Source organism: Antechinus flavipes, chromosome 2 (genome assembly GCF_016432865.1).
Source record: "Antechinus flavipes isolate AdamAnt ecotype Samford, QLD, Australia chromosome 2, AdamAnt_v2, whole genome shotgun sequence".
Taxonomy (NCBI): domain Eukaryota; kingdom Metazoa; phylum Chordata; class Mammalia; order Dasyuromorphia; family Dasyuridae; genus Antechinus; species Antechinus flavipes.
Window position 1 is genome coordinate 511,204,427 of NC_067399.1, and position 72,089 is coordinate 511,276,515.

The window sequence follows — 72,089 nt, forward strand, 5'->3', positions numbered from 1 at the left end:
GGAGACAGAAAGGAATACACTTTCTTTTCAGCAGTTCATGGAACCTATACAAAAATTGACCATATATTAGGACATAAAAACCTCAAACTCAAATGCAGTAAGGCAGAAATAGTAAATGCATCCTTTTCAGATCACGATGCAATGAAAATTACATTCAACAAAAAACCAGGGGGAAGTAGACCAAAAAATAATTGGAAACTAAATAATCTCATACTAAAGAATGATTGGGTGAAACAGCAAATCATAGACATAATTAATAACTTCACCCAAGAAAACGATAATAATGAGACATCATACCAAAATGTATGGGATGCAGCCAAAGCGGTAATAAGGGGAAAGTTCATATCTCTAGAGGCCTATTTGTATAAAATAGAGAAAGAGAAGGTCAATGAATTGGGTTTGCAATTAAAAATGCTAGAAAAGGAACAAATTAAAAACCCCCAGTCAAACACTAAACTTGAAATTCTAAAAATAAAAGGAGAGATCAATAAAATTGAAAGTAAAAATACTATTGAATTAATTAATAAAACTAAGAGTTGGTTCTATGAAAAAAACAACAAAATAGACAAACCCTTAGTAAATCTGATTAAAAAAAGGAAAGAGGAAAATCAAATTGTTAGTCTTAAAAATGAAAAGGGAGAACTCGCCACTAACGAAGAGGAAATTAGAGCAATAATTAGGAGTTACTTTGCCCAACTTTATGCCAATAAATTCGACAACTTAAAAGAAATAGAAAAATACCTCCAAAAATATAGCTTGCCCAAACTAACAGAGGAAGAAGTAAATATCCTAAACAGTCCCATCTCAGAAAAAGAAATAGAACAAACTATCAATCAACTCCCTAAGAAAAAATCCCCAGGACCAGATGGATTTACATGTGAATTCTACCAAACATTTAAAGAACAATTAACTCCAATGTTATATAAACTATTTGAAAAAATAGGGATTGAAGGAGTCCTACCAAACTCCTTTTATGACACAGACATGGTACTGATACCTAAACCAGGTAGGCTGAAAACAGAGAAAGAAAATTATAGACCAATCTCCCTAATGAATATTGATGCTAAAATCTTAAATAAAATATTAGCAAAAAGATTACAGAAAATCATCACCAGGATAATACACTATGACCAAGTAGGATTTATACCAGGAATGCAGGGCTGGTTCAATATTAGGAAAACTATTAGCATAATTGACTATATCAATAACCAAACAAACAAAAACCATATGATCATCTCAATAGATGCAGAAAAAGCATTTGATAAAATCCAACATCCATTCCTAATAAAAACACTTGAGAGCATAGGAATAAATGGACTTTTCCTTAAAATAGTCAGGAGCATATATTTAAAACCATCAGTAAGCATCATATGCAATGGGGAAAAACTGGAACCTTTACCAGTAAGATCTGGAGTGAAGCAAGGTTGCCCACTATCACCATTATTATTTAATATTGTATTAGAAACACTAGCCTTGGCAATAAGAGTCGAGAAAGAAATTAAAGGAATTACAGTAGGCAATGAGGAAACCAAACTATCACTCTTTGCAGATGATATGATGGTATACCTAGAGAACCCCAGAGATTCTACTAAAAAGCTATTGGAAATAATTCATAATTTTAGCAAAGTAGCTGGCTACAAAATAAATCCCCATAAATCCTCAGCATTTTTATACATCACCAACAAAACCCAACAGCAAGAGATACAAAGAGAAATTCCATTCAGAATAACTGTTGATACCATAAAATATTTGGGAATCTATCTACCAAAAGAAAGTCAGGAATTATATGAGCAAAATTATAAAAAAGTCTCCACACAAATAAAGTCAGACTTAAATAATTGGAAAAATATTAAGTGCTCTTGGATCGGCTGAGCGAACATAATAAAGATGACAATACTCCCTAAACTAATCTATTTATTTAGTGCTATACCAATCAGACTTCCAAGAAAATATTTTATTGATCTAGAAAAAATAACAACAAAATTCATATGGAACAGTAAAAAGTCGAGAATCTCAAGGGAATTAATGAAAAAAAATCAAATGAAGGTGGCCTAGCTGTACCTGATCTAAAATTATATTATAAAGCAGCAGTCACCAAAACCATTTGGTATTGGCTAAGAAATAGATTAGTGGATCAGTGGAAAAGGCTAGGTTCACAAGACAGAATAGTCAACTATAGCAATCTAGTGTTTGACAAACCCAAAGCCCCTAACTTCTGGGAAAAGAATTCATTATTTGATAAAAACTGCTGGGATAATTGGAAATTAGTATGGCAGAAATTAGGCATGGACCCACACTTAACACCATATACCAAGATAAGATCAAAATGGGTCTATGACCTAGGCATAAAGAACGAGATTATAAATAAATTAGAGGAAGATAGAATAGTTTATCTCTCAGACTTGTGGAGGAGAAAGAAATTTGTGACCAAAGATGAACTAGAGACCATTACTGATCACAAAATAGAAAATTTTGATTACATCAAATTAAAAAGCCTTTGTACAAATAAAACTAATGCAAACAAGATTAGAAGGGAAGCAACAAACTGGGAAAACATTTTCACAGTTAAAGGTTCTGATAAAGGCCTCATTTCCAAAATATATAGAGAACTGACTCAAATTCCTAAGAAATCAAGCCATTCTCCAATTGATAAATGGTCAAAGGATATGAACAGACAATTTTCAGAGGATGAAATTGAAACTATTACCACTCATATGAAAGAGTGTTCCAAATCATTATTGATCAGAGAAATGCAAATTAAGACAACTCTGAGATACCACTACACACCTGTCAGATTGGCTAAGATGACAGGAAAAAATAATGATGAATGTTGGAGGGGATGTGGGAAAACTGGGACACTAATGCATTGTTGGTGGAGTTGTGAACGAATCCAACCATTCTGGAGAGCAATCTGGAATTATGCCCAAAAAATTATCAAATTGTGCATACCCTTTGATCCAACAGTGTTTCTATTGGGCTTATATCCCAAAGAAATACTAAAAAAGGGAAAGGGACCTGTATGTGCCAAAATGTTTGTAGCAGCCCTATTTGTAGTGGCTAGAAACTGGAAAATGAATGGATGCCCATCAATTGGAGAATGGCTGGGTAAATTGTGGTATATGAATGTTATGGAATATTATTGTTCTGTAAGAAATGACCAGCAGGATGAATACAGAGAGGACTGGCGAGACTTACATGAACTGATGCTAAGTGAAATGAGCAGAACCAGGAGATCATTATACACTTCGACAACGATATTGTATGAGGACATATTTTGATGGAAGTGGATTTCTTTGACAAAGAGACCTGAGTTTCAATTGATAAATGACGGACAAAAGCAGCTACACCCAAAGAAAGAACACTGGGAAACGAATGTGAACTATCTGCATTTTTGTTTTTCTTCCTGGGTTATTTATACCTTCTGAATCCAATTCTCCCTATGCAACAAGAGAACTGTTCGGTTCTGCAAACATATTTTGTATCTAGGATATACTGCAACATATCCAACATATAAAGGACTGCTTGCCATCTAGGGGAGGGGGTGGAGGGAGGGAGGGAAAAAAATTGGAACAGAAACGAGTGTCAATATAAAGTAATTATTAAATAAAAATTAAAAAAAAATAACTGCTGTTGGAAAAAATGGGACATATAATACGGAGGAGATTTGTTTTAATAAATGAATAAAAGATTACTTTTAAAGTTTATTTACTATTTGTCAAGCACTGGGGATACAAAAATAAAAATGGAGATAGTTTCTCCCCTCAAAACCTTTGGGTACCTCAGCTCAAGGTTTATATAGCGCTATAATTCCAATGAACTCAAAAAAAAAAAAAAAAGAAAACAATCCAGATCTAAAGTAATTAAATCTTCATCAAGATGGGGTAGACAGCAATATTCCAAAGGATAAACACTTTGATAATAACATAAAAGGGTCAAATTATCTTGTGCTTTCTCCCATTTGTCCTAATTACCTGGTCCTGATTCTCTTCAGTCAACACAAATAATCTGACTGATTCATATTTCAAATTCTGACTGTAGTATCCTCTACTTAGTTATTTCACGACAATATCACAGATTGCCTTCCCTTCTCTTCCCAACATAAACAAACTATAACAGGTAAAAAACACTATTCCTATTCAATTATATGACCAAAAAGGGGGCAGTTCTGCACAGATGGTGCAGTGCAGATTTGACTAAATAGCAAGATGTTTCCATACCTGAAGAAAGACCCCTATTAACTTGTGGTCAGTTTTCTCCCAAAAAGTTTTTATAAAAGATAGGGAACTAGCTAGGGTTTCAGAGTCCCTAATCATGAAGCTTGAGGCTAATTAGTCTCAAGATGTGTATGCACACCATGACAATTGAAAGAGGTTTACAGGTATGGAGAGGATTGTTTGAGACAAATCATCAGGAATTGTTGGTGGAAACAGAATGAGCTCAAAAACAAAAATGTCAAGAAAGAAGAAGACTGAATATGACAGCTTTCAAGTAGATTTATCAACCATAAAACTCCTAGAAAGAGAAAGGAAAATATTCAGGACCATGCCTAGGTGAAGTGGTAGGTCAATTCTCCAAGAGCATCCACAGCTGTGAATCATAAACTTGAAGGAGTTGCAAAGCAGCCTTCCCAGATGTTCCCCTTGGATTAGGAATGAAATAAATTGGAGACAAGAGGGAAGAGGAGAGAGGTTAGAGAACAGCAACTGCCTCTCAGTCTCCTTATATCATCATCATCCTCTCACATGAAAAGATACATTCTAGACTTGCAATAGCCACTGGCAGGTGGCTCCTGTATCACAATAGGAAAATTAATTAAAATTCTTTCATCATATTTCTAGATTCTCTTAGTGTGTTACTTTAAGTGTACTTACTTAATAAACTTAATATATGCTCTTCCTTTGGGCTAATTGTGTCTTCTGGCTAACTATTAATGACAAGGATTGCACTGGAGGCTTGAAAGCTAGTTTGGGTATACAGATTTCACAGAACATTCTGAGTAACCATATTGAAGGGCGATTAGTACCAAATTGGTGATGGGTGGGAGCAAGGGAGAAGAAAAGAAGAGGAGTAGAGAGTGTCGTTAAAAGGAAGTACTAAGTTGTAAGAAAAGAATCAGTATATAAATGAGTTCTATATAAACATTAAAAACTATTAAGTAAAAAAAAAGTATCAATACCATGTATAGATTAAAATTTGAATATCTACAAATCTGAGAATAGCTTTTCCTGCTACTGCTCTTGAAATCTCTGCCCACTTCCCTCAGATCCCAAATATACATAGGACACAGTGTACTATATTAATCATTTATTAGATAATTGCAGGCAAGAGTTCCACTTGGGATAAGTCAAACAGGAAGGGGAAGAGAGACTCCTAGGAATTTGGAGGAGAGAACAGAAAGCCAGTAGAAATTTTCATCATCCATAATAACAATTCTTTGGAGGAAGTAGGGGTGTTCAGAAATCCAAGGATGTTTTATCTGAGAAATTCCTGCAAGACAGTGAAAGAATCATGATTACATTATATCACAAAGTGTAATATTCTTCTCTAAAGTATAATGTTCTCTGGGAACAGGTTTCTTGGGAGCTTTTGGAGGCAGCCTTAGTTTTAGTTCAGTGTAATCACCAGTGCAGCCAGGTATTAAATGTCCAAAACCTTTATTGTCTCCTTCAAAGTCTTAAATCCTTCACTTGGGGCTCGGCTAGTTTTTCTTAGAGGCCTTCTATAGTTTTGGTTCCGAGAGCTTAAGCTGTCTTCTTGTGAATCTCCTCGACTGAATCCTGGCTGAGGCTCAGAGCTTCTAGTGGGCTTCTGTTCTTTGATCCTGAGAGCTCCTCCCTAAATATGCTCTCTTAAAGGTGTGAATCTTGTGGAATTACAGTAGGTACTAAGTACATGTCAATTAGAGGATCATTATCTCATCAATTCCACTTAGTACCTTGTTTTAAGTTCTGGTCCATAACATCTCCTTGTAGGATCAGATCAATCATACTGAACCATGCCAAAGTATATAATTATTGTCTATCAATTCCACTGACTTAGTACCTTGTAAGAATCCTAACAACAAAGTGTCTTAGGAATTAGAAGTAGGAGGTAGAACTTAGAATAAAGTTGAAAAATTCACAACCTAGAGGTAATTTTGATCCATAAAAGGGAAGCATAGACTTCAGGGAATGTAGTAATATTTCTGGGGTGAGTGAGGAGCTCACTGAGAATGGAATTTTATGAGGATGAAAAGAAGACAGATAAAAATCCTTATTCCTCTAACCCTCACACCATGAAACAGACATACATTTTAAGAGGTTGAAAAGCACAAAAATCCTTCTTGAACTAGATGGGTGCATTTAGATTAAATGGATTACAAATCTATACTGTCACTCCAATCATTATTCCAAAACCTTACTCCATTTCTTAACAACAATATCCCTCCACATTCTTGTCCTAATTCCTTAATTTTATCCCTTTTCATCCCTTCCCTTGAAATTCCATCCCTCTGACCATTCCACATCCATATATTAATATCATATACATACATTTTGGAAAAGCAGAGAAAGAGGGAAAGTATAGAGGGTGAATCACCCTCACTCTTGCTTTACCAGAAAATGTCAGGATGATCAAAGAGCAATCAAACTATATTAAGGACTTTTAATAACACTTGAAATTCTGTAGGGTCTCCCCAAATTGATTTTTGTTATCCCACTTTATGCATTTAAACATCCTACTAAAACCAGAACACCAGAGTTATATTTCTTATAACCATAATCCCATGGTCAATGTTTACAAACCTGCATGCCAGAATGAATTTTCTTATCTAAGTTCTTGACATCGATCTATGAAAACAAAGCAAAATAATAGTGATTTTCATACATGAATCCTTCTTACAGCTTATTGTCACTATCCCAGAGGAAAGGGAAATAAAATTGGAGGACAGGGGAATTAACCAAGAATGTTTTTGTTCTAAGGAATTCTTTCCTCCAGGTCATACAGGGAAAATAGAGATGAGCAGAGCTTACCATCCTTGGACAGATCTCTAACTTGATTGTTCAAAATTCCAACCTCTTTGCACATTTTTGTAAATTGTCCTTTTATTTCATCTGACAGATCTGGAAAGCGGCCTGCAATTAGGATGAAAGTGAGAATGAATGCTGAGTTGCTCTCACTGATTACTTTTATTGAAAGGAGTCATCTCAATGAGTGTGGGGTTCAGGATACAAGGGAAGTTGCCTATATCTTTAATCTGAGTGACTGAGCTAATAAATTTGGAATTGGAACTATCATATGCAACAGGATTGGACTAAGCAGTAATAATGGAGGAAAGAGGATTTTCTATTGATTATCAGTAAGTTAATTAATAGGTGTTTATTAAGTACCTACTATGAGCCAAGTACTATGTGAGTCATTAGTGAAGGAAAGAGAAAGCCCTTTCTCTCAGAAAGTTCATAGTCTACTGGAAAGAAACATCTTCAAAAATAAATAAATGTAATTGTGACTCCCCCCACCCCCAGTGGAATTTTAAAATCCAAGCATTGATTACATAAGACATATGAAAGATAAGTACAAAGTTTGTACTTGGGGGTCGAGAGACTATTATCTGCCCCCCCCCTTTTTTTTTTTTTTGCTGAGGCATTATTCCTTGAGAAAATACTCCCAAGAAACCAGAAAAAAAAAACAACAATTCAAATACTAAGGAGTCACAATCAGGAGTATTCAAGATGTAGCAATTGCTGTTGCCTGTGGAGGAAGATTGGGACAATCTTCCCTTTGCCCTAAGAGCAGACCTCAAACTTAAAAAAAAAAAAAACACACACACACAGTTAGGAAGTGTTAAATGTCTGAGGCCAGATTTGAATTTAGGTCCTCCTGACTTCAAGGCTGGTGCTCTATCCACTGCATCACCTAGTTGCCCCTAATCTTACCTTTTAAGGTATATGGAATTTAAGATGAGCCTTGAAAGTAATTAGGGAATCCATGGAGTGGAAGTGAGAATGTAGAGCAATTCAGTATGGGGGACCAACAGTCAGTCATCTCAGAGCTGAAGAGAGACTTGGAGATATGAGGAGCAAATTTGGGATATCAGGACCACGTGATACAACAGTGAGGAGAAACATAGGGCAGGATTGCATTCCTGAAGCCATTTGGATTCCTGAGATTTGAACTGCTGATTACTTATCTCTCTTCTCCGAATTCCCTCAATCTCTTCTAAGGAGAATTGTATCTTTCCCAAAGTTTATTTCTGTAGATTTGCCCTTCATGCTTTTCTGACTTTAAAATCTGATTTTAGGCTAAACATGACTAACCATTCCATTGTCAATTTATATTTGCCATTCAATGAGTAAGGCAATGATTTTAAAAAAAAGGCTACACAATATTTTTCAAGAAATCAACAAGGAAAACTGCCCTGATGTCCTAGAACCAGAAGATAAAAGAACCATTGAAAGAATACACCAAGATGTCTTAGAATCAGAAGGTGGAAGAACCATTGAAAGAATAATCCAATCCCCTCTTGAAAGAGACCCAAAATGAAAACTCCAAGGACTATTTAGCTAAATTCTAGAATTATCAGATCAAGGAGAAAATACTCCCAAGCAGCCAGAAAGAAACAATTCGAATATCGGAGTCGATTATTCAAGACCTAGCAGTTTCCACTTTAAAAGATCAAAATGCCCAAAATATGATATTTTGGAGGGCAAAGGAATTTGGATTGAAGCCAAGAATCAACTATGTAACAAAATTAAGTATTATCTTTCAAGGAAAAATTTGGATATTAAATGAAACAGGTGAATTTCATTTATTTCTGATGAAAAGACAAAAGGCTGAGCAGAAAATTTGATCTCCAAATACAGAAATCCAAAGAAGCATAAAAAGGTAAAAAGGAAAGAAAAAACAACTTTTTTTTAAAACTTAAAAAGCTTAAAAACTTATATGGGAAGATGCTATGTTTAATTCTTGAGAACTGTATTTCTATTATGGTATACTTAGAGGGTGCAAGTATAATTTAATTTTATTGTGATAATATATAAAAGAAACTAAAGGTAGAAAGGGGATTGTATTGGAAGAAATGGAAATGAAAAAAATCACATCACATGAAAAGGCAAAAAAAGTCTATTAAAGTTGAGGGAAAGAAGGAAGGGGGCTGAACATTGTGTGAACCTCTCATCAATTTTGGCTCAGAGAGAGATTATCAGACTTATTTAGCTCACAGAGAAACTTATCTCACCCTATAGGAAAGTAGGAGGGGAAAGGTGAAAGGAAAGGGGGAGGGTAACAGAAGGGAGAACAGAAGTAGAAGGAGAAAGGGATAAGAAAGGGTGAGGGACTATAAAAGAGGAGAGCTGTTTGAGGGAGGGGATGGTCAGAAGCAAAACACTGGTGAGGAAGGAAAAGGGGAAAAGAAAGAGAAAAGTTAACTTGGGGAAAATAAGATGGCAGGAAATATAGAGTTAGTCTTAGCTGTGAATGTGAATGGGATAAACTCTCTTATAAAACAGAAGCAGATTGCAGACTGTATCAAAAGTCATTATCTTACAAGAAATACATTTAAAGCAGAGTGATACATAGAGAGTTAATGCTGGAGCAGAATCTATTATGTTTCAGCTGAAGTTAATAAAGAGTAGCGGTAGTGATCCTGATCTCAGATCAAGCAAAAACAAAAATAGATCCTAATTAAAAGAGAGAGAGAATGAAATTACATCTACTAAGTAGTACCACAGATAATGAAGCAATATCAATTAAGTGCAACAAGTGCTACAGCATCCAAATTCCTAGAAGACAAATTAAGAGAGTTGCAAGAAGAAATAGACAACAAAATTATACTAATGGAGGAATCTCAACCTTGCTCTATCAGAACTAGATAAATCAAACCACAAAATAAACAAAAAAGAAGTTAAGGAGGTAAATAGAATTTTAGAAAACTTAGATATGATAGACCTTTGGAGGAAATTGAATGGGAATAGAATGTTCTTTTTCTCGGTGGTACATGGAACCTCACAAAAACTGATCATGTATTAGGGTACAAAACCCTCAAAATCAAAGGCAGAAAAGCAAAAAGAGAAATAGATGTTTTTCACACCATGATGAAATAATAATTACATGTAGTAAAGGATCAGGGAAAAGTAGACCAAAAATTAATTTGAAACTAGATAATCTTATCCTAAAGAATGAGAGTTTGAAACAACAAATCATAGAAACAATCAATAATTTCATCCAAAAAAATGATAATGAAGAAACAGTAATCCAAATTTATGAGATGAAGCCAAAGCAATTCTTAGGGAAAATCATATATCTTTAGATGCTTATTTGAATAAAATAGAGAAAGAAAAGACCAACGAATTGTGTATGCAAATAAAAAAACTAGAAAAGAACAAATCAAAAATCTCCAATTAATATCAAATTTGAAATTCTAAAAAGGAGATTAATAAATTTGAAAGTAAGAAAATAATTCAATTAATAAACAAAACTAAGAGTTGATTTTATTAAAAAATGACAAAACAGATACCTTTAGTTAATTTTCTTAGAAAATCTTAGAAAAAAGAAAAAAATCAACTTTCTAGTACCAAAAATAAAAAAAGGTCAACTTTCCACCAATGAAGAGGAAATTAGAGCAATAATTAGGAGCTATTTTGCCCAACTGTATGGCAATAAATTTGATAATCTAAGTGAAATGGATGAATACTTGAAAAAATATAGATTGCTGAGATTAACAGAGGAGGAAATAAATTACTTAAATAGTTCCATTTTAGAAAAAGAAATCAAGCAAATCAAAAAAGCTATTAATCAATTTCCTAAGAAAATTTTGAACACAAGATTTTGCAAGGGTGAATGTTGAAAACTCTCTTTGCATATATTTTAAAAATAAGCTATTATTTTAAAAAATCAATATATTTGAAAAAGCTAATGAATAAATTGTTACCCTATAGTAAAATTTTTTTTAAAAGACCCCAGGTTATACTTGCATTACATTTGCATCAATCAAAATGAGAGATCTTAACTAAAATTTGACCAGTAGGCTTTGAAAGAAGTAATATTAATCAACAAGAATATATATGAATATTTTCCAGGTACTATGAAACAGTTTCATAAAACAAAACAAAACAAAAGTTACTGGAGGAAGCTCAACATGGATATTCCATTGCACTGGGAAGCTTTCTCTTCCCGCACCCCCAAACTCAGGCATTACACATGCTATCAAACACAGTTTGGGCTACACTCAGTGCTACAATCTGCCATTTATTTTCCTTTATTGTTCTTATCATGAAAAAGAGAAGAGAGGGAGTATTAGAGCAGGGTCATAGTATACATACCAAAGAGTTCACACCAAGTAGTATTTTTATCATCTTTTACATTAGTCAACTTAAACATGGCATATTCATTGTCTAGATGTTTAATGGTGAGATAATTTTCTCCATCATCTGTGAAGCCATCAAAAGGTCAAGTCAGAATTTTGAAACTACAGGGATAAAGGCAAAGACTTGAGAATTATTTTTAGTTAAACTTCATGCAAAAGCCTTTTTTAGGATTTTCTGAAAACCTTAATTCCATCATAACCTCTGTCATTGCAAACAAACTAAAGTTTTGTTGACAGACATACTTTTGTCAAATTCCTCCTGTCTCCCTCGAGTTACAAAATGTTAGGAATGGAAGGAACTTTGGAAACCATTTAGTCTAAATGCCTCACTTGATTGATGGAGAAGTTAAGACTAAGAGAGGACAAAACACTTGTGCTTTGTTTTCCATTAGTTAGTTTCCATTTCAATGAGAAAAGGGTTAATCATAGCCCTGGAATTCTGTAAAAAGGAAGTGAGGATATCAGCATATATATGATTAAGATTTTTAATGTTGCAGGCATAATAGAATTGAGAGGGGGTCATGTAGGGATATCTGCAAAAAGGCATTTTTGTATAGTTTCTGACCATTAGCTATTTTTTTTTTTTGTTAATCACTGAGTTCATTTTTTCATTTCAGAAAAATATTGAAAGCAATGAGATGCTGATTTTTACGTACATGGTACCTTTAATTGACCATCATTTTCTTGGCTAGCACTCACAGAAAATTTAATGCATTCACCATTTTCCCTGGAAATAAAGATTAAGATGGCAATTACATATAATTTTTGCAAAGGAAATTTTACTAGGAAATAGTTTCTTTTTCTTTTTTTTTAAATAACTTTTTATTGATAGAACTCATGCCAGGGTAATTTTTTACAACATTATCCCTTGCATTCACTTCTGTTCCAATTTTTCCCCTCCCTCCCTCTACCCCCTCCCCCAGATGGCACGCAATCCTTTACATATTGAATAGATTACAGTATATTCTGGATACAATATACGTGTGTAGAACCGAATAGTTTTCTTGTTGCACAGGGAGAATTGAATTCAGAAGGTATAAATAGTCCAGGAAGAAAAACAAAAATGCAAGCAGTTTATATTCATCTCCCAGTGTTCTTTCTTTGGGTGTAGTTGCTTCTGCACATCTTTGATCAATTGAAACTGAATTAGCTCTCTTTCTTGAAGAGATCCACTTCCATCAGAATACATCCTCAAACAGTATCTTTGTTGAGGTGTATAATGATCTCCTGGTTCTGCTCATTTCACTTAGCATCAGTTCATGTAAGTCTCACCAGTCCTTTCTGTATTCATAGGAAATAGTTTCATTTATTTTACCAATTTTAATTTTTATCTGCAAAAAGTGTACTTTTTCATTTCTTAAAATAATATTACAAACAATGCTGAATCTAAAATGACTCAATTTCTCAGAAAGGATTAAATTGAGTTCACCATCTTAAAAAAAGTTGAGTTATTTAAACTAAATTTTAATTCTTTGAAAATCTGGAATTTCTCATGTAGTAGATATTCAATTGAGAAGAATACTGGATTAGACAGAAGAACTCTCTCTTTAGTGGTTTTGCATTAAAAATACTTTGGGATAATCACTGGGCTTTCTATAAACCAATTGAAGTTGGATCTGTGATTAATTACAGGCTATTCCCTTTATTAACTGTGTGACATTGGGCAAGCTAGTCTTTTCATCTTTCTGACAGTTCAAGCTCTTATCTGCAAAATAGAGATATTAATGTTATGTTTTATCTCATGAACTCATTGTATAGAAAACCTATCATTTCTTTAAGTTGAAATAAATATATATATATATATATATATATATGTGATATTTTTATTGTATTTTATACTCACAATATCTCAGAAGAGCAAAGTGTAATTGTCAAAATTTAGTCAATATGATTGAAATAATCTAAAATATTTAATATTTTTTTTAAGATAAAAAAGTGGTTCAGGAAAAAAAAGACAGGATAAGGAAAAATCAAAGTTTGGTACATCAGAAAACATAAATTACTTGGAAAAGAATCTTTTTTATTTGACAAGAATTTCTGGAAAAACAAAAAAATTATCTGGTAGAAATTACATTTTTATTTAATGTTATATTTTAGGCTAACACTGTAAATCAAAATGATAAGAAGTAAACCTTACTAAGCACCTTTCACAAATATACTTAGAAAAACATTTTTTATTATATGGAAGTAAAAAGATTTTGTTTGAATAAAAGAAAATAACTAGGTTAAGAAAGGAAGCAATTGGGAAGGAAAAAAAAAACCTTTGAATCAAATATATCTAAGATATTCAAAACATATAGATAACTTATAAAAACATATAAGATCCAAAGCCTTTTCCCAAAAGATAAATAATTGAAGGATATAATAATATGAAGAACTAACATTTATAAACTGTTTATTAGTGCCAGATACTGTGCTGAGCACTTTACATATATTACCTCATTTGATAAGCTTGAGAAGTAGACATTACTATATTATTATGATTCTTATATTATAGATAAGGACACTTAAGCAGAGTGAAATAACTTGATGTGGATCACATAGCTAGTAAATGTGTGAAACCAAATTTGAACTCAGATCTTCCTGACTTCAGGCTCAATATTCTATCCACTAACAAACCTAGATGGCCCAAGTGTAAATATAAAGAAAAAGTGTAAAAATTAATTATAAGGGACTTCCAGCCAAGATGGTGGAGAGGAGGCACACAGCTGTGTAAGCTCTGTGTTTTCTCTCACTATCCATTTCATTACAAGCCTCTGAATTAATGCTTGACTGAAAAAAAACCCCACAAATAGTTACCAAGAGAAGACATCCTTGAGAGTTGCCAAGAAAGGTCTGTTTTTGCGCGAGGGCGGGGATGGTTTTAGATCAGGCAGAGGCAGAGGGCAGACAGCTGAGAGCACAGCAGGCAGCTCACAGCCGAGCAGATTGGAGCGGGCTGGGGTGTGATCTCAGCCGTCTCTGGAGGGAGACCTTTGCTACAGGATGGGATACTTTGCCCTGGCAGCAAGTCAGCAGCCCAGCAGAGAAGCTAAAAACACCAGGGGTGAAGAATACAACCCCAAACAGCTGGAGTCTCTTGGGACCTGGCCACCCCTCCCCCACAGTGTCTCAGCATGCTCTTGGAGTCTCAGAGTGCAGGCGCAGCACAGTCCTGCTAATGCCTCGCTGCTGCCCCCGCAGTCTGTAGAGGAAGCTCGGTAACACCACCCAGCCCCTCCCCCCCAAAAAACAGACTCCATTTAGGGGTTCTTTCTTTTTTTTCTTTGCTAGTTTGTCTTTGATTCTTTGACAAAATGAGCAAAACATTGAACAGGACTTTAACCCTTGACAGCTTCTATACAGATAGAGAGCAGACTCTAAACCCTGAGGAGACTAAAAACAGAATGTCTCCAGGTGAATCCCCAAAGGAGGAGATCATCTGTTCCTCAGCACAGATGAACCTCATAGAAGTAATTAAAAAGGCTCTCACAAGAGAGCTAGAAGAAAAATGGGAAAAGGAGAGGGAGGCTTGGCAAGAGAGGCTGGAGAAGTCATCCCACTCATTTAAAGACAGAGTGGATAAAGAAATCAAATCCTTGAAAAATAGGATTAGTGAACTGGAAACAGAAAATAGCTCTCTAAAAAACAAAATTGGCGAAATGGAAAAAAAATTCCATAGAACAAAAGAACTCAATTGGACAATTAGAAAAAAGATATAAAAAAAGTGAGTGAAGAAAATACTTCATTGAAAATCAGGTTCGAACAAATGGAATTGTTCCTTGAGGAGACAACAAGAATCAGTCAAGCAAATCCAAAAAAAAAAAAATCAAACAATGGAAAAGAATGTGAAATACCTTCTGGGGAAAACAACAGACCTGGAAAACAGATCCAGGAGAGACAATCTGAGAATCATTGGACTCCCAGAAAAGTATGATGAAAAAAAGAGTCTGGACACTATTTTCCAGGAAATCATCAAAGAGAACTGCCCAGAAGTCATAGGAACAGAGGGTAAAATAGACATCAAAAGAATTCATCGATCACCTACTGAAAGGGGTCCTAAAATTAAAACACCAAGAAATATAGTGGCCAAATGCCAGAACCCTCAGATGAAGGAAAAGCAAGCGGCTAGAAAAACCCAATTCAAGTATCAAGGAACCACAATAAGGATCACCCAGGATCTGGCAGCATCCACATTAAAAGATCGAAGGGCCTGGAATATGATATTCCGAAAGGCTAAGGAATTTGGTATGCAACCAAAAATAACTTACCTAGCGAGAATGAGCATCTTTTTCCAGGGAAGAAGATGGACATTCAACGAAGTAAGCAAATTTCACCTATTTTTGATGAAAAAGCCAGAACGTAACAAGAAGTTTGATCTACAAATATAGAACTCAAGAGAAATCTAAAAAGGTAAAGATTAATCTTGGGAACTATATTTCGGCTATAAAGATGTATAAAGAATACATGTATACCTTGTTCTAGAAACTAGATGTGGAAAGGACATTGTACCAGAAAAAGGGTAATGTGGGGGAACTACATCTCATGAAGAGGCAAAGGAAACCTATTATATCTGAGAGAAAGAATGGAGGGGGATGAATATAGTGGGTATCTTACTGCCTTCAGAATTGGCTTTAAGAGAAAAATTTTAGACATATTCAATTTATGGTGAAACTTCTCCCACCTCATTGAAAAGTGAGAAGGGAAAAATGAAAAGGGAAGGAATAAGCTAAGCGGAAGGGAATACGGAAACTGGGAGGGAAAGGGGTAAGATAGGGGGAGGAACTCTAAGGCAGGGGGAGGAATACTAAAAATGGAGGGCTGTGAGAAGCAAGTGGTGCTCACAAACTTAATATTGGGAAGGAGGGGAAGGGGGGAAGAAGGGAGAAAAGCATAAACCGGGGTTAACAAGATGGCAAGTAATACAGAATTGGTCATTCTAACCATAAATGTGAACGGGGTAAACTCCCCCATAAAGAGGAAGCGGTTAGCAGAATGGATTAAAAGCCAGAATCCTACAATATGTTGTTTACAGGAAATACACGTGAAGTGGAGAGATACATGCAGGTTAAAGGTAAAAGGTTGGAGCAAAATCTCCTATGCTTCAGGTGAAGTCAAAAAAGCAGGGGTAGCCATCTTGATCTCAAATCAAGCTAAAGCAAAAACTGATCTAATTAAAAGAGATAAGGAAGGGCACTATATCTTGCTAAAGGGTAGCATGGATAATGAAGCACTATCTTTATTAAACATATATGCACCAAGTGGGGTAGCATCTAAATTCTTAAAAGAGAAATTAAGAGAGCTGCAAGAAGAAACAGACAGCAAAACTATAATAGTGGGAGATCTCAACCTTGCATTCTCAGAATTAGATAAATCAAACCACAAAATAAATAAGAAAGAAGTCAAAGAGGTAAATAGAATACTAGAAAAGTTAGATATGATAGATCTCTGGAGAAAATGTAACAGAGACAGAAAGGAGTACACTTTCTTTTCAACAGTTCATGGAACCTATACAAAAATTGACCATATATTAGGACATAAAAACCTCAAACTCAAATGCAGTAAGGCAGAAATAGTAAATGCATCCGTTTCAGACCATGATGCAATGAAAATTACATTCAACAAAAAGCCAGGGGAAAGTAGACCAAAAAATAATTGGAAACTAAATAATCTCATACTAAAGAATGATTGGATGAAACAGCAAATCATAGACATACTTAATAACTTCACCCAAGAAAACGATAATAATGAGACATCATACCAAAATGTATGGGATGCAGCCAAAACGGTAATAAGGGAAAATTTCATATCTCTAGAGGCCTATTTGTATAAAATAGAGAAAGAAAAGGTCAATGAATTGGGCTTGCAACTAAAAATGCTAGAAAAAGAACAAATTAAAAACCCCCAGTCAAACACTAAACTTGAAATTCTAAAAATAAAAGGTGAGATCAATAAAATTGAAAGTAAAAAAACTATTGAATTAATTAATAAAACTAAGAGTTGGTTCTATGAAAAAACCAACAAAATAGACAAACCCTTAGTAAATCTGATTAAAAAAAGGAAAGAGGAAAATCAAATTGTTAGTCTTAAAAATGAAAAGGGAGAACTCGCCACTAACGAAGAGGAAATTAGAGCAATAATTAGGAGTTGCTTTGCCCAACTTTATGCCAATAAATTCGACAACTTAAATGAAATAGAAGAATACCTCCAAAAATATAGCTTGCCCAAACTAACAGAGGAAGAAGTAAATATCCTAAACAGTCCCATCTCAGAAAAAGAAATAGAACAAATTATCAATCAGCTCCCTAAGAAAAAATCCCCAGGACCAGATGGATTTACATGTGAATTCTACCAAACATTTAAAGAACAATTAACTCCAATGTTATATAATCTATTTGAAAAAATAGGGATTGAAGGAGTCCTACCAAACTCCTTTTATGACACAGACATGGTACTAATGCCTAAACCAGGTAGGCTGAAAACAGAGAAAGAAAATTATAGACCAATCTCCCTAATGAATATTGATGCTAAAATCTTAAATAAAATATTAGCAAAAAGATTACAGAAAATTGTCTCCAGGATAATACACTATGACCAAGTAGGATTTATACCAGGAATGCAGGGCTGGTTCAATATTAGGAAAACTATTAGCATAATTGACTATATCAATAACCAAACAAACAAAAACCATATGATCATCTCAATAGATGCAGAAAAAGCATTTGATAAAATCCAACATCCATTCCTAATAAAAACACTTGAGAGCATAGGAATAAATGGACTTTTCCTTAAAATAGTCAGGAGCATATATTTAAAACCATCAGTAAGCATCATATGCAATGGGGAAAAACTGGAACCTTTCCCAGTAAGATCTGGAGTGAAGCAAGGTTGCCCACTATCACCATTATTATTCAATATTGTATTAGAAACACTAGCCTCTGCAATAAGAGTCGAGAAAGAGATTAAAGGAATTAGAATAGGCAATGAGGAAACCAAACTATCACTCTTTGCAGATGATATGATGGTATACCTAGAGAACCCCAGAGATTCTACTAAAAAGCTATTAGATATAATTCATAATTTTAGCAAAGTAGCTGGCTACAAAATAAATCCCCATAAATCCTCAGCATTTTTATACACTATCAACAAAATCCAACAGCAAAAGATACAAAGAGAAATTCCATTCAGAATAACTGTTGATACCATAAAATATTTGGGAATCTATCTACCAAAAGAAAGTCAGGAATTATATGAGCAAAATTACAAAAAACTTTCCACACAAATAAAGTCAGACTTAAATAATTGGAAAAATATTAAGTGCTCTTGGATAGGCCGAGCGAATATAATAGATGACAATACTCCCTAAACTTATCTATTTATTTAGTGCTATACCAATCAGACTTCCAAGAAAATATTTTAATGATCTAGAAAAAATAGCAACAAAATTCATATGGAACAATAAAAAGTCAAGAATCTCAAGGAAATTAATGAAAAAAAAATCAAATGAAGGCAGCCTAGCTGTACCTGATCTAAAATTATATTATAAAACAGCAGTCACCAAAACCATTTGTTATTGGCTAAGAAATAGATTAGTTGATTAGTGGAAAAAGTTAGGTTCACAAGACAGAATAGTCAACTATAGCAATCTAGTGTTTGACAAACCCAAAGATCCTAACTTTTGGGATAAGAATTCATTATTTGATAAAAACTGCTGGGATAACTGAAAATTAGTATGGCAGAAATTAGGCATGGCCCCACACTTAACACCACATACCAAGATAAGATCAAAATGGGTCCATGACCTAAGCATAAAGAATGAGATTATAAAAAATTAGAGGAACATAGGATAGTTTATCTCTTATACTTGTGGAGGAGAAAGAAATTTGTGACCAAAGATGAACTAGAGATCATTACTGATCACAAAATAGAAAATTTTGATTATATCAAATTAAAAAGCCTTTGTACAAACTAAACTAATGCAAACAAGATTAGAAGGGAAGAAACAAATTGGGAAAACATCTTCATAGTTAAAGGTTCTGATAAAGGCCTCATTTCCAAAATATAGAGAGAACACACTCTAATTTATAAGAAATCAAGCCATTCTCCAATTGATAAATGGTCAAAGGATATGAACAGACAATTTTCAGATGATGAAGTTGAAACTATTACCACTCATATGAAAGAGTGTTCCAAATCATTATTGATCTGAGAAATGCAAATTAAGACAACTCTGAGATACCACTACACACCTGTCAGATTGGCTAAGATGAAAGGAAAAAATAATGATGAATGTTGGAGGGGATGTGGGAAAACTGGGACACTGATGCATTGTTGGTGGAGTTGTGAACGAATCCAACCATTCTGGAGAGCAATCTGGAATTATGCCCAAAAAGTTATCAAATTGTGCATACCCTTTGATCCAGCAGTGTTTCTATTGGGCTTATATTCCAAAGAAATAGTAAAGAAGGGAAAGGGACCTGTATGTGCCAAAATGTTTGTGGCAGCCCTGTTTGTAGTAGCTAGAAACTGGAAATTGAATGGATGCCCATCAATTGGAGAATGGCTGGCTAAATTGTGGTATATGAATGTTATGGAATATTATTGTTCTGTAAGAAATGACCAACAGGATGAATACAGAAAGGCTTGGAGAGACTTACATGAACTGATGCTAAGTGAAATGAGCAGAACTAGGAGATCATTATACACATCGACAATGATATTGTATGAGGCTGTATTCTGATGGAAGTGGACTTCTTTGACAAAGAGACCTAACTGAGTTTCAATTGATAAATGATGGACAGAAGCAACTACACCCAAAGAAAGAACACTGGGAAACGAATGTGAACTATCTGTATCTTTGTTTTTCTTCCCGGGTTATTTTTACCTTCTGAATCCAATTCTCCCTGTGCCACAAGAGAACTGTTTGGTTCTGCAAACATATATTGTATCTAGGATATACTGCAATATATCTAACATATATAGAACTGCTTGCCATCTAGGGGAGGGAGTGGAGGGAGGGAGGGGAAAAATCGGAACAGAAACGAGTGCAAGGGATAATGTTGTAAAAAAAAAATTACCCTGGCATGGATTCTGTCAATATAAAGTTATTATTAAATAAAATTTAAAAAATTAATTATAAACCAAATAACCAAGGAAAGGATTTTCCAAATCACTAATAATATGAGAAATACAAATTTAAAAGAATCTCTGAGAGTTTATCTACATGCAAAGATGACAAAAATAGCAATAGTCAATGTTATAATGGCTGGCCAAAGACAGAGCAAATTAATTATTGTTGGAGCTACAAATTGTTCCAATTGGTTTGGAAAACCATTTGAAATTATGTTAAGAAAATTACTAAAATATACAAATTCTTTGATCCAGAGATCTCAAGGCTATCAACATATTTCAAGGAGGTCAATGAGAAAAGAAATACACTTTATAAAGAAAAATCAAATCAATAGTACTTTTTATAAAGAATTATAAGCAAAGTTGATGCTCATCAGTTGGGTACTGCAAATATGTGAGTTAAATAAATATCTTCCTTTCCTCTTTTTCATTCTGCCTTCTTTCTTTTTAGCCGAGGGGTCTCAAATATCCCACTCCTATTACAAAATGGAGATTGGTGATTCAGGGAAATTAGGAACAAAAAGAAAATAATAGTTACAATGTAGTGATGAAAAACATCCATACTTTACATAAAAATACTTTTAATTAATATTGCCCCTTACCACTGCACACAACCTTCAAATATATGTGTAGCCTATTAATTTCTTTTCCCTTCAATGTTCATAAAGACCAACCATGTCCTGGGAACTTTGTCACTGATTGCTGGCTCAACCTATGCAGGTTAAGGGATCCTAGAACTGTTATGCAGGGTTTTGTTCCCAATTCCGTATCTACCAACGAACACAGTTAACACTTACTTTTTGAAGAATTCTCCACCAAGAGAACCATCTTCATTATTATAGATTTTGTGAACATATATCTCCAAGCTACCTCCTTTCATGATCTTAGATGGCACAGTTGAGGCCAGTCCAACAGTGTACCATTCTCCGGTAAGCTATGGAAAAGAGTTTAGAAGAGAATTGAAAAACAATGTCCCTGATCACATAGGTCCACAGTGTTTTAGAGCTGGGAAGGACCATAGTCCAATTCCATAATTTTACCAGTGAGGAAACTGAGGTCTTGCTGATGAAGTATATCTTTACCCTAGTCCTACCTCATTCACACACTGTCCTCACAGTATAACAAAAGTTCATGAGACTAAGAATTAGGAAACTGAAGTTTTAGTCTTGATTCTGCTACTCACTTGCTAAGTGGCTTTTAGCAAGTTATTGATCATTTCAGTATCATAGTTTGTTCATTTATCCAATGGGACTAGTTGTACTTACATTGCATGTTTTATGGCATTATCCTAGAGATAATAAATACTATTTCCCCTCCTCTTACTATGTATCTTAGATAGACTGATAATTTCTTCAGTTATTTGAGAGTTAGAGAAAGAAATTGCCACAGGAATTCTAACACTAAATCTCCTAAAATACTTTTTTAAAAACGTGTTTATTCTCTGACTCTAATTACTCATGATCCTGGGGGATTTTCTTTCCCTCTAATCTACCTGGATGTGAAATAACTCTCTATCACAGAATTCATGTGACACTGAATTCCAGCACATGTACAGAACCAAGATCCTCAAGCTACTATCTAAATCCTATTGGCAAAATTGGTTTAAATGGACATCAGAAAAGAAGACTTGCTGGGATTTATCATCTCATTGTATTTTATCACCTATTGAAATCAGAAGCAGAGAAGATAACTTTCAATTGCAGGTTTTTGTTGTTGTTGAAGGAATGGTATCTCTGGCTTTCAGCATCTTAAAATGAGAAAACTCATAGATCATCCAGTGCAACCTTTCCTTTGTCACATGTAGAAATTATTCTATGGGTTTACACTGAATGAATGAGAATTTTGGGGCTATTTAAAAAATTCTAGTTATTTAAAATAAAGAGGCTTATATTCATGTGCAATTTCATTTTTTCTAATGACTTTAATCATTGGAAAATGACACAACCTTTGAGAAAGTCAACTTAAAGTGAGAAGACACCACTGTACACCTTTTCCTTTTAGCTAAATGCCCTATTTTTGCTCTCTTCTGCCGAAAGAGGTTCTTTGAACTTACCCATAATCCTCAAATCTTTGCCAGACCACTCTATATACCTGTTGCCATTCTTGCCCACTTACCTGTGGTGGTTCTTTCACATCATTATTAAGGGCCTGGAGACCACAGATAAAGGTCAGTAGTAAAATCTTCATCTTCTCAAGGGTTTTTTTCTGATGCTTCAGCAGCAGTTAAATGTATAAAAATAGTTCTCAATAATATTCTAGGTTCTCTAGTCAGCTGCTTTTATACTTGATTTTGAATCAGGGTTCCTGATAATGTGGCACTAAGAGGATGCTAATCCCTCCAAGTATACTTTATTCAGAGTCATTAATTAATGAGTAACTACTAGCCAAAGATCCTAAAGGCAGCTTAGTGAAGTGCTTTATGACAACAAAAATTTGACATTTATGAAGTGCAGATTTCCAATATCAACAGCCAGTGTTAAGTTGGGCCAACTTCTTTAGATCAACTAGTCTATCATGAGACTAGAAAATACAGTTCCCGTGTTTTTTGTCCTTTTTGCAGTCAAGGAATTAACATCTTAGAAAGTATTAAACTGAGTTCACCATTTTAAAAAAAGTGTTGAAATTTTCCTACATGCAGTTTTGTTCAGGTAATTTGGGAAAAATGCCCAGACAAGATAGATAGATAGATAGATAGATAGATAGATAGATAGATTATAGATAGTTAGTTGTCATCATTATCTGGGAGCTTTCTATCTTAAACAAGTTTAAAAAATAGTTATCAACTATCTATTATCTGAAGATCACAATTCCAGGCACTGGCCAAATTGAAATGTATGTAATTTATCTCCTTTGTGGTGCTTACAATTTAATATACCAGAAAGCATTTTAAGGACATTTTTGATCTTTATGTTTAAGCATATAGAGTATTCCCAGAAATGAAACTCATTCTACCAGTATAGCTCATCAACTCCTTGAGAATTTATCATCTTAAAGATTTATTGGAGGGTGGAGAGATTCAAAGACTTGCCCAAGATAGCCATGCTAGTGTATAACTGAAGACTTGATCTGTTAACCTAATTTCACTTTGCTTTAAAATAACACCTCATTCCATTTAACAGACATTTAACATTCTCTTATGTTTGATGCATTGGAGTAGATAGTGGCAATGAAAAATCATCAATAAAACAATTCCTGATCTGAAGGAATATTCATTTGACTGAAGTTTACAACTTATATATAAGAAAGTAAATAAATTATATATACATACAAATGCTTATGAAGTAATGTTAAATAGAGAAAGAGTGTCCCTACTTATTAATAAAGAGATCATATTTTACATAGAATGAAATGTACTTTGAAGGAATAAGGAAGAACTGAGGAGGGAGAGAAATTACTTTCTCAAAGGCATGTTATCACAAAACTGTATGTTCACACAGTGAATAACAAGCAGACCAGTTTGATTAGAATGGCAAGTGTGTGAAGAGGAGTACTATGATTAAAATATGAGAAAATAATTTAAATCCAACCTGTGGAAGGATGTAAAGGTTAGCTGCACAGGAAAGTGTGTGTTTTGTTTTGTAACACTGCATCAAAATCATCATGGAGACACTTTCCCCAAATCCATTAACATCATGGGATTGGGGTATCAGGGAACTAACTGTTCACTGCCCAGAGAGTAAAGTTCAGAAGGCTCTCTTGATGGTGGGAGCTCACTGAGATGTGAAAAACCCCCTTAATGTGTAAAACATTACCTGATCTTGTTGCTTTTTACTTTCCCCTAGAGTTTGAGAACACTTTAAGGCACATAAAGTCCTATAGATGCCTTTGGAGTTATTTGAAGACACTCAGAAATGCTACAATTTGAGAACGGGGACATTTCTCGGGTATTTGAATGCATTTGTCTCTACCTCCCTTCCTGGTTTGTAAGGGGGAAAGGTCTCAGAGTATCAAGAGGACTCAGGAACTTTTCAGTTCTTTGGAAATGTTGTCACAAGTGGTTTAGAATGAATCAGTACCCATCCAAGGAATTTAACCTAGGAAGCTGCAGACCCCAGGCTTTGATAAAAGACATAAATAGCTGCTTTACTAAAAGAATTTAATATCAGTTCAGTAGTTATAGAGCAGCAGAGAAATAGCAATAGTAGAAAAGAGTAGCAATTTAATTCTGGAACAGAGAAATAAGGAAGAGAAGCAGAGAAAGCATGGCCTATCCTATTTCTTTAAACATATTATGCCATTAACAACTGCAATAAAGAAGCATGAGGTGACCTAAACAAATGTATTTTCTTATTCATGTGTTTAACCAATAGGTTTGCCTTCCATGGACATAGAGAGGTTTGATGACTTTCAACCAGGTTTATGGGAAGAAAGTGCTATTTTAAGATTTTCCTAACTTTTGCTTTCTGTTTATTAAAATGCATGATACAATTGCTATTGTTTTTACTTTCTTGATTAGCAAATGGTCATGTTTAATAATTAATAGTGGCATCAGTGGCTGATCTATTAAAATGCAGAATATATAGATGGGGTAGGTGATAACTATAGTGGAAAACTGTAGAAGTATATTCCCTCCCCATCCTTCAGAGTTATGCTAAAACCTTGGGGTTGAAAACTAGTATTTTATCCAGGCCTCTGGTGATACTATCCCTCCCTTTTGGAATGAATATAGTTGGGGTGAGCTAGCTAGCCTCAGTCCAGGAATAGAAAGAATCTAAAGAAGGTTGGGGTGGGGGAGTCAGTGCTACACCCAGGCTCTATACAGTTAAACTTCTGAGTGTTGAAATGTCTTCTTCCAAAAAGAAGAAACCCATGTTTTTTTCATCTATCAGTACATAGTGTGTATGAGACTTATGTATTTTTAAAAGAGATATAACTTGAACATTTAAGCTTTGATCTGAAAAAGAGGAGTCAGAGACTATGGTTCCTTTTCTGGGAAAGAGATATTACATTTTCTGAGAACTCTAATTGAAACCAGAAGCCAGAAGTAGAAAAAAAGTTCAAAACCTGTCAGATAACATTACTAGTTGGAGGACAGCAGAATAGTGTCCAGCGACTATGGTGCCAGAGTGTAGGGAACAATGGTCAACAAAGACTATATTCTAAACCCACATACACAGCTGGTTGAGAATGAACTCCATATGAGACCAGAAATGATGAAGGCACACTGACATCAGCAAAGGCATAAAAGCCATACCATGCCAGAGCTTTATGAAGCAGCCAGGTGGTACAATGGATAGAGAACCTGACTTGGAACCAGGAAAACCTCAAATTCAAATTCAACCTCAGACACTTTCCAGCTGTGTGACCTGATTAAATGACTTAATCTCTATTTGCCTCATGGATCACTGATCCAAAGGGGAGTAATTCTCTGGAGGAGAAAATGCAAATCATTGAAATATCTTGATCGAGACTATGCTATGGACAATTGATTTATGGAATCATGAAGAGTTGGACACAACTGAAAAACCGAACAAGAACAAAAATAAGTAGTTCCAAGGTCTGTATGTATTATCTCATTTGATCATATTACAACCTTAGGAGTAAATACTAGCATTATCCTCATTTTTACATATGAGGAAACAGTCTGAGAGAGAGGTTAAGGAACTTGCCAATGATCATATAGCCAGTAAATGTCTAGAACAAGATTGGAATTCAAGTTTTCCTGACTCTATATTCATATTGTCTCATATTGTCAATATATTTATTCTTCTAAATGTATGACCTGGAATTGTCCATTCTTTCTAACAATTGCATATATTATTGGGGAAAAGTGAAATCCATGGGAAAATATGTTATTGCAATTAAAAATTTTTAAAAACAAAATTGCACTGAAATATTTGGTTTTTGCATCATGAAAATGACATCATTTCCCAATATATCCCTGACTTCCATCTCCCTACTCCATCACCACCATGGGAGCTATCCCTCATAGTAAGGAACAACGCACATGATATTACACATTCATAGAAGCATACATCTTCAAAGAAATTAAGAGTGCTTTCTCATATTCTTTGCAGCCAAATTTGATTATTATTTTGAAACTTTTAATTTCCTGTTATTGTTATTACCATTTTAAAAATTTACACAGCTTTACTAATTGCTTAAATTATTTTTCTAGGTTCTGATTGCTTCACTGTTTATTCATGACTTTTAAATAATCAAATCATTCTTCAATTATCTCTCTTTGAAATATATTCTAGGTCAGTTGTTTTTTCCTATTATATATTTCCTATTATCTTTTATTTTTCAGCCTTTTGATTTATTTTATTATTTTCTGAGATCTCTTGAAGTTGTAAGTTTCCTTTGGCCAATTCTAAACGTTAAGGAATTGTTTAAGAAATTAACTTAGTAAGATTTTAAAACCTTTTTAGTAAGCAAATTAATTCATTTTTCTCATAATTGTATTGCATTGCTCTCATTTTTCTTGTTTATCTACTCATTCTCTCTTGCTCTTCAGTTTTTAAAGTCATGTTTTGCTTTTTAAAAAACTTATTTCTTTAACTCTCCTGGAAATTCTTGTTGGGATTGTGTCCAGTATGTATTTTAATTTGAGCTTTTGTCATTGTTTTCTACATTTATCTTTTAAGCTTCCTTGTCACTATAGGAACTATTTTATGATCAGGTTCTTTTTTGTTGTTATTGTCTGTTCACTTTTTCAGCTGACTTTTTTAAATTCTATATTTATGATGTGTATTTCTGGAGTGGTGGATGTCTGTTCTCAGCTTCTGTCCTTTTAAATTCTTCTGCTGCTTTCAAACCTTATTCTGGTGGTCTACAAGTTTTGGGGGCTTTCAAATTAGTATTATCCAGGGAGAGGTCTCTTCAGTGATCTCCTGGTCTAAACTCTATAAGTGCTTGATCTAGGTTTAGTTCTATTGGCTCATGTGAAATTGGGTTTCAATAGATTCCACTAAACTCAGTCATTATTATTCTACTGGATATTTTGCAATCTCAGAGTGACTGAACTTCTAGCTTCCCTTATATTCCCTTCATATATAACCTTCATCTCTTGATCTAATTAATTTACTTCAGTCTCATATGCTGTGTTAAAGTTATAACTGAGCTTCCATTCTGCTCCTGGGTTTCGAGTCATACAAATAAGTTTTTGCAGCTTGCTTTGTGTTCATTACTTGGCTAGAGCCCCATGCTTATTTAAGACCTGTTCACTCCTCTCTGCACTAAAACTGGGACCTGAAGCTGGGTAATTGGGGACAAAATAGCTAGAGGGTGCATGTTCTTGCTTACAGAACTAGTTTGGAGGTGCTCTGAGTTCTCTATCCTCTCTCCCCAGTGCTTCTTTCCTTGGTGTTACAACTTGATTCCCTTTCCACTCCAGGTTCTGCCATGCTGCTACTGACACTATGCTATTCTTCTGGCTAATCTCCATCCCAATGTCTTTTCTGTCTTCTTAAACTGTTCTGGGCTAGAAAATGACTCATTGTGTAGTTTTTTTAAAATTAGAATTCAGGTTTGGCATATTTTCTTATGCTGTTATGGAGCTGTTTAATAATAGTTAGACAAAAATATTTCCTCTCAGCCATTTTGGCATTTCCTCCATGAACACTTTATTTTTAATCAATTTCTATGTCTACCCATATTTCTCTATATTAATCACATTCATCATTTCCTATAGTTTCTCATTTACATTGATGAGCCATACCTTGTTTAGCTATTTCTAAATCTAGCAGCAGCTACTTTATTTCCAGTTCTTTGGATTAATATCCAAAGATATTTTCCACTTACTTTTGTCATTAACCTTCCTGTGGCATATATCTAGCATTGATATCCCTGGGTCAAGACTTTATGGCTACATTAGTCAATCTCTGCATGAACTCCAAATTGCCTTTCAAAATGGTTCATAAAACCAACAACAAGATATACATCCATCCAATATTAAGTCCCATCTTTGTCATCTTTGGCGATTTATTGGTTATGAGGTAAAACAATATTTATTTTGATTTGAATCTCTTTTATTATTACTATTAACAACCAAAATAACACATGGCAATGATCTCTGCCAAAGGGATATTACCCCGGATACCACATGCCAATGATATTTGGTCAAAAGGAAGTTTAAAGTTTGGTTTGGACACTAGAAGTTTTTACCATGAAAAAGGAATTGGTATATCTGCAAGAGATGTCATTGTTTTTTCCTTGTCGTATAAAATAAGAAGACTATTAAGAATGTTGTTTTGGCATTTTGTGATAGCAGCTCCAGCAAGGGATTAATCAGCTGAATCTGAGGAAAATATTGTGAAATCAAAGGAGGTATCTCAATGGACCATTGGGTCTCCATAAGCATCTTGTGACATGAATTGTTCTTATTTTTACTAAGAATTCAATGTGAATGCTGTCTTCAGCTACCTGGTTTCCTTCTTTATGGAATAAAGAAATAAGCTTTAGATCATTCCTTTGAAAATTGAGAAAAACTAAGGAAATGATTTATTCTCTATGGCTCATTCTAACAGCTCCCTCCAACCTCTAATTTTTAAACTGATACTCATATTATATTTTGAACTATTCCTCCAAGTTATTTACCAATCAATAATAATTTTTTATTAAGCACTTATTATGTGCCAGATATCCTGCAATATAAAGAAAGAACAAAAATAAGTACTTGCACTCAAGAACCTTACAACGAAGTAATGTGAACAGTTATATACAAAGAAGATGCACACAGGATAAATTGGAAAAGAAAAAGCATTAAGGGGAATCAGAAAAAATTCTTATATAAAGTAGAATTTTATTTGGAACTTGAAGGAAATCAGGAGACACAGATAAAGATGAAGAACATTCCAGCAATGTAGATGAGCCAGTGAATGTCTGGAGATGGAATGTCTCATGTGAGAAGCAGCAAGAAAGTTAGTCTTACTAGATTAGAAAGTACACAATAGTGAGTAAAATATAAAAGAACAAGAAAGTTGTGGGTTGGGGATCTGAATATAAAGGACTTCAAACATCAAAACACTGATTTTATATATAATTCTGGGAATGATAGGGAGCTACTAGAGTTAATTGTGTAGGGGGGGATGCATTTTAATTTAACAGAGCAGAAGATAAAGGTCTGAAGTGAAGGGAAACTCATGGCAGGCAAACCAGCCTGCAGGCTATTGTTATTCCAAGTGTAAAGTGACCAAGATTATAAGAGTATCACAGAAGAAAATGGGGCAGGTAAGAAACAATACAAAGAAAATACCAACAGGCCTTAGCAACAGATTAATTTTGGGTCGTGTGCATGGTACAGAGACTGAAAGAGTGAAGGATGACATCTAGATTGCGAGTTTTGGTTGCCAGGAATTTTGTTGATGCCCTTGACAATAATATGAAGTAACAGAAGAGTTGAGGATTTGCTACACATTTATCTCTTTCAGAATATTGGATGATAGTGTCTAGCTTAAATACATAGTATTTAAAAGAGTTGCATGTCTAGCTCTGGTCTAATGGTCTAGTGGTTTCCTTAATTGAGAACTTGATTACCTATATGGGTTTCAAAGGTTCTTATGGTGGTGATTGCTACATTAGTAAGTTCCCTAAAATAATAGAGAAAAAGATGCAGGTGAATCGTATCATTGAGGGAGGATGCAATAATTACATAAGCTCTTTGTCTATAATTAGTATCTAGTCACTTGAATGCAAGAGTTCCAGACAGACCTTCATCCTTCATTGAAGAGAGGAGAGTTGTGTAGAAAGCTGTGATTAAAGGCAAAGTTACAGACCCACTCAGAGAAAAGAAAAACACATGATCTGGTTGTGGGAAAAACTCTTTCTTCCTTTTTCCAGTTCAGAGAAAGAAAAAACCCTCCTCAACCAGAACTTGTGATTCTGACCATTTCTTTCTATGCTTTTGCAATTTTTCTTTTCAGGATTTTTGGTTCATGTTCTTTAACCACTTTTCTATTGGGGAATGTTATTGATTTTATATATTCTTTTTAGTTCCTTGGAGATCAGAACTTTTCCAGCGACAATTGATAAATAGTTTCTCCTCCCCCAAATTTCAGCTCAAAAAAAAATCCTAATTGTGCAATTTTCTTTGTGAAAAAGTTGAAAAAAAATATTTTTCTGATTGATTTGAAAAGGGAAGATATTAAAAAGGCTCAAGATTTGTGAGGGTTTTTTTTTAAACATAGCTGTAGGTCCACAATGTGCCTAGAACTTTCATTAGTTTGTCTAGAAGGATCCATGTACAAGTTGGAATGGCATTCTCTAAGTATGTATTATGATTCCCAGAAATCTTTCCTCTACCCTAGCTGATACTAAAAGAATCAAGCTTCAAAACTGTTTCAAAAGGCTGGAATTGTGGGATCAAACTAAAGAAGAAATTGAAATTTTCTTGCACAAACAAAATTATACAATTAAGGTTTTTTTTTTCAAAGCAGAAACTTATTTAAGCATACTTAACAGAAGCCAGAAGTAAAAACAAAAACAAAAATAACCTCTTTCCTCCAATGTTCCTGCATATAAACACTAACAATTGAAATAATTTAAGAGAAAGCATTAAGAAGAATAAAAGTAGGTAAAAAAGACAAAGAGAAGACAAAAACATCATGTGACCTCCAGGTTCTATGAATTAATTCAGAAGTTTCATTTGCTATAAAGACCATCCAAAAGGGCTTATTCTTGCATCATTCTTATTGCAGAGATAATCAAGAAATAACTATTTTCTGATAAAGGGACATAATATATCTTGTTGACTTAATGTTTCATGTATTGCTGAAGCCCCTGAACAACAACAGTAAATTCTTTTATTATCTAGAACTGAATGGATTATAATTAATCCAATATTTTGACTCATAGAAAGTTTCCACATATGCCATATGTGATAAGAACCTTAAAATGGCTGAACCATTATTATAAGCACCAACTTTCACTAAACTCTATTATTTGAGATCTGAGAACATATTTCTTTATCTTTTATACCTCACCTTTTAGTCTTTAACTATTACCTAAATTAGAAGGAAAGAGAGAGGGAGAAGGAAAAAAAACAGAAAAAAGTATAGTACAATATATTTAATGAAAATAAATACCACACCAGCTCTGACGTCAGGAGGACCTGAGTTCAAATCTGACTTCAGACACTTCACACTTTCTAGCTGTGTGACTCTGGGCAAGTCACTTAACTCCAATTGCCTCAGCAAAAAAGAAAAGAAGGAAGGAAGGAAGGGAGGGAGGGAGGGAGGGAGGAAGGAAGGAAGGAAGGAAAGAAGGGAGGAAACAAGGAAGGAAGGAAGAAAGGAAGGGAGGAAGGGAGGAAGGAAGGAAGGAAGGGAGGAAGGAAGGAAGGAGGAAGGGAGGGAGGGAAGGAAGGGAGGAAGGAAGGAAGGGAGGAAGGAAGGAAGGAAGGGAGGGAGGAAGGAAGGGAGGAAGGAAGGAAGGAAGGAAGGAAGGGAGGGAGGGAGGAAGGGAGGGAGGAGGAAGGAAGGGAGGAAGGAAGGGAGGAAGGGAGGAAGGGAGGGAGGGAGGAAGAAGGGAGGGAGGAAGGAAGGAGGAAGGAAGGAAGGAGGAAGGAAGGAAGGAAGGGAGGGAGGAAGGAAGGGAGGGAGGGAGGAAGGAAGGGAGGGAGGGAGGAAGGAAGGGAGGGAGGAAGGAAGGAAGGAAGGAAGGAGGAAGGAAGGAAGGAAGGGAGGGAGGAAGGAAGGGAGGGAGGGAGGAAGGAAGGGAGGGAGGGAGGGAGGAAGGAAGGAGGAAGGAAGGAAGGAAGGAAGGAAGGGAGGAAGGAAGGAAGGGAGGGAGGGAGGAAGGAAGGGAGGGAGGAAGGAAGGAGGAAGGAAAGAAGGAAGGAAGGAAGGAAGGGAGGAAGGGAGGGAGGCAGGAAGGAAGGAAGGGAGGAAGGAAGGAAGGAAGGAAAGAAGGAAGGAAGGGAGGAAGGAAGGAAGGGAGGAAGGGAGGGAGGGAGGAAGGAAGGAAGGGAGGAAGGAAGGAAGGAGGAAGGAAGGGAGGGAGGAAGGAGGAAGGAAGGAAGGAAGGAAGGGAGGGAGGGAGGGAGGAAGGAAGGAAGGAAGGAAGGGAGGAAGGAGGAAGGAAGGGAGGAAGGAAGGAGGGAGGAAGGAAGGGAGGGAGGAAGGGAGGAAGGAAGGGAGGAAGGAAGGAAGGAAGGGAGGAAGGAAGGAAGGGAGGAAGGAAGGGAGGAAGGAAGGGAGGGAAGGAGGAAGGAAGGAAGGAAGGAAGGAGGGAGGGAGGAAGGAAGGAAGGAAGGGAGGGAGGAAGGAAGGAAGGGAGGGAGGGAGGAAGGAAGGGAGGAGGAAGGAAGGAAGGAAGGAAGGAAGGAAGGAGGAAGGAAGGAAGGGAGGAAGGAAGGAAGGAAGGGAGGGAGGAAGGAAGGAAGGAAGGGAGGGAGGAAGGAAGGAAGGGAGGAAGGAAGGAAGGGAGGAAGGAAGGAGGGAGGAAGGAAGGGAGGGAGGGAGGAGGAAGGAAGGAAGGAAGGAAGGAAGGAAGGAAGGGAGGAAGGAAGGAAGGGAGGAAGGGAGGGAGGAAGGAAGGAAGGGAGGAAGGGAGGGAGGAAGGAAGGAAGGGAGGAAGGAAGGAAGGGAGGGAGGGAGGGAGGAAGGAAGGAAGGGAGGAAGGAAGGAAGGAAGGAAGGGAGGGAGGAAGGAGGAAGGGAGGAAGGAAGGGAGGAAGGAAGGGAGGAAGGGAGGAAGGAAGGAAGGAAGGGAGGGAGGAAGGGAGGAAGGGAGGAAGGAAGGGAGGAAGGAAGGGAGGAAGGGAGGAAGGAAGGGAGGGAGGAAGGGAGGAAGGGAGGAAGGAAGGGAGGAAGGAAGGGAGGGAGGAAGGGAGGAAGGAAGGGAGGGAGGAAGGAAGGGAGGGAGGGAGGAAGGGAGGAAGGGAGGGAGGAAGGAAGGGAGGGAGGGAGGGAGAGAGGGAGGGAGGGAGGGAGGAAGGGAGGAAGGGAGGAAGGAAGGGAGGAAGGAAGGGAGGGAGGGAGGAAGGAAGGGAGGGAGGAAGGAAGGAGGGAGGAGGGAGGAAGGGAGGGAGGAAGGAAGGAAGAAGGAAGGAAGGAAGGAAGGAAGGAGGAAGGAAGGGAGGAAGGAAGGGAGGGAGGAAGGGAGGGAGGGAGGAGGAAGGAGGAGGAAGGAGGAAGGAAGGGAGGGAGGGAGGGAGGGAGGGAGGGAGGGAGGAAGGAAGTACCAAGGTTTAAGGTTTAAAATCAGATTGGTGGGCTGGAGGAGTCAGTGTCTCCCATCGTCCATGCAAAGTTTCAAAGAGCCACTGCCTGCTTTCCATATGTGCCTCAGCCTCCCCACCCTCCCTGCAGGAGGTTCTCAAGTTGCACCCATTGTTTTGATTTCCGACCTCTCCCAGTGTACACCACCAGCAAGGCAAGCCAAGGTGATGTCTCCAGTGCTGATATCCCAAGAACTTCCATTTTCTTTCCACCCTGTTTGTGACTCCCCCTCACAATGCCAGTCTTCTTCTTCCTACTTCTTTGTTTCTTCCCTCCCAAGTTGCTGCTGTGCAAACAAGGACAGGCCCAGTCAACATATCAGTCTTGCAAATACAACCTCTGTTTTGTGGCCGAATTATCAAGCATGAAGAAGGAGTTAGGGCTGCTCAGTCAGAAGCCAGAAGGGCTGGAGCCACTTCTCTCCAGTCCTACAAAGTCAAGGTAACCAGTGTGATCTGACACACTGGAGACAGTCCTGCTTCCTCCCATATTGCCACAACCTGAGAAGAAATGGAAGTCATTACAGGCAACAGAGATTCTACGGGCCTGAAGGAAACTCAGGAATTTCTGAAACATTTCAGGCTTTGTACTTCAAAAGTGGTTTACACTATGCAAACTTAGCCCTCCGTCTGTCCCATTTACAAAATTCTGGTCCTTCCCTTCCTGATAAAAGGCAATAGGGGATATGGTCCATTGCAATACAGACCAAAGAATTCCACAGGGTGGAAAGACAATGATGCCCTGAGAAAAACTGCCTCTTGTATTTCCGTCCCTTTTTCCATCCATCTCCCCACATCCTCTGCCAAATGATCCCTGTGACCAATCTAAGAGGTGAAATGGTTTCAGCTTTCTTGAAAACCCCTTCCCAGACAAAGCCAGCCCCGTCAAGTCCATTTCACACCGGACTGCTCATGTCTCTCAGTCTCAGGTACCTCAAGGAGCGGTTATATTAGTCTCTCCCTCAGCCACTCTATCATAACTGTAACCTTGCCAATCAAATGTCATGATACTGGAGGATACCAAGTCAAAATTGTGTCCCTTCAGTAGACTTTTCCTGAAGAAGAAACTTTCCAGAATCCCAGAAGATGTTTTTCAAATGTTCTCACCTTAAAGCCCCTCTTCATCCTCATACTGGAGAAAAGCCATTCATCTGCAGCTGGGTAGGCTGCAGTGAAAAGGAAATTGCTCTCTTAGATGAAATTCTTAACTCATACAGGAGAAAAGAAATTTGTGTGCCCTTATGTGCTTATTATGTTAATAGATCACTTGACAAAACATACCCACATCACAGACCAGCAAGACGATCCTAAACTGACAGGCAGACATTGGCAAAAAATAAATGAATAAATGAAACAAATAAAAAATAAACCAGAATTGCTTAATCAGAGAAATCTAGAAGCAAAGGAGTGTCTCTGAGTCCGTTAGTTCCCATGCTATCATAGGAATGATTCAGGACATAATCTGCATTTGACATTTTTGCAAAAGCTTCTTTTTAGAACACTTAACTGTACTGGTTAAAATGCAGAATTAATATAATTGTTTCTGTGTGTGTGTGTGTGTGTGTGTGTGTGTGTGTGTGTGTGTGTGTGTGTTTGGGGCAATTCTTAATGAAAACCCTTTCTTTCCCCTCTAATTGAGGCCCTGTTTCTGAAATATATTGCACCTCGTTCAGTCCCCAACTGATGGATGCCTCTTCAATTTCTTTGCCATCATAAAGAGCTGTAATAAACATTTTTGTACAAATAGGTCCTTCTTTCTTTCTTTCTTTTCAAAAATCTCTTTGGGACACATGCCTAATAGTGATACTGTTGGATCATGGTTTGTAGTTCTTTGGACATATTTCCAAATTACACTGCAAAACAATGCATTAATGTCTCAATTTTCCTACATCCCCTCCAATATTTACCTTTTTCCTTTTCTGTCATATTACCTAATTTGATAGGTGTAGGATAGTATCTGAGAATTGTTTTATTTTGTATTTTTTCTGATCAATAGTGTATTAGAGCATTTTATGTGACTATAGATAACTCTGATTACTTTATCTGAAAACTACTTGTACATTTTTGACTATTTATCAATTGAGCAATGACAAATTTTGATACATTTGATTCAGTTCTCTGTATATTTGAGAAATGAGGCCTTTATCAGATTATATATGTTTATCATATTATCTCTACCTTTTACCCATCCTCAAAAGTATTTTACTTCAGACTACTGCTTCCCCCAATCCATCTTCTCTCCCATCAGCCATCCTCCATCTTTTTTCTCCTTTCTTTCCTATTTTCCTATAGGGCAATATGGATTTTATACCTATACAAGTTCATTTGTTATTCCTTCTTTGAACCAATTCTGCTGAAAGTAGGCTTCAATCATTCCTCCACTCCATGCTGCTTTACCTTCCCTTTCAGTGTAATAGCTCTTTCATGTTTCTTTAAGTGAGATAATTTTCCCTGTTCTTCCTTTTTATTTCCTCCTTTTACCAGTGCAACTTCTGTTTCTCCCCTTAATTTTATATTTTTGAAGTTATTCCATCATATTTATCTTATACCTTTGCTATCTTGGCCGTGATTACATTTCTTTTATTTATTAACTTGCTTTATTATATGATTCTTTTATCTCTACATAGTTGTTTATTTAATCCCTTTTTCTTGCTTCATATAAAATCCATGGGTAATCACATATATTTTGAACTGTGTATATTTAATCCTTGTTGGAGAAAGGAGACTTTCTTGTTGGAATACATATAATGAAAACCAGTTGATATCTACATCCTTGGCCAAATGTATGGGATATCTCTACCTCGGGTCTGAACAAGCTAGGTAGTTTTGAGTGTATTTTATGTTTGTGGTTCATTTTAATAAGCAAACTCTAACATGTTAAAAAAAAAAAGAAACCTATATACATCTTCATCGTTTTCCCTTGGCTAAAGTTGTATGAATTGCTTTTCTATAACCACCACCTAGGTAGCTTTGAACATTAGATCCCTGATTGGATCTTCAGCTTTCTATGTGGAAAGGAGAGAACCCTTTGGAGAGAATGCTATCTAAACGGAAGGTTATACCTTGAAACAATCCAGTATAAAAGGAATAAGCTCAGTCACACTTTGAATTCTGTTGTGATTCTTATTGGTTTCTGGTTAAATTAATTGTGTAAAGAGTTCTTTCATGTGGTTTTTAATGATTCATAATTCTTCCTTTGAGAACTGTTTTAACCTTTATCTATGAGGTTTTACAAATTTCTGTTAGTTCCGTATGTATCTTGGATACAAGACTGGTCTCAGAGATATCTGATTCCTCCTCTCCCCCATTGGATCACTTTATTTCCTATCCTACTTATATTAATTTTATTCATGATTTTCAATTTCATATAATCAATATCATCCATTTAAACAACAGAAACCTTTTTTGGCTTCAGCTGAATGTGAGTTCAGACTAAAAGTAAAAGTGAAAAATTACATTTGGAAGTTGTAAGATTTTCCAATAAATTTGAGCCAGGAATACTTTTTGAAACTGTGGTGGTATGTATGGGAGAATTCATATACAAGTTGAAGATAAGAATGTCCACAAATATACAAAGGTATATAAAATAGGTTGTATAAATAATATTTATTGATAATAAATCATAATTTAGTGACCCCTCATAATCAGTTATGTATCCTTATGTGGGGTCACAATACGCATTTTAAGAACTTTTGTTGTAAATCACTAACAATAAGGAAAGTGCAAATCCAAACAGCTCTAAAGTTTCATTTCATAATTGAATGTGGAAATTAGTCAATATTATGAAAGTTGTGGAACACTAATTTGTTGTTGATGAAGTTATGAATAGATGTCATTCTGCAAACTCATTTGAAATTAAACTAAGAAGATGACTAAGCTATTCATACTCTGTATCCTAGAGATCTCATTTTGAGGCATATACCAAAGCGAGGTCAAGATTAAAAGAAAAATCTCATATATTTCAAAATATTTATAGTAATACTTTTCATAGGAGAAGAGAATTAGAAACAAAATAGATGTCTATTGATTTGGGAATGGCTAAACAAACTGTAGTATATGAAAGTGATGTAATAATATATAAGAAATGATGAATATGGTGATTACAAAGAAGCTTTGGAAGATATTTGAACTCTTGCAGTATGTAATAACCAAAACCAGCAAAAGAATGTACACAACAACAGAACAATAAAACTGAATTATGTGCTTATATGCAAGTGATTTAAAAATAAAAGATGTCAAGAAAAAATTTGTACAGATACAAATTTGAAATCTTGCATTATATATTTTTTATTCTTTACATTAAGATTTAAGGAATTACATGAGTTCAAGGGAGATCGAACATAGTGGAAACATATATGGGGAAGGGGATATGATACATGTAATTTCAAATTCCATTCTAGACCTTGGTTGATCACAAATAATATAAGCCAATAGTGTAATGTAACTTGCATGCATATGTGTGTGTGTGTTTGTGTGGTGTGTGTGTGCGTGTAAGTGTATATATATACATAAATACGTAAATCCATACATACACAATTTTGGTTTTACTAATGGAGTTAAGTTACATAGATCATTGGTGTTAGTCATTTTATTTGGTTCTTCTCTGCTTATACTACATTTGGGTAACATTTTTAGTTCTGGTAATCCCCTTAAAGGGAATGTTGATTAAAAGGAACGCTTTAAGAAGAAGATGATTACTTATTTGTGAGGAGCTCTAAAATGATGCTTTATGAAGAATGTTGAAAAGTCTTCAGATGTCTGACCTAAAGAGGAAAAAAACAAAGAAAAATGTAAAATCTGAGCTTTAAAATTAGAAGGAACTTTAGAAAGTGACTTTCATCTTGTTCAATCTCCTATCCTATATGAATAAGAATCCTTTCAATAAGGAAGAATTTGGGATAGATGATTAACCTAGCTCTCCTGGATAATAATAATGATAATAACAATAATAATATAAATTGTAGGGGAGAAAAATTTAAAGATAATGTCTAAAAACAGAAAAATAAAACTTTTCACACTTCAAATTACATTTTATTCAAGTTTTGAGATGGAAAATCAAACAAACAGTAATACCCACACCCAGATGCTGGTATTCCCTCCTCACAGGCAGCTGCCTCTTAGCATCTGATAGAAGATTGAAGGGAGGGAGAAGGGGAAGAGTATCCAAGAACAGAATGAACCAGATGAATGGAAGAGAAGAAAAAAAAGTGAAAAAAAAAAGGATTCTCAGAATAACTAGAACTGAATTAAAGCTGCTAAAAGCACTATCATTGCCACTTTCAGTTCTAGTTTGTGGAGAATATTGAAAGATAAGCATAGCCCTAAAATCAGATGTCACAAACCTGCATGTTTGCGCCAACTTTTCTATTCTAAGGAGCGCTCACATGGATCTGTGGAGAAAAAACAAACCACGAATAATTCTCTGACACAAACTCCACACAGATATTCAATATGTCACCAAATAACATGAAAAAAAAAATAAGATGAGATTTTGATCTGTAGAAGTTTATTTTATAATGAATTTGCTTCCCTATTACAGGGAAACTGGAAATAAAGGAAAACAAAAATTAGAAAGACTCACCAGTTTTAGTCAAGTCAAGGACATTTTCTTTTTTAATTCCATATGACTTATACATCTCTTCAAATTTTTTTTTAATTTCTTGATTCACAGTTTCTCCTTTCTGTCGACCTACATTTGGAGAATATTATATTGTTATAAATCATGAATTAATTAATTAATGAAATAATAAAGAAACATAAATTTAAGAAGTCATGTTTTCCAGCCAATCCTCTGAGTGTTTTGGATATAAATAGGGGGGAAAATTAGATAGTTTGCTTTCAAGGAACTCTTTAGACTCTAGTTAGAAAAACAGAACATAAAAAGGAAGTTCATAGCAGAGAGGCCAGAAAAACCCAGAAATCCTTAGAGTATAACATATCCTTAGCTGTTAAGGCCTAAGATGATGTCAGAAAAAAAAAAAGAGAGTGCTAAAGGTCTGCAAGGAATAGAGTTAAGATTAATGTTAAGATCCAGAAGAGTAATGCAGAATCAGGATGCATGGTAAGACCTCCATGTTTCCAGAGAGAATATTATTTGTTTCTTATTTCATTTAAGCACCAGTAGATCCAAAGAGTGGACATTTATTTTCCCTTTAACAAAGAATACCAAACAGAAATATCAGGTTTCCTTTGCTTTTTGCTTAAGCTTCTAGGTACAATTTGACCTTTTCCTCTTTCTTTTTTCTTCTATTAACAGGAACATATTTTATTAATGGTTAGATAGGATAAAGGAGGGAATGATAAAAAAAAAAAGATTAACTATAGAAGGATTTGTCTTACATCTCAAAACGACATTGAAAATACAGAATTTCTCACAGAATGATCTTGTTATTCTCAGTAGCTAAGAAGGCTGATAAAGGCAAGGATGAGAATGGTAAGATTAAAGAGAAAGCAAGCCTGAATTTGCTGCTGAGACAGAATTCCAGGAAGAGAGACAAAAGGTCACTTACTGTAGAGTTCCACTCCTTTGGTTTCCCTTCCATGAATCTTATTAGTTGTGTAAATCAGGAGATAATCATTTGGGTCAGCATCTTCCACATACAGTATATTGTTGCCTGGATCTGTAATAAAGTGAGATCATAATCCCTTCACTAGTGCAGGAAGAACAAGCAGAAATTCTACATTCAATGACTACTCCTTCACTAGGGTCTGGCTGGATTCCTCTCATCTATGTAGAGAAAATAACACTGTCCTACATCCTAATAAGGACCTTGCATTCAGAATTATTATGACATCTTATTAGTAAAGCATTTTTAAATGACACTGACAAATTAGAGTGGTAAACTAGTGAGAAGAATCAAGTTTATACCAATTAAGAATTGGTTAATGAAGCTCAGGATTATAATTCAGAGAATTTTTCCAGGGATTTTCCAAGAAGAGGGAGTAGATTTTTCTGCATGCGTCCAAAGGGTAGAACTAAGAATACTGGGTGATCTATTTAGCCATATATTAAAAAAAAAACATATTCTAACAATCAAAACTGAACAAAAATAGAAAGGTCTTCCTGAAAAGGTAGAGTTTCCATGTCACTCCCATACTGGTGCACAGTTTGTGTTTGTGTGTCCTTGAACTATTAAAAAAAAAAGGCTGTTCTGCCTCCTGTTTCTCTAATTTTTCAAGATTAGATTTATAAATTGTGCCCATTCAATGAATACAGCTGGAAGAGTACTTGATTTGAAGATGAGGTTAGGACTGATGTTCTAACTCTTTCTTCAATTTACAAACTATGTGATCTTAAGCAAGTCATCTTCCTTCACTAAACCTGTCTTCTTATCTGAAAAAGGAAACTATATTATATATATTTTTGTAAAACATTTTGTAAACTATAAAATGGTATTCAAGTACTCTTTTTAATTTCCTTTGATGATAATACCTCACATTTTCGGTCACAAAATAATCAGTCTGTTCACTTGATCCTAAAATAAGATTAGAACTTAATAAATGAAAAACATTTATAAATCTGAAATGACAATAAGAATTATTAATACATACATCGGAGTTTGTATTTATTGTTTTCCAGTTTGTTAGCAAATACTGCCACTTGCTTACATTCACCATTTGTCCTAGAAAAGGGGAGAGAAAAACACCTTGACTTAGACACAGCTGGATTGCATTAGGGCTCCCTGCTGATAAGTGTGCCTTCAACAGAAAGCTCTCATTTATTCTGGTGATTCTTCTCCCCTTCCTCACAATTACCCTTGTCATCAGTCAAGGCCAGCTCCCAGTATAGTTTATTCTCTTTATATTCTAATCCCATTACAATTCTGTGAATCTTGGTAAGGTATTTTCCCTCCTGAGCCCTAACCTAGTTTTTGTGTAGGGAAGCCCAGAACTATGACCCAGAAACCGTCTTTCACCAGACTTACCTGAGGGTGAAGTAAAATATCAGGCTGTTTACTTTCACATCAATACTGTGGATAAAAGCTGCAGAGTTGCTTTCCAAGTCATTGGAGGCCAATAATAAAGGATACCACCTTCCAACAAACTGTGAAGAAATAAAAATTAGTAAAAGGAAATGATGAGCAAAGAAGAAAGGAGAGAGTAAGTTACCAAGTTGATGGAGAGGGAGAAGACCTTTCATGGCCTTGCCCTAATATGGCAGGAGTCTGAAGAAAAGAAATAAAGCTCTGGCACAGTAATAAAGAACTCTGTCTTTTGTGACCTGTGGGGGCAACTGTGTCTATGGTTCTACAGGGCTAGATTTCCTAGGATGGTTTCTGAGGCCCCCTGACATTGTGGATCAGCAGGGGCAGCTGGAATCTCATTTTCCCATTAAGTGATTCTGCCCACTCTGAAGCCCTGTCTGCCTATGGGTGGCCATGCCCTATGAGTGTAGAGACTGGGGAACTGCTTTGTGTGATGGAGAGGGATTTCTCCCCATCTATACCTCAGTAGAGAAAGTCAAAAAAATTAATGAAGTATAGCTAACTTAGGCCTTTTTGAGCTACCAGGCTCTCTCATTGGATCAACAAGGAACAATTTTATTGGTGGAAGGTACATCATGTAAGCAACTCTCTTTCAAGATAGACAAAGGTGCATTGGGGCTACCCTGCACTTGGATCAGTTACTTCATAAGGGTAAAAAGTAAATATTTTTCAGAGGCCACATTTCAATTTAGAATACCAACTCTCTATCACAGCAGGTAACTTCCATAATAACAACAATCACAATGACAGCAATAATGATAATGATGAAGATAAGTGACATTTCTATATTGTTTAAAATTGTCCCCATTATCTTACATATTTTACCCCAATTGATTCACAATGACATTATATGTAATTCCATTCTTATCCACATTTTACAGATGAGAAAACTGAGACTCAAAGTGCCTTGCCCAGGATCTAACAGTTGGTATGTGTCTGAGCCTGGTGAACCTGGGTGATTTTGACTCCAAGTTCAATGTATTCATTGCAGCAGCTGTAAACAAGGATATAACATCAGGTCACTTCCAAGGTCATCATTTTCATCATCATCATGATCTATGAATGTATAATTCCATGGTTCTAGGAGCAAAATAATTCTTACCTATTCTACATTGTTTTCAATTTCTTTGTCTTTTAAAAACTGCTAGCTAGTGTTGTGAAGTGGGAAAAACACTCATCTGAGCCCCATGAGACATAAAACCAAGTCTTAAATCTATTACATGTCAATTCCCCAACTTAGACTTCATGTTTTTTAGCTATAAAATGAAGACTGTCCACATAATCTTTGATATCCCTTCTAGATCTGACACTCCAATCTAACAGAGAAAAAACTGCTTGCTAGGTCATCTGGAAGTCAAAATCTTTATTAAGCTGTTATTTTCAAACACCAATCAAGTGCACATGAGAAAAAGAATCCCAGATATTAAGTGAACTCCCCAAATTCATAATGCTATTAAGTGCCTTAGTCAGAATTTGGACCCAGGTCTTCTGGACTCTCATCCTTTATCTACTCTCTAATACTATCTTTAATAGTAGTATCTTTATTTCTCTACCATGAAGCCTATGTTTCGCATATTTATTCTCAATTCTTTGAATAGACAAAAGTAAAACTAAGATAATTACCTGAGGTTTAATAATTATACATAAATAATACACAAATAGCTCTTAGTAGTAGAGTTCTCTTATCCATTACCACTTTCACGTCCCCTTCTCTTCCCCTCCCCCATAAAATGGATTTCTTTATGTTGATTATGTCATACCTTACAGTCAATCTCCAAGACAGAAAACTGTTTTGCTGATATTAGAAATTATTTCCAGTTTGTAAATATGCTATAGTCATGAACACATTTATATATAGACATATACAAAGGGCTGGTTCAAATGACTAAATAAAATCAAAGACACTAAACATTCAGTATCGTGGAGCAACCGAGATTAAGATGAATTAACTGAAAATAAAAACAAGAAAATTATGAAATCATTCTTTCCATTGAGAAAGAATACATTTCAACCTCTGAAAGTTACATCACAGTTACACAAATAGACATAGACACTATGCACTCACATGCAAGTCAGACATTAAATGTTTCATAGTTTTTAAAATGCTAGCCAAAATCCTTTCAATACTAACTCTATTACTGCCTTGATTTGTTTTATGTCTCTAAATTCCCCTCTTCAACCCAATATCAATCTATACCACGATTTGTACCCTCGTATACCTTCTTGAGATTGATGTCTTTTACTGGACCAGTGGCCTCGACCTGGATGGTACAGACTAGGGCCAAACCCATAGTCAGTAGCAGATGTGTCATACTCATAGCCCTCTTTACCTCCAGCAGCCAAGAAAAAACAAGATAGGGTTCCTATGAATGTTCGTATCTGTCTCTCAGCTCTGCTTTTATATCCCATCTGAGACCTGGATTCCCCACTAAATTGACCCAGCAAGACCTCTCATTCCCCATAATGGCTTTTCCTTCATTGAAAATTTGCCAATGATAAACTATTCTTCAATAATTTCAAGGAGAGCAATGGTCCATCTCTTGAGGAACCTACTGTTCTCTTTCTCCAAAACTCAATTTCCAAGACGAATGGAACATGTTGTAATAGGCTGGCTTCCAAATAATTATTTATGCTGTGATCACACATAACAGTTGAGGAGGTTAAATTAAACCTGGTCCATCCCTGAGGCAATTCTGAGTTTAAAGAAAGAAAGAGGGAGAAATCTTTTAAAAATCCCATCAGATCTTGTCCCTTCTTTACTGCATATTCTCTCAGATTTCAGGACTGCAGTTGCAATGTTTCTCCTTGCTTTGTGATATATCACAAATGTCATAAGAAGTGAACAACTGTGAGTGTGTACATTTATGTAATAACCCTGTCCATTAGAGAGAAAACACCAAAGGAAAAAGACTGTGTCTTAATTATTTTTTTAAATTTTGTTTTGTTTTTTGTATTTTACTGCGGTCCCATACAAGGCTCAATTTATAATTACTACTTCATTATAATAACCTGTTATTTCCTATATTCTTATTCTATCAGCCACTCTCTAACTAACTATATCTGTGAGATTTGGTATGACTAGAAAAATTCATCAACTTGTAGATAGTCTACCAATGGGTCTTTCTGAAGTAAGCTAAGATTGGGCCTTGAATAACTTCAACCTTTTATTCCAAGTATTCCTCCAAGCATATAATGTCATTATGTGTTGTTATTATTCCTAGGTCTATTTCAGTCTAACTTTTATAATTTAAAGTTTTTTCTTTATTAGAAACCCAACAAAAATAGCTATCTCAAAGTTCAATAAACAAAGAATTGTAGCCCTGAAGTCAGGAAGACCTGAGTTCAAATCTAGCCTCAGGTACTTAACACTTTCTAGCTTGTGCTGGGCACAAGTCAGTTAACCCCAATTGCCTCAGCAAAAAATAATAATAATAAAATAAACAAAGGATTGTACATGAAAGTATGAACTTTGGTTACTTCACTTCGTACTTTTATATATATATATATATATATATATATATATATATATATGCAACGAAATTGTCTTCCGATCCAGATAGGATGCAGGAAGTCTAGTAGCTGATGTTTAAGACTGGAATGAAATGAAAGTCATAGAATATGTTGCACTTAGCACCAAAACTATAGTTGGAATTGGGAAAGGATATTCATCAAAGATGAATACACTAATACAGTTGGTCATAATCTATTGCTACATATTCTACTGATAATCTATCACTCAGTTGATCAATCAGTGAACAAGAATTTATTTAGTTTTTACTATGTTCTTGGCACTGTGTCTCCTTCCCTTCCTTTGTTTCCCTTGTTAGTTCACTGGTCAAAAGCCAGAGGGAGCACAAGCTTCTGATTTAAAAAAAAATTTTTTTGTGCTTAAGCTCCCAAGAAGCTTTGTTACTGTCCCAACATTTTACCCCCAGATCTAATTAATTTTTTTTTTACTTTCCTAAACCAATCCATAATTTGAAAATAAGTAACCTAATCTGCAGAAGACAAATCTTTAATGGATTGAGCTTGCTTTCTTTGTTTCTTTGCTTTTTCCTTTTTCCTTCCTTCTCTCTTGTTTTCTTTCTTACACAAATACAATTACAAAACACTTTTCATACAAATAAAGTTAGAACTAAACAATTGTAAAAATATCAATTGCTTCTAGCTTATCCTTATTACATAAAATGCTTGTTGATTGTTTTAAATAGATGCTACTTATCATTTTACGAAAAACTCCATGTATTTACATATATTCTAATGTCTTTTAATTAGGAATGGATATTGTTTGTCAAATGCTATTTCTGCATCTATTCAAATAATTTTATGATTTGATATTGGTGATTTGATTTCCTTTTTTTTCCTTTTTCTAATTAAATTAACCAGAGGTTTAACTATTTTGTTGCTTTTTTTCCATAAGACTATCTCGTAGTTTTATTAATTAGCTCAATTATTTTCTTACTTTCAATTGTATTAATGTCTTCATTGATTTTCAAAATTTCCAATTTGGTATTTGTTTGGGGAGGGATCTGATTTGTTTTATTTATTTATTTTTTAGCTTTTTTAGTTCCATGCTCAATTTATTGATCTTCTCTTTTTCTATTTTATTCATGTAAGCATCTAGATATATTAAATTTCCCTTGAGAAACATTTTAGGCTTCATTCTATACATTTTTGTAAATTATCTTATTATTGTCATTCTCTTGAATTAAATTATTGATTGTTTCTATGATTTGATGTTTGATATGCCCATTCTTTAGGATTAGTTTCCAATTAATTTTAGTCTATTTTCCCACAACCTTTTATTACATGTGATTTTTACTGCATCATGATCTGAAATGGATTCATTTAATATTCCTGCATTTTTGCAGTTGAGTTGAGGCTTTTATGCCCTGATATATGGTCAATTTGTATTTAAGTTCCATGTACCACTGAGAAAAAGATATATTCCTTTCTATTCCCATTCAATTTTCCTTAGAAGTCTATCATATCTGATATTTCTAAAATTCTATTCACTTTTTAAACTTCTTTTTTTCTTTATTTTGTGGTTAGATTTATCTAGTTCTGATAGAGGGAATTTGATATCCCTACTTTTGCTGTCTACTGCTTCTTGCAATTCTTACAATACTTACTTAACTTCTCTAAGAATTTGGATGCTATACTATTTAGTACATATATGTTTAGTATTGTTATTTCTTTGTCATCTATGGTACCTGTTTGCAAGATGCAGTTTCTAATCTTATCTTTTAAAATTAGATATATTTCTGTTTTTGGTTGGTCTGAGATCAGGATCACTTCCCCTGCTTTCTTTTACTTCAGCTGAAACATAAAATATTCTATTCCAGGCTTTTATCTTTATTCTGTATGTATCTCTTTACTTCAATTGTATTTCAATTATAGAATTCTGCCTTTTATTCGCTTTGATTTTATGGGAGAATTCATCTTATTCACATTCATAATTAAAATTACTAACTCCATATTTCCCTCCATCCTATTTTTCTGTGTTTATACTTTTTTTCTCTCCTTTTACCCTTTCCCTCCTCACCAGTTTTTTGCTTCTGATCCCCCCCTTCCTTCTGATTTTCCTTTTTCTTTTTATCACTCCCCCATTTCTTCTTACCCCTTCCCTTTCTATTTCTGCCTTTTCTTCTATCACCCTCTCCCTTTCCTTTCCTCTTTCTCCTTCTACTTCCCTATTGGGTGAAAAAACTTTCTATACCAATCTAAGGATGTGTTATTCCCACTTTGAGATAAATCCAATGAGATTAAAGTTCAAATAATTATTTTTTCTAATGAAACATTATACATTTACTTCTATTTTTTCATACTTTTGGTTTTGTTTGACTGATTTTTGATGCTTTATTAAATCATTCACTTTCATTTGTCCAAATTTATTAATGAATTATTTTCTTCAGTTACTTTTTTACCTCCTTTTGCATTTTGGCCCATTGTACTTTTATTTTTTTCCTTTTTATTTGAGAAAACAGAGGAAATAAAAAAGGACAACAAAAAAGAAATACAAGCAAAATAAAGCAAAACAAAAGAGAACATTATCATTAGCCCAACAGAACATAAGGGAGGATACAAAATATATAACAATAAATTACCAGACCAAGAAAGAACCTATATATATACACACATAAATACATATATACACACACATACATATGTGTGTATTAGTAGAAGAAATTATGTTTATGAATGACCATTTAATCTTTACTTTCTTATAAACTGTTCTTTGGTTCTCTGTAGCATACCTTATTTGTATTCTTTTTCTTTCTTCCCTTAAATCCCCCACCACTCCCAAGAAAGCTCCTTTTAAGAAAAGATAATTAAATGGTCAAAGGATAAGAACAGACAATTTTCAGATGAAGAAATTAAAACCATTTCTAATAATACAAGAAGGTACTCTAAATCACTATTGATCAGAGAAATGCAAATTAAGACAACTCTGAGATACCACTATACACCTTTTTCCTCCTGAAAGATAACACTCAATTTTTTTTTCTGGATGTTTGATTCTTAGTCATAGTCCAAGCTCAATTGCCTTCAGGAATATAATATTCCAGGCCTTCCAATCCTCTAATGTGGAAGCTTCTAGATCCTAAGCCTTGAAAAGAGCCACATCCCTCAGAATTGATCATTGTACAGTCTTGTTGTCGCCATGTACAATGATCTCCTGGTTCTGCTTATTTCACTTAGCATCAGTTCACATAAGTCTCTCCAGGCCTTTCTGAAATCATCCTCTGGTCATATCTTATAGAACAATGATATTCCATAACATTCATATATCATAACTTATTCAATCATTCTCCAATTGATGGGCATCCATCACTTTCTCGTTTCTAGCCACTACAAAGAGAGCTGCCACAAACGTTTTTGCACATGTGGGTCCCTTTCCCTCCTTTAAGATGACAGAAAAAGACAATAACAAATGTTGAAGGGGATGTGGGAAAACTGGTACACTGATGCATTGTTGGTGGAACTGGGAATGGATCCAGCCAATCTGGAGAGCAATTTGGAACTATGCTCACTGTAGAGAGCCAGAATTCTGGAGAAATTCTTACAACAAGGTGTTAACTCAGTGGAATTGATAAGACAATGGTTATCTAGTTTAGCATGGTGATTAATAGTTCTCCAGTTCAGTACATGTACTTAGTACTTAACATAGTTCTATAAGATTGAAAGATTGACACCTATTCTACAAGATTCATACCCACGATGATGCAATTATAATAAAGTATATACGAGCTAACAAGGACTGGACAAAAAACATTCATTTCATCTCCTACATTTGTGGTGGCTAGCCTGTCCTCCTTCATATCTCCTCTAAAACCAAGTCCCATCTGAAGGCCCTCCAGAAAGCTAATCGAGCAAGGAGTCAGACTGTGAAGGAGACAATAAAGAATTTGGACTTTATCCCTGGCTATTCTCTTGGTGATTACTCAGCTGAAATGAAGGCTGGTACAGAGACCTCCAGAAAGCTAAACCAGAACATTGCAGCTCCACTAGGCTTATATCCCAAAGAAACCTTAAAGAAGGGAAAGGGACCCATATGCGCGAAAATGTTTGTGACAGCCCTCTTTGTAGTGGCTAGAAATGGGAAAGTGATGGATGCCCCTCAATTGAAGAATGATTGAATAAATTATAATATATGAATGTTATGAAATATCATTGTTCTATAAGATATGACCAGCAGGATGATTTCAGAGAGACCTGGAGAGACTTACGTGAACTGATGCTAAGTGAAATAAGCAGAACCAGGAGATCATTGTACATGGCGACAACAAGACTGTACAATGGTCAATTCTGAGGGACGTGGCTCTTTTCAATAATGAGATGATTCAAATCGGTTCCAATTGTTCAATGATGAAGAGTGCCATGTATACCCAGAGAGAGGACAGTGAAAGCTGAGTGTGGACTGCAACATACAACTTCACTCTTTTTGTTGTTGTTTGCTTGCATTTTATTTTGCTTCTCATTTTTTAAAAAAACTGGTTTGATTGGATTTTTCTTGTGCAGCATGATAATTGTGGAAATGTGTATTCCATATATTGGATTTCACATATATTTCTATCATATTTAGCATATATTGAACTACTTGCCATCTAGGGGAGGGCATGGTGGAAGGGGGGGTGGATTGAACACAATTTTTTGCAAGAGCTAATGTTGAAGAATTGTCCATGCATATGTTTTGAAAAATAAAAAGCTTTAATAAAAAAAAATGAAATGGGACCAGCTCATATCTCCCTTTAAGGCTTCATCTGGAGTTGATTTGCCTTTAAGAACCTCAGGGTTTGAGGTCTGTTCTTTCTCCCCATAAAAGTTGTCTATGGTGAGAGTTCTTGTTGCTTTTTTGCTCATTTTTTAAAGTCTTGAAGTCTGTTCTTAATGCAAAGGTATGGCAGCTGCTTTAGTTTACCATGGGGTAGGTCTGCTGACTGACTTCCAGGACATGGTAATTGTGTCCAGGTCTTGGTTGTTTAAACAAATAAAGAGTGTATATGCAAAATTGAATGAGGAGGTTGCAAAATTATGATTTATTATCAGTAAATTTTGATTTATACACTTATTTTATCTACTTATATGTATAGGTCATATTAAAAATTTCTCAGGTGAATAGGGTCACAAGTGGAAAAAGTTTAAGAAGCCCAGCTATATACTCTTTGGTGACTGTCTGAACAAACTGTGGTATACTAATCTAATGAAATTTTATTGAAGTATAAAAAATGATAGTATGAGGAGCTCAGAGAACATGAGAAGATGTGTATGAATGAGTCTGAAAAAGTTAAGCAAAGCCAAGAGAATAATATACACAATGATTATAATAATAAAAAACGACAATGCCAAACACTAAATTAAGCTATGTAAAGTAATAAGGAACAGACATGACTCTCGAGAAGAGATGAATAAGTGTCCCTACCTTTTTTTCTTTGAAAAATAGGGATTTGGATAAGTGCAAAAATATTTGTGGCATTACTTTTTTGTAATGGTAAGAAACTGGAAACTGACTGCATGCCCATCAGAGAATGGCTGAATAAGTTGTGGTATATGAATGTTATGGAATATTATTGTTAGGTAAGAAACAATCAGGAGGATGATTTTTAGAGAGGCATGAAGAGACTTACATGAACTAAGTGAAATGAGCAGAACCAGAGATCACTGTCCACAGCAACAGTGGGATTATACGATGATCAATTCTTATAGACACGGCTCTTTCCAACAATGAGATGATTCAGGCCAACTCCAATGATCTTGTGAGTAAGAGAGCCATCTATACCTAGAGAGAGGACTATGGGGATTAAGTATGGACCACAACATAGCATTTTCACTCTTTTTGTTGTTTTTTTCTTTGGATTTTGTTTTCTTTCTCATTTTTTATCTGATTTTTCTTGTGCAGCAAGATAATTGTATAAATATGTATACATATATTGGATTCAACATATATTTTAACATATATTAGATTACTTGCCATCTAGAGGAGAGGGTGAGGGGAAGGAGGGGAAGATTTGGAACACAAGGTTTTACAAGAGTCAATGTTGAAAAATTATCCATGCATATGTTTTGAAAATAAAAAGTTTTAGTAAAAAAATAGGGGTTTGTATAATGGCTGCAGTGTAGCCTGTGCTAGTTAATTTTAACTGTTTTTCTTTGTTATAATGGAAAGTTCGAAGCACAGGAAGAATAGAATTATATTCGATGTGATATAAATAGATATGATAGAAAAATACATTAATAACCATGTATTGTTAGAATCTTCTGACAGGATTTTATTTTTAGAATGTTAAATCAATATACTTTAATGATAATGCTCTATAACAATCTTAATTGGCTTTATGCTTGCCAAGTTTAGACATTTGGACTATATTTGTTTCATAAAAGAGGTTAAGTTTTGAGTAAAGTTTTTTTGCCCTCAGCATTTGAGAATAATTTGTCTAGCATAGATTAATTTCTTCAAAAATTTTATAGGATTTTCCTGTAAATCAACATTGAATAAGTTTATTGTTTTTGTTTTCCCCTCTATAAGTTGTTCAATCTCCCTTTCTAAACTGAATCATTTAAGATCTCTATTTGGTGTACTATTATTTTTGTAATTTTGATATTTTTATAGACAATACTTTATTTCCTTTAAGTTTTCATTTTTTCTAGTATATAAATATGTATTATAGGCCCTATTATTTTAAAATTGTTATCTTCATTGTTACTTCTTCAAGTTCACTTTAAATTTTGTTGACTTGATATTTTCCTCTTTCCTTTTAATTAAATTGGCTAAAGATCTATCAATTTTGTTAATTTTTTTAAAGTAGTAGTTTTAATTTTATTGTATATGCTTGTTTCCCAATTTATCTCATTGTAAACTTTCTAGATTTCCTGTTTAGTGATATTTGGGGTTTATTTGTAGATTTCTAAATTTTTCGTTGTGTGCAACATCCCTTCTGACAAGATTACCTCTGAGGTCTCTGAGGAGACCTAAATCACTATTATTTCTAAGGCTGGTATTTTTTCCAAGCATGAGTAAAGGAAACTCATAAAAGGATCAGAAATGGAGGATAGCATTTTCACTACCATGATAGTTTCTTTCTTTTTTTTTTTTTTCTTTTGCTGAGGCAACTGGGGTTAAGTGACTTGCCTAAGGTCACACAGTTAGGAAGTATTAAGTGTCTGAGACCAGATTTGAACTCAGGTCTTCCTGACTTCAGGGCTGGAGTTCTATCTACTGTGCTACCTAAATGCCACTACCATGGTAGTTTCAAAAAATCTCTCTGAAGAGAGAAGCAGAGAGAGTTAGAGAAATCATAGCAACTACCGTCAGTGGTCCTGGAAGAGGCAAAAGCAGATAGATAACTCTCTGTGATAGCTTTGTAGGATAACAACCTTTTCCTTCCTCTTGCTTGAAACCTAACTTATTAAAATAATCCATCAGAATGACTGAATTCTGGATTCTATATATGTCTTTATTTTTTAGATAAATTTATCAGCTTAATAGTAAAAAGTCATTTGAGGTATTTGGGTAATTTCCTACACTCTTGAAGATCCCCACTACTATTTCTCACCTGCTCCCCTAGTCCCCAAACCTTCTCAAATAGGCTAAGGACACCTGGTGCACAGGATAAATCATTTATTGGACTTTGAAGGAATAATCTCACCCAAGAGTCCTGCCTGTATAGAGGCAGAACATTAAGAAAGATGGAATCCCTTTAAAGGAGAGGAAAATCCCCTTGAGAAAAGAGGCAAAGGGACCTCCAGAACTTGTGGTAACCGTGCTAATAATTTGGAGAAAGCAGATTGGGAGCCAGCAAGAACAGGAAGCAGTCTCCTGGGAAATCCCTAAAGGACAAAGATAAGAATCTGATTAAAAAATATAATCACAGATTGAATTGAGAGTGGAAAAATTGCCATGTAGGTACTCTTATAAATACTAGGGAAACAAAAAAGAGGCAAAAGACAATCCCTACATTCAAGGAGCTTACAATTTAATGAGAGGGAACAATATACAAAAAAATATATATATATATAAAACAAGTTATATACAAGATAAATAGAAAATAATTAACAGAGATAAAGCACTAGAATTGAGAAGAGTTGTAGAAGTTAGGGGAATTAGTAGTTGTAGTGGAAAAGAGGGAGTATTCCAGCTGTACAGGACAGGCAGGAAAAAAAAAATGTCCAGAGTCAAAAGATGTTCTTTCTTGTTTGTGGAACAGCCAGAAAGATAGTGTCATGGGATAGAAGGACACCCACTAGGGAGTAAAGTATAGGAAAATTGGAAAGATAGAAGGCAGCTAGATGATGAAGGGATTTGAATGCCAAACAGAAAATTTTGTTTTTTATTCTAGAGGCAATAGTAACTGTATTTCATTGAGTGAGGAGTTGGTGGATAACATGGTCAGATCTGTACTTCATGAAAATCACTTTAGTGGCTGAGTGCAAAGTGTAGAGATTTGAGAAAATCAGACTCACCATTAGGCTACTACAATAACCCAGGTGTAAGGTGATGAGGGCCTGAACTAAAGTGGGCAGTGTCAGAGGAGAAAAGCGGGACTATTCAAGAGATGTTGCAAAGATGAAATTGACAGGCTTTGGCAATAGATTGGATATGAAAGACTAGAGATCACGAGGAATTCAGACAACTTCTAGGTTACAATCCTGAGGGTCTGAAGGAATAATATTGCCTTCTACAGTAATAAGGAAAATAAAAAAGGGATAATTTAGGTGAAAAGATAATGAGTTCAATTTGAGATATACTGCTTTTAAGTTGTCTGCTGGGCATCAAGTTCAATATGTCTGTAAAACAATTGGAGATGTGAGACTGGAGACTGGAGAAAGTTTGGGAAGGGCACATAAGCAGATTTGAAAATCATTAACATAGGAACAGTAATTAAATATATAGGAACTGATGAGATCAGAAAGTGAAGTAGCATAGAAGGGGAAGAGAAGATCTAGGACAGAATCCTGAAGTATACCTATAGTTACAGGACATCTTCTAGAGAGGGATCCAGTAGAATAGAGAGGGAGCATTCAGATAAATAAGAGAAAAACCAGGAAAATGGTGTCCTAAAACCCTCTGGGAGAAAAGAATATCAAAGAAGAGAGAGCACCAAAGGTTGCAGAGTAGTCAAAGAAAATGAAGATTGAGAAAAGGTTATCAGATTTGGTGACTAAGACATCATTAATAATTTTGGAGAAAGCAGGTTCAGTGGAATGAAAAGTTCAGAAATCATATTGTAAGGGATTAAGAGGACCATGGAAGGAGAGAATGTGGAATCACCTATTGTAAAATAAGTGATCAGCTTTAAAGGGTAGAAGAGATATAGGATGATATTTATAAGGAATGGAAGGAGAGGAGCTTGGAAGGAGAGAAATATATATAGTGAAGATAATTTTGGTTCATAAGAAGACAAGAGATAGACTGTGGTCAATTCAGCAAGTACTATCTGGGATTAATAGAAGATCCATCGAAGATGAATTGTGAAGATGAGGTCAGAGAAAAAAACCCACAGGAAAATAAAATTTGTTGTATAACCCTCTCAGAGAAACAGAGATAGATGGCTTTTAAGAGAGTCAAAGTGAAGAATGTTTCCCAATCTTGGGGTGTTAATACCACTTCTACCTTCACCCCAGTTCCTAGCCCTGATCTCTCTCCAAACTTACATTTCCGAGTTCCCAGCCTTGAGCTTATGCCATACCTTCATTGCAATCTCCAGCACTGATCCTCTTCTATACTCTCTTTAAACTCACACACATCAATTTTGGGAGAAGAAAAAAAGGCAACAGAGATAGGGCAAAGAAGGGGGAGGAAAAGTAAAGGAATATTGAACAATGCTTTATGTAAATATAAGATAATTAAAATCACTGTAATCAGAAAGGAAAGGTTAATTACCCTCACTCTCCCATTTTAAGCACTAGCTTTAAAGGAATATCAGGATGACCAAGGAAAAATGAATATTCCAGAATCACAAAAAAGCAGGGTCCCATCAACCTGACCTATACGGATCCCCTCTTCTGATTTTCTAAAGAAGCATGATTACCAGAGAATAATATCTAAATTAAATATCACAGACCTGAAGGACTGAGTCAGCTTCCTTATTCATCAAGCTCCTAGCAATGATCTGAGGAAAGAAAACAAGATACCAATGATGCTGTTACTCAAAACCTACTTAACTTTTGTTTGTCACCAGTCCAAAGGGAAGAGAAATAGGACTTTGTTGGGTAAGGATAGGGAAGAAAATCTGAGAATTCTCCTTAATGTCATCCTGAGAAATGGAGCATAAGAAGACAGCAGTAAGCAGGACTTACCAAGTTCAGAAACATCTAAAATGTTTTCCTTCCTATATCCTCTGCTTAAAAAATCTTCCTCAAATTTCTTCTTGATTTCATTGCTCAGATTTGGAGTTCGGCCTGCAGTCAGGGTGAGAGTGAGAGTAGTCAGTGAGTCTTGTTCCCTGATCATTTACAATTATCAAGGGGGAAAATAGCCACATGAGACAGGAGTGAAGAGACTTGGGGAAGGACTTCATACCCTTGACATAACTTTGAATATTAGAACTGCCATGTTGCCTGGTATGAGTATTACATTTCATACCTTGAAGAAGGATAGAGAGAGGATCCCCTAAGCACATAATAAATAAACAAGTATTTAGAAAGCAACTGTTATGCTTTATATAAAGATTTTGTGCTAGGATTAGGGATAGAAAGAGGAAAGATACAGTCCACAGGTTTTAGAGTCTAAAGAATATGAATGAGTCTAAAGAATAAAGAATGGATATTATATCTTTACAGATAAGTAAATACAAGGTAGTTATTTATAAAGACATGACAAATAGAAAAGTAATTTTACTCGGTAGAGCACCAATAATCAGGGAAGGCTTTTTAAAGAATATGGGTGGAGGGAGGGAGGGGAAAAATCGGAACAGAAGTGAGTGCAAGGGATAATGTTGTAAAAAATTACCCTGGCATGGGTTCTGTCAATAAAAAGTTATTTAAAAATGCAAAATAAATAAATAATGTGGTATTTGATCCAAACCTTGAGGGAAACATGGGGATCCTGAGGGATAGAGATGAGAAAGGGGAGCATTTCAGACAAGTATAACAGGCTGTGTAGTAGCACAGAAGCAAAAGATATCTTCTAAGAGCAACAGCAAGTATTAATCTGGTGGAATATAAAATATTTCAAGTGTAATCAGCCTAGAGAAATAAGCTAAAGCTAGCTAGTTGGCCACTTTAAATGTTCCAAAAAAGAGTTTCTATTTTATGATGGAGGCAACAAAAAATCTCTGATGCTTTTTGAGTATAAGAGTACTTTGGTTAGCATTGTGTTTTAGGAATATCCATTTGGTGGCTCTGCAGAAAACTGGTTGGAAATGAGAAGTGCAGACAGGGAGACCAGTTAGGATGGTAGGTTATTGCAATACTTAGGGCATAAGTAAACAAGACAAAAATTAGGGTAGCTGTATCTTGAAGCAAATAATGGATGAGAGAGTGACTTGGAAGATTGTATCTACGGGTGAGAGAAAATGAAGAAATGACTTTTTGTTTGTTGACAGTAGATGAATGGAAGAATAATGATTTCCAGCGGGGGAAAAAGGAGTTGGAAAGAAGAGTAGTTTTAGAGGAAAAACATAGTGAATAAGCTTACAAAGTTTGAAATACTAATGGAGATCTATAGAGATCCCTGGGACTTAAGGGCAAAATATAGTAATTGAGTATATTGTTTTGAGAGTAATTTTCAGAGAAACTGTAACTGCTGAGTGTGTGTATGTGTGTGTTTGTGTGTGTAGATATAACAGAGACAGACAGACAGACAGATACATAGACTACCATGGTAGTGCCAGAATATATCTGTGCATGAATGGAACAGATAAATTATCTTGCAAAGATGGTGAGAAATGAGTGGGAAGTGAGAAGAAAGTGGAGACAGTAGATGTTTGTCCCCCTCCCCCAGCAGTTTGGTTTTGAAAAGAAAGAAATATGTAGAATAATAATTATAGGAATGCTTGCTGCAGGATGGTTGTTGGATTTCAACCCAAATCTTATATGAGTAGAGCAGTGATTAGAGGGACTATGAAAATCCCTTTTAGACAAATTCTTGTATCTGTGTTGGTCCTCCTTTACTCTCCTTGGCTCTCAGGAATTCTCTCACCACTTAGAAGATAATTATTACATTTCACTCATTACAACATAGAGCCATAAGGCACAAGAAGGATCATCTAGTCCAATCCCTAATTTTGCAGGGGAAAGAAATATGATTCTTTCAGATGATGTAAGGTGTGAAGAAGGAGAATATGAGAAATACTTGGCCAATCCTGTTTAATGGAACCTCAAGCTGTTTTGAAATTTTGAACTAAAGTTAAGGATAGCAAGTTTGTGAGTATGAATTTATAAGTGTGATTTTTTTCCCCAGTATCTTTCACCCCAATCTGATCACTATAATTTGTTTACTGCTGCTTTTCTCTTGGAATGACCTTCCATCTAGCTCTATCCCTTCAATACCTTGTTCAAGGCTCAGCTCAAACATCATCTCTATAAAGTCCTATCTCATCCCCCCACTATGAACTACCTTGATACTTCATATTTTCCCATTTTACTTTATCACTTTTGTGTTCCTTTCATTCACTAATGAGTGAATGAACAGATTTTTCTTCTGCTATAAAATAAGGTATTTAGTAAGTGGCCTCTCTGCTCTATATTCTTTTCCAAGCACTGTAAGGATTTGCTAAAGAAAGTTGGTCATTTATTAAGCATTTATTAGTAACTTTCTATATGCCAAATTCTATGCTAAGTGCTTGGATAAAAAAAAGGTAACCTGCCCTCAAGAAGGTTTTTAAATTCTCAGAATGGCTGTTTCCAGGAGTCTCATGATGATCAATTTATTGTTCTGGGACATGTTTTTCTTCTCTTAGATACTGTACATTGTTTTTTGCAGACAATTTTGGTCACTTGCTTCTTTTTTGACACTGTTCATCCTTTTTCTAAGGAATGAAGAAGGAAATGCGTATTGGGTAAAGGATCATAAAATACATACCAAAGAGATTTGCCACAACATTCACTTTCCCATTGTGATGGTTATACAAGATGAATCTAGCATATTCATTTGTCTTAGAGCTTTCATAATAGATATCATTAATTCCATAATCTGTGAAATCAGGAGAGAATAGGAATTAAAATTTCTGTTGCTACAAGAACTTGACATCTGTAGTTGCATAGTATGTAAAGGCACTTCTCAGTAGTCTCTGAAATCCCAGAAATCCCAGAAAAACTATGGTTTTGTTCACAAATATTTTTCAAGGTATTCTTCCCTAGGAGTCTCAAGAGTCATGCATAGTAGACATAAATGGAATATGATGAGACCATGTAGTTCAGCTATATCACTTTACAGATGGGAAACTGAGGCTCAGAGAGGGGAAGAAACTGGCAACTTCATACAATCATTTAGTTCCTATTTTAGTCCAACCAAAGCTTATCTAACCTCTACAGCTATGGGGAAGAGGGATGGAGACTGATATGGGAGAGAAGGGGAGGTTGAAGAATGTCAGAGATGATCAGAGGTCCTGATCTAGGTCATTGCTTACTACAGTCAAATAAGAGGAATGGCCAAAGTGAGGGAGGTTGTAGTTGTCTCTCCCTTGCCATGAAAGGCATTAATTTCTATAATCTGGTTTATCAATTCTTTTCAGCAAATAAGAGTGAATGAACTGATACTTACAGTTCAACTTAAAATGATGTGCTTCCTTAGTCTTGAGAGCAATAAGAGATAATTGAATGCATCGACCATTTTTCCTGAAAAATAAAGATTAGGATTATAACAATACTCCATCTTTTCCTCTCAAAATCTATTCTAGAAACTCCAATTTTGTCCACAAAATTTATTAAAAACTATTTTCAGATTTTTTTGTTATTATTGTGTAATCATTTCAATCAAATGGTCTATTTGAGACCCATTTTGGGATTTTCTTGGCAAAGATAATGGAGTGGTTTGTTATTTCCTTTACCATCCCACTTTACAGATGAGGAAACTGAGATAAATGAGGTCACAGGGTCATACATCTGTGTGAAGCCAGATTTGAACTCAGGTCTTCCTAACTCCAGGCCTAGTCCTATATCCATTGTGCCATTTACCTGCCTTAGATCATTGTTTTAATATTATAAGCAATGAAGTCTCCTGTGACTTCTGACTCCTCAAAAATATGTTTACTATTTTAAAGATTGCTAAGAATATTTTTTCTAAATTCCTGAGGTTTTTGTTTTTTTTAACTGTGATTAGTATATGGAATAGATGTACCAGGAAAATAGAATATTTAAGCAGAAAATCTACATAAGCAGATTTTGGAATATTGACTTTATTTGTGAAAGAATAGTGCCTCAGAAGGACACTATCTATCAAAAGTCTGAAGTTTTCAGTTTGAACATCTTAGTCAGTCAATTAACAAGTATTTATTAAGCGCACAATATTCCAAGCACTTCACTAAGCACTTGGAATAAAAAGAAGATTGTCTTTCCCTTTCCCCCAAAATGACCCTAAGCAAGTAACTTTACTCCTTTGAGAGTTAGTGTTTTCATTTATAAAATAGGGATGATAATTGTCTGTGTAATTGTGAAAAGAATTTTCTGTAAACTTGAAAGTACTATATAAATATGAAATGGTATATTATTATCATTATTATTATTATCTCATTTTGTTTCCACAAAATTCAGAATATATAAGTAGAGTAGTTATATCATTGTTGCCATTTAAAAGATATAATTGAAACACAGACAGGAAAAGAGGCAGTCACTTGAGTGAGTGAATAAAGATTAGAATTCAGCCCAGGATTTTCTCTTCTATGATTTTCTTCCTGGCAGGAAGGCTGAAATTAAAAGTCTGGGAGGATTTATGTAATCACACATTCCTTTTTGATAAAGCACTCCAAGCATTTTAGTCCCTGTGGACTGGTGATTCTGTTGATCCTGTCTGGTATAACATCTAATGACATTAGCTTCTTTCTCTTTCTCTTCTCTCTGTTTTCTTAGCAGAGATGTGTTTATGAACCTATCTGACTTCCAAATGATGACAAATGGTTGAGCAGTGATTTAGGAAGGATTGGGGGAGAATAGAAAGAATTGACTCTCCCAGCTTGCAGTTAAAAATTCCTGAGCCTCAATTGTGATCAATATTGCCCTTTCCTCGCAAATACATTTCAAGTCTGTATGTGGCCTTTTATCAAACAATTATTCAATATTTACAAGCACTGTGCTAATACAATAAGAATAAAACAATTCCCTCTTGCAAAAAAGCTTACTAGTATTGCTTCTTTTCCCCAGCTGTCCTTGATATTTATAAGACTGACTTTATCATGGAAGCTTCATCCCTGATTGATACCTAGGACAGATAAGCTCAGTATGTATTGGGAGAAAGAATACAGAGCTGTGACCCAAATGTCTGTCACTTCCCCCAGGTAAAATAAGCAGCACTTACCTAGTCAAAAAGCGTCCATTCAGGTTGCCATTCTCTACAGTGATATTTTGGATAAAATTCCTAAAAGGACCTTCCACCTCAATCAGAGATGTGTCACTTGAAGCCAATCCAACAAGGTGCCAGTGACCAGAAAGCTTCAGGGGGAAAAGTTTGGGTAAGAATAAGGAAAACACCTTAATCACAGAATCATGGGATTTTAAACTTGGAAGAAAATCCTTAAACCAAACCCTTCATTTTGTAGTTGAATAAATAGAGATTCCCAAGCCCTGTTCTGCCTTAGTATGTATATTTTCATCATGGAAAAGTAGAAAGAATGCTAGAGTCAGAGGAAAGAGTTGTGGCTTCCAGTCCCATCTGGAGCACTACTTAACTATGTGATCTTTAACCATTGATTCTATTTTCACTGCCAGTTACTATCTTACCTTCAGATACAATCAATCAATTAATTTTCTTTTTAAAAAAATTTGGAGGTGTGTGGAGAGACATATGAAATTTCCATAAAGAATAGGGAGCATCTTTATTGAGATCTTAACAGATAGTCACTTATGAATGACTTGCACCAATCTTGGATCGCTTTTCAGATTCTGTTCAGTAGAACTTCCTGAAAAAATCCTCTTCCCTTCTTCTCTGACTAGGTGTGAAATTACTCCCCAAACCTTGACAGAATCCACATGGCATTTCCAAGCAGATCAAATGCAGAAACAAAGTGCCCAATTACCATTAACATCCTATTGACAAAATCACTTTAAATCTCAGCTCACAGAAAGTAAACCTCCAGGCTCCATGCCTTGGAAAGGCTTGTTCTGCTATGAGATTATCTGGAATCTATTACTTCCTTTTCAATTACAACAAGAAGCTAAGAAGATAGATTTCAATTCCACTCCTTGGGATTAGGTTTGCCTTTTGAAAGAATGGCATGATAGAATTTTAGAACTAAAAGGTTCTTAAAGATTGCTTGGTCCATCCCTTCATTTGATAAGTACTGAAAACTCTCCTATGGAATTATGTAGTTAGGAATGAGAGTTTGAAATAATTTTTCTTATTCTTTTTTGAAAGATATGCAGATCATAGGCAAACATATATATAATCTTGCATTATTTTAGATTCTCACTATTTACTGACAATACCACTATTGTTTGAGGCAGAAGACCTTGTAGGAATATTCTGAGAATCAAATGAGATAATAACTGTAAAATCCTTTGTAAATCTAAAGATGCCATATTTGGTGTTGTTATAAAATCATTTCACTCATGCTCAACTCTTTGTAATCCCATTTGGGATTTTTTTTGCCAAGATACTAGAGTGGTTTGTCATTTCCTTCTCCAGCTCATTTTATAGATGAAGAACTGAAACAAACAGAGTTAAATAATCTGCCCAGGATCACACAGTTAGTCAGTGTCTGAGGACAGATTTCAACTCAGGAAGATCAGCCTTCCTGATACCATGTCCAGAGCTCTTTCCCTTTTCCCACCTAGCTGCCCCTAAAATGCATGTAATCGCTAGCTATTAGAAAACACAATTCAAATATCTTTTCCCTCTTGTCCTAAGTTTGGCTTCTACCAGTCCTGTTGGACAAAGACAAGTTCTGTTCTCCTTATCTATTATTCTCAACCCTGCTTCCCCTGCCAACCCATTCCCCTCCCAACCCATTCCATCTGTACCCATTTTTGTTCCTTTTCATCTGACAGGTCTTCCTGTGATCTGCTATACTCAGGTTGGAAGCCACAGACTAGGGCCACACCCATACTCAGCAACAGAAACTTCATCTTCTAGCTAGAGAGTCTCTGTTCCTTCAGTAGCAGTTGAGAATGTGAGAATGGGTCTAGTGAATGTTCTGAATTCCTAGGTCACCTGCTTTTATTCTTCCTGGGCCCTGGATCCTGTGCTTCAGTGTCATTGTAGTGACTCCTCCTACTACCTTAAATAATACTTCATTCACAGTTTTTAGCCTATCCAATTACCTCAAGAACATCCCAGAAATTTTTATATTTCTGAAATGTGAATTTCTAAGAACACTCAGTGTTACATAGGGCTAATTTCCTGGAATCAGTTCTATAGCTCCTGTTAGCCCAGGGAGTACATTTTCTGTGTTTTGCCCCTGTGAAGTTCAGTGACTTAATCCTTTACTAAATTGTCCCATTAAGTATATGAGCTCCTTGAAGGTAGGGACTTAACACAGGGCCTAAACATAATAAGCCTTAATAAATGTTGATTGACTACAAAATCCTATTCTAGGCAATTTGAAAAGACTTCTCAAAAAAGGCAAGAATTCCCTCTATGAGGATCTGATAATTTATTTGTATGGTTTCATCAAACATGTATTAAATGCCTACTATGTACACAGTAATTGATAACAAGCAAATTTTAGACAATTTTGATTCATGTCCACATTGTATTTATAGTCTAATACACAATAATATATTCTAAGTCAATTTTAGGGGGGTCTGGATCTGTGATTTCAGAGTTGTAGAAAATAATCAAAGATAATACTTTCTTTAGCAACACAACTTTTTTATTTAGTATTTTTTCACTACTTACAGGTAAAAGAATTTTTTACATTTGTTTTTGAAACTTTAATTTTCATGTTTTCCTCCCTCTCCAACCTCCCCCCTCCCTGAAAAGACACATGTGAAGTTATGTAAAATATTCCCACAAAAGTCATATTGTAAAAGAATAAATTCCCCTCCCCCCAAAAAATGCCCTCAAGAAAAATTAAGTAAAAAAAAAAAAGTATGCTTCAATCTGTATTCAGAAACAACCAGTTTTTTCTCTAGGTATGGATTGCATTTTTCATTGTTAGACCTTCAGAATAGTCTTGGATCACTGTATTGCTGAGAATAACAAAGTCATTCATAGCTAATCATCCCACAACATTGTTTTGTACATAGTACATTTAACTTTGCATACACACACACATACATATAAATACCTATCTGTGTTTAATGGTAATAGGGGGGCTTTGAGGAGGAAGGAACAAAGGAAAAAATGTATATGATAATTTTGTATGTTGGAAAAAAGAGCAAGTTGTGCATAGAAAATCTGCAGTTTCATGTACAATTGTCTTTTTATTGTACTATATTGTAAATATACTTATTTTATTCCACAAATTAAAATAAAATTTGAAAATTAAAAAAAAACCTCTTTTCATTGGTACAGAACAAAGTTTCTTAAACTGTGGGTCATAGTCTCACTCATTCATGAAAAAAGTGAGGGAAACTGAAAGACAGAAATGAAGTGTCAGAGCACTTTAAGAATGTGGGTCAGAAAGGTAAGGAGAGAGATGAAGTGTTCTGATGGGATATAAGGCAAATAAGCTATTAGATTATAGAGTCTGTGGTAAGGGGTGAAGCGTGTGTAAACTAGAAAGCTAGGAAAGGACCAGATTATAAAGAGTTTAAAGATCGGGGGACTTGAATTTGTAAAAAAAGAGGGAGCCACTGGAGTTCAATGTTCAGGGGGCATGACATTATTCCTTTAAAAAATCCCTTTGTTGGATGAGTGAGGATAATTTTGAATGAAGAGAAACTTGAAGCAAAGACAATAGTTAGAAAGCTACTGTATCTGATAAAGGCCTCATTTCCAAAATATATAGAGAATTGACTGTAATTTATAAGAAATCAAGCCATTCTCCAATTGATAAATGGTCAAAGGATATGAACAGACAATTTTCAGATGATAAAATTGAAACTATTACCACTCATATGAAAGAGTGTTCCAAATCACTATTGATCAGAGAAATGCAAATTAAGACAACTCTGAGATATCACTACACACCTGTCAGATTGGCTAAGATGACAGGAAAAAATGATAAATGTTGGAGGGGATGCAGGAAAACTGGGACACTGATGCATTCTTGGTGGAGTTGTGAACGAATCCAACCATTCTGGAGAGCAATCTGGAATTATGCCCAAAAAGTTATCAAAATATGCATATCCTTTGATCCAGCAGTGCTACTACTGGGCTTATATCCCAAAGAGATACTAAAGAAGGGAAAGGGACCTGTATGTGCCAAAATGTTTGTGGCAGCCCTGTTTGTAGTGGCTAGAAACTGGAAAATGAATGGATGCCCATCAATTGGAGAATGGCTGGGTAAATTGTGGTATATGAATGTTATGGAATATTATTGTTTTGTAAGAAATGATCAGCAGGATGAATACAGAGAGGCTTAGAGAGACCTACATGGACTGATGCTAAGTGAAATGAGCAGAACCAGGAGATCATTATACACTTCGACAACGATATTGTATGAGGATGTATTCTGATGGAAATGGATTTCTTTGACAAAGAGACCTGAGTTTCAATGGATAAATGATGGACAGAAGCAGCTACACCCAAAGAAAGAACACTGGGAAACGAATGTGAACTATTTGCATTTTTGATTTTCTTCCCGAGTTATTTTTACCTTCTGAACCCAATGCTCCCTGTGCAACAAGAGAACTGTTTGGTTCTGCAAACATATATTGTATCTAGGATATACTGCAACATATCTAACATATATAGGACTGTTTGCCATCTAGGGGAGAGGGTGGAGGGAGGGAGGGAAAAAATCGGAACAGAAGCGAGTGCAAGGGATAATGTTGTAAAAAATTACCCTGGCATGGATTCTGTCAATATAAAGTTATTATTAAATAAAATAAAATTTTAAAAAAAAAGATCTTCTTGATCTAGTAATTTGTTGTTATATATTTTGAATCCTCCCTGATGTTCTGCTGGGTACATGACAATGTTCTCTTTTGTTTTTCTTTGTTTTGTATTTCTTTTTTTCTTATTCTGTTTTTTCAAATAAAATTTTTTAAAAAGAAAAAAAAGAGAAAGCTACTGTAGTAGTCTAGAACTGAAAGTGGGGGTTGTGAAAAATTTGCCAACAGTAAAAGATATCAAATATTCTACCAAGAATTAATTCTTTATGTAAAAATAAACAAGCATGTTCATCTCATTAGAATGAAAATTTGCTTTTGCTTTTTAATAAATAGTGAAATTATTTGTATACCAAAGAGTTATTTAAAAATAAATTTCTTTGTTATTTATCATTTGTAAGCATTGGATTTGCATGCCTATTTTATATGCCAATATACCTGGGATTGCATAAAAATTTCTCTGGCAAAAAAGGAACATCATTCTGATATATAGCATCATGCCATAATGTTTCATGACTATGTAAAGGATAAAATTCTGAGAGGGTGGAGGATCTTTCAGCTTTGAAAAAACACAATGCAATTCCAGATTATCTTCAGAAAAAGGCTCCTGAATAGAGAGAAAGAATTTGAGAAGAAACAGGAGAGATGCTGGTGCCTTGATATATTTTTGATTTCTAGCTTGCCACATTAGAGAATTTGGAGAATTTCTCCTTGGGTTTTCTTCCTCAACTAAGATGAGAAATCTTGCTTTCATTTGAAGAATTATTCTTTCTTTTGTATTGCCATCTATATAATTTCTCTGATTTTTTAAATTAGCTTGGATAAATAGATTTATTTGCTATTAAGTATTTTTGATGGCCTTTGTGTAACTAGCATTTGGTGGGATAGAGGCCTCAGATATAGCTTTTAAGCACTCCCTCACTACTGAGACATAGCAACCAGGAAAGTAGCTTGATGCTAAAAAAAATCATATCCACTAGTCTAGAAATATTAGGGGAATAGATATACATAATTCTAGTCCAGTATCTATATACTCTTTAAAGAAAACAGAGTACATCAATCTCATGATTCTGATCTTCTGCTTTGCTCCAGGAAGGAAAACTCTTTCTTTGAGAAGATTGTAGGGATAGCTATTCCTAATTCCCTGTGTTCTACATTTAGAGAAAGCCATATAGACATATTTTAAAGCTTTTTTTTTCAAAACATATGCACGGATAATTTTTCAATATTGACCCCTGCATAGACTTGTGTTTCATATTTGCCCCTCCTTCTCTCCACCTCTACCCCTAGACGGCAAGCAATCCAATATATGTTATACATGTTAAATCCAATATGCATAAACATATTTATACAATTATCTTGCTGCAAAAGAAAAATCAAATCAAAAAGGAAAGAAAATGAATAAGAAAACAGAATGCAAGTGAACAACAAAAAGAGTGAGAATGCTATGTTGTAATCTGCATTCAGTTCCCACAGTCCTCTCTCTGGGTGTAGATGGCTCTCTTCATCACAAGATCATTGGAACTGGCATCAATCATTGTTGTAAAGCATCAAGTCCATCAGAACCAATCATCATATAGTCTTCTTGTTGCCGTGTATAATGATCTCCTAGTTCTGCTCATTTCACTCAGCATCAATTCATGTAAGTCTCTCCAGGCCTCTTGAAATCATCCTGCTGGTCATTCCTTACAGAACAGTAATATTGCATATCATTCATAAACCATAATTTATTCAGCCATTCTCCAACGATGGGCATCCACTCAATTTCCAGTTTTTAGCCATTACAAAGAGGGCTGCCGCAAACATGTTTGCTCATGTGGGTCCCTTTCCCTCCTTTAAGATCTCTTTGCCCAGTAGTAGCACTGCTGGATCAAAGAGTATGCACAGTTTGATAACTTTTTGAGCATAATTGCAAAGTGCTCTCCAGAATGGCTGGATTCCTTTACAACTCCACCAACAATATATTAGTGTCCCAGTTTCCCCACATACCCTCCTTTTCTTTTCCTGTCATCTTAGCCAATCTCAGAGGTATGTAGTGGTATCTCAGACTTGTCTTAATTTGCAATTCTCTGATCAATAATGATTTAGAGCACCTTTTCATATGATTAGAAATGGTTTTAATTTCTTTAGCTGAAAATTGTCTGTTCATATCCTTTGACCACTTATCAAATGGAAAATGGCTTGAATTCGTCTAAATTTGAGTCAGTTCTCTATATATTTTAGAAATGAGGTCCTTGTCAGAATCCTTAAATGTAAAAATGTTTTCCCAATTTATTGCTTCCCTTCTAATCTTGTCCCATGCAGACATATACATAACCTACATGGGCAACACACATATATACATACCCCACACGAAGTCATGATAGCTGGAGAATATTTTGTATAAGGAACAGCTAACAAGTCAATTTGACTGAAATGGAGATTGTGTGATGATAGGTTTTATGAAATGAAATTTTTTAGAGCCAGACTATTAAAGAAGTGTATGTTTTAAATGTCAATCTATGCAGGAATCTATGTTTTATATTTCTACTTGCCACTAAAGGTTCAGAGAATGGGTTAGGGATGGTGTTGTGGTCAGAGTATATACTGAGCAGGTATATAAAATAGAAAAAGTAGAAAAAGGGTAGAGGTAGAGAGATCAATTGGGAAGCTATTGAAATCATTTAAACAGGAGGTGATAAGATCCTGTACTAAGGTAGATGATGCTTAGTGGAGATAATGAATCTTCTCTACTGTATTCTCACTATACTCTCTCCTTTGATGATCTCATTAGTTCCCTTTATTCAAATGTTATCTTGAAATGATGCCTGAATCTATATTTCCAGCTATAATCTCTCTCCTTAACTGCCTTCAGTCAGACTCCTGCTGGATATCATTAACTAGATGCCTCTTTTTCATTTAGTCAATTCCTCTTTTTAAGGAGATGGTTTTTTTCAGTGATTTTTTGAACTGCCATTCCATTTGATCTATTCTGCTTTTTAAGTTCTTTTCTTTATGTTGTAATTTAGTTCTTTTTTTTTTTTTTTTTTTTTTATAATAAATTTTATTTTATTTAATAATAATTTCGCATTGACAGAATCCATGCCAGGATAATTTCTACACGACATTATCCCTTGCAATCACTTATGTTTCGTCTTTTCCCCCTCCCTCCCTCCTCCCCCCCCCCAGGATGGCAAGCAGTCCTATATATGCTAAACATGTTGCAGTATATCCTAGATACAATACATATTTGCAGAACCAAACAGTTCTCTTGTTGCACAGGGAGAATTGGATTCAGAAGGTAAAAATAACTCGGGAAGAAAATCAAAAATGCAAATAGTTCACATTCATTTCCCAGTATTCCTTCTTTGGGTGTAGCTGTTTCTGTCCATCATTTCTCCAATGAAACTCAGTTAAGTCTCTTTGTCAGGGAAATCCACTTCCATCAGAATACATCCTCATACAATATCGTTGTCGAAGTGTATAATGATCTCCTGGTTCTGCTCATCTCACTTAGCATCAGTCCATGTAGGTCTCTCCAAGCCTCTCTGTATTCATCCTGCTGGTCATTCCTTACAGAGCAATAATATTCCATAACATTCATATACCACAATTTACCCAGCCATTCTCCAATTGATGGGCATCCATTCATTTTCCAGTTTCTAGCCACTACAAACAGGGCTGCTACAAACATTTTGGCACATACAGGTCCCCTTCCCTTTTTTAGTATCTCTTTGGGGTATAAGCCCAATAGAAACACTGTTGGATCAAAGGGTATGTACAGTTTGATAACTTTTTGGGCATAATTCCAGATCGCTCTCCAGAATGGCTGGATTCGTTCACAACTCCACCAACAATGTATCAATGTCCCCGTTTTCCCGCATCCCCTCCAACATTCATCATTGTTTTTTCCTGTCATCTTAGCCAATCTGACAGGAGTGTAGTGATATCTCAGAGTTGTCTTAATTTGCATTTCTCTGATCAATAGTGATTTGGAACACTCTTTCATGTGAGTGGTAATAGTTTCAATTTCTTCATCTGAAAATTGTCTGTTCATATCCTTTGACCATTTATCAATTGGAGAATGGCTTGATTTTTTATAAATTTGAGTCAGTTCTCTATATATTTTGGAAATGAGGCCTTTATCAGAACCTTTAATTGTAAAGATGTTTTCCCAGTTAGTTACTTCCCTACTAATCTTGTTTGCATTCGTTCTGTTTGTACAAAGGCTTTTTAATTTGATATAATCAAAATTTTCTATTTTGTGTGTAATTTAGTTCTAAAGATCTGCAAGTTCTTAGTCCTTCCAAGGTATTATCCTGGGAGAGGTGTGGTCCCTAGTCTGCTCTCTGGTATTTACTAAGAAAGGGCCCCTGGTTTCTTGCACCTGCATGCAATATTGCTCCTCTCTGCAATACTGTGACCAAGACCCCTGCTCCTTTTTGATAAACCCTGAGTACTTCTCTATGCCCTGGAATATCAACCCAGAATTATATATGAATAATGAAGCTGCCAATCAGAACCAGCTGTACACAGTACCTGCAAAGGGTCCTCTGAAATCTCTTTCTGAAGAGTCTGACTTCCTTACCATCTCCTGGCTAAGAGCTCCTGAAGCTATTGGTACTATTGTGGCCACTGCTGTCACCTCTATATTGGAGGGAACTAAGGAGGGATGCTCCACACAGGCCTCAAGTAGATCTCCATCCCAATGTCAGACTTCTATCTATCTCTTTTCTTAGGCCAGGAAAATACTATTTCAAATTTTGATTTAAGGTATTATTTTAAAGTTGTTTGAAGAGGGATATTGAGAACTCCTAGTCTCTTTCCAAGTTCTGCTCTGGAAAAAGTATCTTCTAGTGTCCTTAAACTTTTAATAGAACACTGAGGCTCCAAAGTGAAACTCTCCTTGATAAACTCTCCTTGTAAACAACATCTTTAGTGTCATCAGTATTGGATTATCCTCGTTGATTAATAGAAGCAATGCTAGAAAGATTTCAAAGGCGCTGGCCACAGATCAATCATAGGATGTTCCAAAGGTCTTACTATGGTTTCTTTCATATTTTACACACTCATGGGCTATATGGAAAAAAGACAGAAAAAAAAATTTTTTTTGACAGAAAAAAATTCTGCTATTAAATAAACAAGGGAAATTCTACAGCTAGAATTGCAATGCAACTATTGCAAAGTGTCCTCAAGTGAGTCCTTACTAAACTGTGCCTGGAGACTTGAGATAATTGGGTGAAGAATCTTAGGGAGGACCATAAAAGGTCATTCTGACCACTCCAACTCGAAGGTTTCCCCATCTGGACTCTTGTTTCTAGAATTAAAAGTGCTATTCCTGTAATTTCTCCCTCAGCATTCCTGAATATTCCTGTGAACCCACAGAGGATCTGAAACTACCCTTCCACTGGATTTCTGGAAACATACTAGATAGAAAAGGGTGAAATTGTGTGTGTCCTTCTCTCCCTCACTCTAGCTTTCTTTATTTCTTGTTATTTTCCACTTTTTCCAAGTGTACCTTTAACAACACTCTGAGGATGAGAGCTTTGTTCTTAGTATTTTCTCTCCAGCTCTCTCTGTGTCACTCCATGGCCCCTGACAGCGGGGAAATAACTCCTTAGTCTTTAGCCAGGCTAGGGAACTTGGTGGGCAGTGGGGACACTCAGGATTGTTGGGTGGGCCTTCAACAACCTCAAGGCAGCCACCTATGCAACCTTATGCATTATTTGCAAAGGCTCCATTTCCAAATGTCACCGTCTCCACCCTGGATGCTGCTCCCTTCACACTAGCTAACCCCCCAGGGGAATAACTTTAATCTGACTATACCCTGTTTTCTTCCTGGGAAAGGATCTCTTACCCACATGATAATTGTAGGATATCCATTCCAAAATTATTCTGGCAAACTCTCTCATAATGCTTCTACACCATTCTCCTTGAAGCTTCTTCATAACCTCCTGAGAACTAACATTCCTATTGGTAGATTTGTTTCCTTCACAATCCAAGCTAAGAACTTCCAACTATTTGTTCTCCCTGAATATCATCAGCTAACTGATTCTGACACTCAGCACTCCTCTGAATGCTGCTGCTGCCACCATCTTCAAGTTGTGTGCGTCCCCTTCCTCAGTCTGGACCCACTAAGCAGGGACAGCTCTACACCCCTTATCGGCATGAAGGAGCTCCAGAAGATGAGTCTCTCTCCTTTGGTCCCAAATGAATTCGGGGTGCAAACTGCTTGAGAGAGGAAATGATATACATGGTATACATAAATCCATCAATATGGGAGGCATTACACATAATTTATATAAGCAATATAACAGAGGCTAGTAGTAATGTAACAAATAATATGAATCAACATGAAAATTTAAGTATTGCAATAGTCTCATCAACAATTTTTCATCTCAAGAAATCCAATGATTCTTGCAATTACATAAAATACATAAGCACATAGCAATATAACACAGGCTACTAGTACTGTAACAAATAACATGAATCAACCTGAAAATTTATACATGTCCATAAGTCCTAGAAATAGTCCAAAAGGATTCCATTGTCCATTAGTTCATGTGCCAGGAATCCAATAATTCCTGTAATCTCTGAAGTACTACAATAGTCTCATCAACAATTTTTCATCTCAAGGAATCCAATGATTCTTGCTGGTTTTTCAAGAACTAAAACAGTCTCATCTTGTGTTAGGAAATCCAATGATTCTTGAAGATTTTAAAAGTATAGCTTTTAGAAGTATATAGTTTCTAGGGGAGACAGCAATAATTTTAAGGTCTCCTGACTTTATGGGGCTTCTATTCTAATAATCTGTCAGTGATTCTAAAGTTCTCTGGCTTTGGAATCTAATTCTGAGGTCCCTCAACCCCAACCTAAGAATACTATTGTTCTAACAATCTGTCTGTCAATAAAACATTACTGTCAGTTGG

At 35.4% G+C, this 72,089-nt stretch overlaps 3 protein-coding genes and 1 pseudogene across 3 annotated transcripts; 1 reads left to right on the forward strand and 3 right to left on the reverse strand.

Annotated features, from left to right (window-relative positions):
* Positions 1-5,326: 5,326 nt before the first annotated feature.
* On the reverse strand, positions 5,327-22,636 carry LOC127547089 (major allergen Equ c 1-like). The gene is made up of 7 exons (XM_051973927.1): positions 22,565-22,636; positions 21,247-21,383; positions 11,998-12,068; positions 11,298-11,405; positions 7,011-7,112; positions 6,783-6,827; positions 5,327-5,487 (listed from the first exon to the last, which is right to left on the reverse strand). Exons 1-6 carry the CDS (start codon positions 22,634-22,636, stop codon positions 6,805-6,807), a joined length of 513 nt encoding a protein of 170 aa, XP_051829887.1. The 3' UTR covers positions 5,327-5,487; positions 6,783-6,804.
* An 11,158-nt stretch (positions 22,637-33,794) lies between these two features.
* On the forward strand, positions 33,795-35,050 carry LOC127546845 (Krueppel-like factor 11; annotated as a pseudogene).
* A 2,819-nt stretch (positions 35,051-37,869) lies between these two features.
* LOC127550998 (major urinary protein 4-like) lies at positions 37,870-43,975 on the reverse strand. Its single transcript, XM_051980359.1, has 7 exons — positions 43,812-43,975; positions 41,533-41,651; positions 41,159-41,229; positions 40,117-40,227; positions 39,189-39,296; positions 38,950-38,997; positions 37,870-38,370 (listed from the first exon to the last, which is right to left on the reverse strand). Exons 1-6 carry the CDS (start codon positions 43,908-43,910, stop codon positions 38,972-38,974), a joined length of 534 nt encoding a protein of 177 aa, XP_051836319.1. The 5' UTR covers positions 43,911-43,975; the 3' UTR covers positions 37,870-38,370; positions 38,950-38,971.
* Positions 43,976-55,341: 11,366 nt separating this feature from the next.
* Positions 55,342-62,310, reverse strand: LOC127546846 (trichosurin-like). The gene is made up of 6 exons (XM_051973776.1): positions 62,206-62,310; positions 60,545-60,678; positions 58,796-58,869; positions 58,115-58,225; positions 55,390-55,491; positions 55,342-55,346 (listed from the first exon to the last, which is right to left on the reverse strand). The coding sequence occupies exons 1-6, from the start codon at positions 62,308-62,310 to the stop codon at positions 55,342-55,344; spliced, it is 531 nt and encodes a 176-aa protein (XP_051829736.1).
* Between the last annotated feature and the right edge of the window lie 9,779 nt (positions 62,311-72,089).

Excerpts from the sequence above, each read along its gene's own strand:
- LOC127547089 (XM_051973927.1), bottom strand. The coding sequence starts at position 22,636 with ATGAAGATTTTACTACTGACCTTTATCTGTGGTCTCCAGGCCCTTAAT. Across the intron at positions 12,069-21,246 it reads GGTGGAGAATTCTTCAAAAA|GGAAAATGGTGAATGCATTA; the intron begins GTAAGTGTTAAC and ends CTTTATTTCCAG. Across the intron at positions 11,406-11,997 it reads TGGTCAATTAAAGGTACCAT|ATGATGGAGAAAATTATCTC; the intron begins GTACGTAAAAAT and ends ATGGCTTCACAG.
- LOC127550998 (XM_051980359.1), bottom strand. The coding sequence starts at position 43,910 with ATGAGTATGACACATCTGCTACTGACTATGGGTTTGGCCCTAGTCTGT. Across the intron at positions 40,228-41,158 it reads CAATAAATACAAACTCCGAT|ATCCAGGCAACAATATACTG; the intron begins GTATGTATTAAT and ends ACTTTATTACAG. Across the intron at positions 39,297-40,116 it reads CAAAGGAGTGGAACTCTACA|GTCGACAGAAAGGAGAAACT; the intron begins GTAAGTGACCTT and ends CTCCAAATGTAG.
- LOC127546846 (XM_051973776.1), bottom strand. The coding sequence starts at position 62,310 with ATGAAGTTTCTGTTGCTGAGTATGGGTGTGGCCCTAGTCTGTGGCTTC. Across the intron at positions 60,679-62,205 it reads ATGAAAAGGAACAAAAATGG|CTTTCTGGTCACTGGCACCT; the intron begins GTACAGATGGAA and ends TTCCCCCTGAAG. Across the intron at positions 58,226-58,795 it reads ACATCATTTTAAGTTGAACT|ATTATGGAATTAATGATATC; the intron begins GTAAGTATCAGT and ends CTGATTTCACAG.